We start from the raw sequence: 67,845 nt of genomic DNA on the forward strand, positions 1-67,845 counted from the left end.
TGCTAGTTGCAACCAGTACAATCACATAACATTCATGTTAAGATGACAGGAACTGATGCTAAAGTTTGTTTTAGGATGGAGAGAACGAATAGCATAGTCGAAATATTTCACTTTTGCTCCTATTTCACAACCTCACATGAGCAATAACAAAGCTTTTCTGGTCAGTTCTCCCAAAAGTTAAGAATAAGTAAGGCCAAAAATAAAAATTCGAGGAATCCATTAATTTACTCTGCTCTCCGGATTGTGATTGTACAAGACCTCTGCGAGATGGTGTGATTTCATCAATCTACCGAAAAATGGTTTAAAGTAAAATCAGAGACAATTACTTGTACATACAATCAACTGCATCATTAATCAATTAGTACCATGAAGTGGCTGTATGGGGAGAGCTCACGATTTATGAAGCATGAAGTAAAATTATGAAGCAACTATAGGATTGATAAAGTTACATGGCTACATATTGTAGGTTCTTCATGGACTAATGAGTATCAGTTACATTACTACATGTAGTTTTGAATTTTCAATCTCATTATTACTAATGTAGGCCAAGTTTAATTTGGAATTGGCGATTTGAACTCAAGGATACCCACCATGGGCACCGCCTTCACCACCTCCAGCACCACCACCGTATCCACCTGCATGAGCACCACCTGCATAGGCACCACCTCCTCCTGAGCCGCCACCTCCACCTGCACCATATGCATGTCCTCCTCCAGCAGCAGCACCACCTGCTCCTCCTCCACTACCATATCCACCACCTGCAGCTTCACTGCCACCACCATAAGCACCAGCACCGCCACCACCGCTTCCACCACCACCACCGTATGCACCAGCACCACCTCCAGCATAAGCTCCTCCATGGCCACCACCTTCACCACCTCCATAGCCCCCAGCATGTCCTCCTGCTCCACCATATGCACCTCCTCCACCACTTCCACTACCACCACCTCCAGCATATGCTCCAGAACCACCGGCGTAAGCTCCTCCATGGCCACCACCTTCACCACCTCCATAGCCTCCAGCATGTCCTCCTGCTCCACCATATGCACCTCCTCCACCACTTCCACTGCCACCACCACCACCATATGCACCACCACCCTCACCTGCATAAGCTCCTCCATGACCACCACCTGCACCACCTCCATATCCTCCAGCGTGCTCTCCTCCTGCACCATATGTACCAGCACCACCTCCACCACTTCCACTACCGCCACCACCGGCATAAGCACCTCCACCATATGCACCGGCTCCACCAGCTCCACCGCCTTCACCACCACCATAACCACCAGCATGCGCTCCTCCTTCACTGTATGCACCACCACCACCACTTCCACCACCACCTCCACCAGCATATCCACCATGTGCTACACCGCCTCCTTCACCACCTCCACCACCATATCCAGCAGCATGTCCGCCATCATAAACAGCTGCCCCACCAGAACCACTACCACCACCACCACCACCCGCATAGCCCCCTAAATGTTCATAAGTAAGGAGGGACCTAGCAGCAGAGGAGATGCCTAATCCCAATAACAAAAAGAAAACAACACAAGAGATTTTGTGGGCAGCCATGGGAATGTTTTGAAAATCAAAAAAAGATGATTACCAATGATAAGATAAATGGGTATTTATAGGGATTGGTTCTTGCAGGGGAGGGCCCTAAAGCGTGTTACTGGCACTAGATTGGTTAAGGCACATGGAAAAGAGAAGATTATTGACCCTACTATTTGGACCATTTTAAATTCCCAAGAATGTAGTTGTTTTAGACTTTTTAGTGTACTTTGTGCTGTCTTCAACATTAAATTCTTAGTAACCCTATAATCCTTCTTACTCTCTACTCGGTCCTCCCAAGGATATACATTGCTTGTGCAGAGAGAGTTCACAGTATACATCATTTTATTACAAATACGAAATATGTTTTATGCTACAAGCAATGATACAAAAGCATAGAACAACAATAATCCAGTTTATGCAGTAATCCATAAACAATCAAAGGCAAACACAAAGACACCTTCCTTGTGATCATTACTCGAAACTATGATCAGTTAAATTTGGAGTTTACTGGTACAAATTGTGAGTAGTTAAGCAGAATAAAAATGAATAAGAATCTGCCATATCTTAACTCCTTAAGATCAACTTTATAAACAAACATTGATTCGATTCTGAATAGTTAATTGAATCTTTTCATAAATATTGAGCAGCGTAATGACTTTCATACTTATAGTATTAATCACAAAAATGGTAATTAAGCATTCTTTGCTTATATATAAATAAATAAAGCTGAATACTGTCTATATCATCGCTTATCAGGACTCTATGGAGTAAGATCCATGGCTTGGCCTAAACAAGATATGTAGTTCATGTCTTAATTCCTGCCGCTAAGGAAAACTACATTTGATGGCGTAATTTCTAAGACATATTACCAGCATGCTCAAAACTCAGAATTCAAGCAGTCTGCTAAGCTAACTGCTACATACATCTCTGTTCTCAGAAATTGGTCGATTTTATGAAAACTATTAAATAAATCTAATTATATCAGAAAAAAATATGAGATATGTTTTGCAATCAGTGTCACCAAAGTCAGCATGCGACAGAATGGGTTGCCGCCTATGCTTCGGTCCCCATGTGAAATACTACTAGTGAGGATTTAAAGTTTAATGGGTGCTATCCAACCAAGCAGTGTAGTAGTTTTTACACTTTTGAAATCACACACCAAACATTTTGTTTATACTATGATCTCTTCGTCTTGTAAGTCAACCAAAATCCACCATATATTTTATTTTAACAAAAAGAAGCAGACAAGAGTAAGTGTTAGGAGAAGGTCGAAATGAAGCTCAGATTATCAAACAGATGAACAAGAGAGATCTTTCTACATTGTAGCACACATGAGTACACGACCAGTGTTTTTGCATCGAATAACTGAGCAATTCTCAGAACATGTATGATGCAGAAATCTATATGTCTCTGATGAAGGCAATTGCACTCCTATTTGAAGCTAAGTAAACTACATAAGCATATTTAACAAATATACCCTAACTATAATCTACTAAAACTTTGTCAAAACTGTGAAGGATTTAACTCTAGGAGTATGTCTGAGGCACTTGTCAAAAGACCTAATACACAAAAGCTCATCCTGCGATAAGGCCTGGTGGTCAAGACTAAAATCTTTAGTGCCTCCGGCCTTCTACACAACCAAAAAAAAGTAAAGCATTGTGATGCAACCTCCATTATTGACTTTAATCAGCACCCTTATGTTTCAAGAGAATAACCCCGAAAAGGGGGCGAAAAAGTTCAACACTTTTCTCCTACAGCTAGTAAGGGTACAATTCTTATCTTCTGATCATTACCATTGCAAAGCTAATAGCTACACTAGCATCAGTAGTGGAATATCACATGCTACAGACTTCCTTCAACTCCATATACAAATAAATGGGGGACCCATCCATCTTGCTTTGCCTAGCTAGTGCTTGCATCTCTTTTTCTTTTGCAGACTGAAGAAGAAAGTGAAACCAAAACAAAGTGCTTTCACATCTCTTTTTTAGCTACTAAAACTAGAATATCAGTTCGGTTTTGGTCATGGAACACGTACTAATGCAATCGCCACTCAGCTAGTCAGCTTTGCTTGCAGTTCGTTATATGTCTTAAACTATAACATGTAAATTTGAGAATTTGTTCTCTAATTGGAACAAATTGAAAATTTTAGTTAATTTGGAATGATAAAAATCTACAATCTACAAGATTTCTGTATTTGCATTGTTTCATTTCTGTATTCTCAACATTAAAAGTTGTGTTATTCATTATCAGCTTCCAATCCTCAAAATCAGGCTGCACGATATATTGTCTCACAAGTCACAACTAGAATAATTAAAAAAAAAAAAAAATCATCATTTTTGTTTAGAGGCACCAAACTATGCATATTCCAGCCACCACAAGTTCACAACCATCAAATAAACCTTCAGTCATCTAAAGTGCAATAAAACAATTAATACTCTGTATATACTGCCACAATCACCCGAAGTATCACTACAAACATGTACGATGTACCACCAAAACCATATGAGATACCACAGCAACTATCTTTATCTAAATGGCATCATATGACAACTCTCATGGCTGAGGTGTAGTTAGTTTCTTCATAAAACAAGTCTGTAAACACCTTTCTATATGCCACTCAAAAAAGCCTAAATATGGCTAATTAGTACATCCACTATAGTACAACTACCCCTCAAGTCCTCCACTAACTTCCTATATAACAATTTCTTCTCATTTTTATGTGGTTAATGGAGTTTGTTTGGTATCTGATCATTTAATTAGATTCCACTGACAACTTAATTATAGATAATCAGAAAATCAGCATTACTCTTCAATTAATAAAAAAATCATTTAATTTACGTACTTTTGATTTAACATGCAGTACATAGAGCATTAAGCCAAGTGGAACAGCAACCTATCAAAATTTAATGTTAATTTGGGATAATGGAGATCAAATGCTGCCCCCATTTATCCTTTTAATGGAAACTTTATTTTTGTTTTTCGGATAATGCAAAACAAACATCAGCCTTAGTAAGGACTACTAACATTCTTTCAAGCATAAGTTTTTTGCCATGCTGTCATAATAGGCAATCAAGAGTGGAGGATTAGCAGAGCCATTATATTTAATATCTACAAGATTGGCTTTTCTGATACGTTTTCTTTATATATAATACTCATTGTACTCGTTGGTTATTAAAATATTCTGTCTCGGGTTACTCCATTACTTTGAGTTTTTGCGTTGTTCACACACCCCACTTTGACCATCATTTGCTAACAAATGAAAAATATTAGTATATGTTGGGTTGGCATTAAAGGACCATTTGGGACCATTTAAAGCGTATTGGAATTAAAGGTCGGATTATTGATATAAAATCAAATGGTGGAATTATTTTGGACGGATGAGGCAAAGGTTGGATTATTCTAAGCAATTTTTCCTTATATTAATGTAATATACTCAAAATATTAAAACTTTTTTACTAATAGATAGTTGAAGTTACTGATGGCCAAACTTATACAATAGCAAGCATGTTTAGTCAAAGTGAAACAAGTAATTTGGAATAGAAAGAGTAATTGTTGATTAAGAGGTTCAATAAGTGAATTAACCATAGCAAGTTGAGGCTAAGCTTTATTACCTACTTGTTCGGTTGTTCACTTGTTCCATTTACCAATCAGTAAGCTTTAGTTTATCACCTACTCGATTCCGGCTTTTTTTTTTTTGTTTTTTTTTTTTTTTGCATTGTAGTTGAGATCCTTGACTCCTTGAGGGTATCATTGTATTGGTTAGTTCTTTTTCTAACTTGTGTTGTTTGTAATGTTTTGCGAATGAGAAAACCCATTGCTTATCTCATGTTGAGCATTGTTTCAGGATGAAGGCATTTTGGTAGACAATTTTAATTTCCTTGGGCATTTTAACTAAGGCCCCGTTTGGTTTAACGTAAAACATTTTCAATGGAAAATTAGTTTTCATGGAAAACATATTTTCAAGAAAAAATACAATTGCAAATTAGTTTTCCTTTATTTGGTTGCATACAAGAAAAGTTCAAGAAAAATAAAAAATAGGAGTGGAAATGTAAGGATGAATGAGATGGAAGTAAAAAAGGAGGCAAGGAAGAGAGAGGAAAATATAGCTTCCCTTATTTTGGGAAGGAAAATGTTTTCCATCATTAAGGATGAAATTTTCCACCCTTGAAAAAATTGTTTTCCACCTCTTAACAAACCAAACAAAGGAAAATGGGAAAAAATGGAAAAATCATTTTCCATGAAAACCTTTTACATCAAACCAAACATGGCCCAAGTGTGGCTTGATTTTCCGGATGAATAAAACTATTCCTTCACCGTTTTACACCTACAAAACTACATATGATTAAAGATGGCATGAATTAATTAAGACTAAGATCCAATTATTGAATGCTAGAATAAGGGTGGAAATGAATCCTCTTGATATTTCAAGCGATATCAGCTAGCAAACTCCCAACTAGCTAAGGTGGGGTTCAAGTTGCTTCTCATATGCACTACTTACATTCAAAGACTGAGGACTTGAGTAGTGAGAACCGCAACTTTTATGCTGGGATTGTGGAACAGTAGTACACTACACCTAGGCCCACGAAAATACCCAATTCCTTCCCTTTTTGGTAGTGGGGGCATAGCAATAAGCATTTAGAAATGTGATCAAAGCTAACAGAAGTCTCTTATCACACTTCCAATTCAGTCTAGATAGACTTGGCAAAACTGAGTCATATCTGAGAATACGATCTTAACAAACTCAAAATATTCAATATTATAAATGGAATTGTAGAAGAGATTCAAATTTGGATCAAATGAGTCATCATCCTAATATGATCCAAACATAATCAACTCGAACGGAACATGTTCCGGATGATCCACTTGTAAGGTGTCATTCTAGAGAGGCAATGTTAAAACCAAGAGCAAGAAGTAAAATAGCATACTACTCCTGTAAGCCTGTCCAAATTCTTTGATGAATTGACCTCAAAAGCTAAGGAATGTCAGCATTTTTTTAAGATGAACCTATTCCCTTCTGTTCCCAAACTGGATTACTTTGATTAACAATCCTAATCGGCAGAGCAAAATAGTAATTGTGAGCCTTTTAGAATTTTTAGACAACTTTATCCAGGAAGCCTAGAATGTCAATAGATATACCGTCAAAGTTATTAAAATCGGGATTCTACTTTGAATCGGAAGGGGCTATCAGAATCGAATCGTAAAATCAAATCGTAGAATCGTAAGATTCTACCAACATGCATAATCAAGACGTCAAATATAAATTTAATTAAATATATTGAAATTATGAGTTTGAAACCTAATTATTGATAGATAATAGTTGTTTAACCATTAAGCAATCAATACTTGGCAATATTTATTTATAAAAACCTATATAAACATGTTTTTTACTTGTAAGGATTTCGCTAGTTCAGAAAAATATGTAAAATCGGGGTAGAATCGTAAATCGAATCGTATGATATAAATGAATCGTAAAATCGTAAGATTCTAAGATTTAAATCGGGATTTTAATAACAATAATACAATTATATAATTTGGTTTATCAGAAACAATATTTCTACTATATGAGATGGATGGGTGAGCACAATTCGCTGCATGGTTTTGTTTAACTAGTTCACAAGATCCGACGGGTTCAGGAAGTCTATACATTAATGAAGGATTTTTTGAGGAAAAACTTGAGGATAGGATTAACCTTAACCCCCCTGGAAACACAGGGTACCACATTCCAACTTGCAACTCCCAAAATGTGATTAGCAAGAGATGAGAGAATTTGGCAAAACACTAAGATACTTGATTGGAAGCTTGAATTTGTAATTTTGATGGTGATTTATTATTGAAGGGAGATTTTTATGAGCTTCCAACATCATTATAACAAAGTACAACCCAAAATTGACCACACTGTTGTTGGTTTTCCATAGTGACCCACTTTCGTCCAGTACTACTCAACATCAGATATTATGCTTATATCCATTTAGCTGTTACACCCACTCTCAGTCTTACTTCTAGAAAAGCAAGGATAGTGTTGATGGCAAAGTCTTCAATGGTCGCTATAATGAAGAAGAAAATATGCGATTTTCAGCTTCGCATGGACATTATTAGTTTATTACTATGCCCCGGGGCATTTGGATTTTTGAATTGAAGGATCGACTTTCTTTGGATAGTTGTGGCGTACAGGGTTGCAATTTTGATTTTTACTTGATTTTGGAAAGGAATTGAGACTTGAGAATTATGATAGATCACAGCAATTAGATCTTTTTCATCCTATTGCAAAAAATATATAAGGCAGAACCCCAGAGTTTTGACATTCAAAGTTTGGTTTGTTATAATTATTTCAAATTTTAATTTTTCCTATCTAAGAGCATTGCTAAGAACAGCATTACATCAAGAGAGACAAATACATCATTTAATATCACATTCTTCAGAAATTACACAATTTATTCCCTGAACAGGGTACTGATCCCTAACAATACAGACAGCACCACTCTACTTGTGAGAAATGATACTTCAACAAGAGTCTAAATGTAATACTGTTAATGAAACATGAGCGAAATCAACAGAACCAAAACCAGAACCAGATAATCACAGACAAATTTCTATTGAACACTTAATAGGAGGAATAGCATGGGACATGCCTTGATGAGGGGTGTTATGCCTTGATGAGGGGTCTCATTGCCCGATCACACGTTTGGCACCATCCAGAGTATTTCTCAATAGCATGGCTACAGTCATGGGTCCAACACCTCCAGGGACAGGAGTAATCCATCCTGCTACTTTACTAACTTCATGGAAATCAACATCCCCCACAAGACGGTAACCTGACTTCTTACTTGGATCATCCACTGCATTTGTCCCCACATCAATCACAGCAGCACCAGGCTTGATCCAGTCACCTTTAATCTGAAATTAGAGGAAGATTAATAAAATCAAATAAATAAATAGATAAATAAATAAATAAAATACAGAAATAGAAAAAGGTAGCTTAAACTTCTTCAGGGGAAGATTTGCAAATGCTAACCAGGGGGAACTGGGCAGATAACAAAGCTGTTATGAAGGGTAAAGGCAGAACCTATTGCTCTCACATAGTTTCACTAGATTGCAGCTAGCATAAAGATAAAAATTATCACTGAATTTATTAGGAAAGAATTGCCAATGACAAGTGAAAAATCTAGGAATAATAAACTCCAGTAATCTGACTGAAGATGTTATTGCAAGATTCAGGGCAGGTAAATCATTGTCTGAATTACTCTTCATTACAACCAGAGTAGCCCCTATAATATTCTCGTATGTTATAAATGGTGTGTTGAATATATTTGCACGATGGAAAACCAATAAGCTTGAGGCCTCTTCCAGTTGTTAGGGAGCTTGTTTGCTGGGCAGAAAACGCTGGGACTACACACTGATCAGCCACGGCCCATGGGTAAGTATGTTTGGAATAGACTGCTTTAAAATGGAACGTGACAGGCATGGTCCATGGATAAGTATGTTTGGCACATGGCCCAAACATATGGATCAGTCCCATTTGATTTCAGGGGTCATATTAGCTGAGTTAGCAAACTCCAACGCATGCTAGCTGGAGCTGAATATAAATACTTGTGGCTGGGGATTCTTGGTATACTGGTATCAAGGAAAATAGGAAATAATTAGTTGGATCAACCAGCTAGAGAAAAGAGGCTATTCAAGTGCATAGAAAAATATGTTGCCATGCTGGGAAGTAGGAAGTGATACAGGGATAATTTTCCAAAGCGTAGTTTTTCTTGGTGCTGGCTAACTATGCTTGACAGATTAAAGCTGCAGAGAGGTCTATGATTTAGATTTCTTGTACTTTGTGGAAGACATTGAAAGCTTAGATAAACTCCAGTAAGGTCTGCTGATAGCAATTTTGGCTTGGAATTAAGAGTATATGCTATGTTAGCTGGAAAAATATGCCAGTGGACCTCAAAATTTGAATGCAGTGGGCTCAAAAGATGAGCATTGCACAGCATATGGACTCACAGAGATGAAGCTTTATGGAGCAATAATTATGCCTAAGAATGATAACAGATGTGATTACTTGGTGGTCTTGGTCTGAGAACCTATAAATTAGTTAGTTTGGTTCTACAGAGTATATCTATTGATTCTATTCATTGGGTATCAAAAAAGGCTGTTCCTAGAAATTAATCTCTCCCCAATGACTTCAGTAAGTTACGGTTCCTTTTTATAAGCAATAAAATTTCTTTCCTTTCTTCACACAAATAAAAGGAAAGAAAAATGAAGGAGATAGAGTATCAAGTCTGAGATTACTGGTCACAATTATCAAACAGGCACGCAGCAGAAGGGGAGAAGAGATCTTATATACCATCATGGCTTGTCCTGCCGCAGCAATGACGATGTCAGCTTCACGAATGATGCTTTCAGGATCAGTTGTACGAGAGTGGACAATACTAATGGTTGCATCTGCTTTCAAGAGGAGTAGTGAAACCGGCAATCCAACAATATTACTACGACCTACAACAACTGCCTTCTTGCCTTTTATACTGATGCCGCTTCGAGACAGAAGCTCAAGACAGCCCTGTCAAAAATGAATTTCTGTAAGCGCAAAGATCTGGACAGTGCCCATTTTACAAAAAAATTAAGTTCAATGTTGCAAGAATCAATTAGAAATTGAATCAAACACCTTTGGTGTGCAAGGCTGGAAGAGGGGGTCTCTGCCTTTCATTGCAAGTTTTCCAATGTTCAGAGGATGGAAACCATCTACATCCTTCTCAATGCTTATTTCACTTAAAACATTTTCTTCATTTATATGTTTGGGCAATGGAAGCTGAACAAGTATGCCTGAAAAGTGCCAATAAGAAAAGTAGTAAACTAGTGAGCAACAAGAATAAAGAAGAATAAAATTCAATATGCACGAAAACTGTATCAAGTTTGCTTACAAAAATAACGAACCATGTACTTCAGGATTTGCATTTAACTCATGAACCTTGGCGATCAATTCAGGCTCTGAAACTTGCTCAGGAAGGTCTATGTCAAAGGACTTGATCCCCACCTCAGCACATGCTTTCCTTTTCATATTCACATAGCTTTGAGAATCCTTCCTGTTGCCCACAATGACTACTGCCAGTCCAGGGACCTGTACAAATTAAGCATGCATGACATAATTTCAACCCACAATAAAGGGATGAACAAACATCCTTCGTAACAAAACCAAAAAAAAAAAAAATATACTTCCTCCGTTCTTTTATTATTGCACCATAAGAGATTGGCACAAATTTTTTGGTAGTGGAAAAAAGGATGAGAGAGAAAGGTAGAAATACAAAGTTGCCCATGTGATAGTATACACAAAATAAAATGTAAGTGTTGAAAAGCAAGGGTATATTAGGTATTTATACTGTGAATACAAATAATTTTTTTCCTAAAATGGATATGGTGCAATATTTGTGAAACTTCCTTAAAAAGCAAGTGGTGCAATATTAAAAAAACGGAGGAAGTATATATATATATATATATATATATATATATATATATATATATATATATATATATAAATAAAAAATAAAAAATCAGAACAAGCATTCTTTATGTGGGGAAGAAGCAAATGGAGAAAGCTGCAATAGTGCGATATATGTTCAGAATAAATAACAACAGAACAACAATAGAATTATGCAAGTAAAACTTATAACCATTTCAGCTACAACAAATTTATAAGTAAACAACATAGCAAGATCAGGATTGCCTATCTTTCTTATGTGTGCTAGCTCTTGTAGCCTTGTACTAGTACTCTAGAGAACAATTTAGTAGCTGAATACTAAAGTAACTAAACAGTGACGGTAACGTAAAGAAGACCCGAGATAAGGCACCAAAAAATCTGTATAGACGCTTTACAAATTTAAGACTTTTAAGTTATTCCCTACATCAGCAATCTTTACAAAGTCTGGCTCTGGCTATTTCTCTCCAGCATTGAACAACATAATAATTACACATTGTGTAGTTCTATAGGAAATCTCCATTCCAACTGTCAACTGCAAAGCCCAAAATAAATTTTCTAGTTTTATCATATTGTTTTGGGTTCAGTAATCTCTCCTTCTACTGCTAGAGGAAGCAAGACAAACTCAACAACAGTAATTCGCAATAAACAGTTTAACAGTTTTCTGTTACAACACCATAGATACTACGCCAGATATCATGTGTAAAAGTATGATAAAGCATCTCCACAACCAACTAAGAGTCTTTCTCTATTGATTTTTGCCACCACTTATTACTACCTACTATGCATTGCCACAAACATTTAGAAAGAACAACCCTAATAAAATCAAAACCTTAATCTATGTCATTCATACAAAAATGGGCAAGCCCCCACCCACCCTACAAGTGTATACGGCACAAGTATCACCCGATTCCTCATTAAAATTCGTAGTATGCCTCGAGATTGCAGCAACCCAGGATTCGTAGTAGTCCTAATACCAGTATAATTTTTGGCAGTCACCCTCTGAATGGTGCATAGGAACTGTGACCACACAAAAGTGCAAAAAATGAATTTGTGAAGTACAAAACCATTTCTCCTAAAATACATTACCAATATACCTCAGAGATTGTTGTTACAACAATTGCTAATCAAATCGAAAAAATCCCAACACCCCGGTAATTTGGGAACTTCCACTTCACTCCCTAGTCCCTAATGCCTTGCATGCTTAGTGAGTTAGTGGTAATCATTTCTGCATTGATCATCGAATTACAGTATCGAAATGCTAGCAAGATTCACAAATAATAGTATAAACCACATATCATAATCAAATTTAGCAACCCTAAACTAGTATTCTATGATACTGCATATCATAATCCATTTGTCATTCCATTGGCTTATGTAGAATTGTAGCTACTCAATTATATGAGTATGAAATATACAAATTTCAACACTTACAAAATTAGGTCAATACCAAATTTCCACCACATATCAAGCTCTTAAAATACCTGAATTTCTATTCAATCCAACAATTTACTAAATTAGCATACTCATAATTTAACATTTTTTGCAATCCTCAAAACATAGCAACCAAAATGATGAATTCATATAGACAGATTACTCAGCATTAATACAGAATTAAAATCAATGGGAGAAAAATGTGGACAATTGAACAATAAATTAGGCAGTCATAATAATAAATCCCAAAAAAAAAAGGAAAAAGAAGATACCTTAGCGTGATTTTGAGAGAGAAGACGAACTTCATCGGCGATTTCGGATCGAATAGTCTGAGCAATGGCTTTTCCGTCGATAATTTTTGCAGACATTTTGATTGAATCTATCTGAATATGCGGTTGATTCTTCAGAAGTGATCCACGGAGCTTAGTTCTGGATATAATTTGTCTTCGATGTGCAAGAGGGCTTTTAGAAGGGGTAATTATGTCATTTCGCACAACACGTGCTCAGGCAGCAAGACGGGGGAGGAAATTCACCTGTCCGACGGTCCGAGTAGGTTTACTTGTTCAAGACTAAGTTGGTTTTCTACGGTCTGGTCTAGTTCGGTCTGTTCTGATTAGGTCTGGTCTATTCTGTGTTTTAAATAATAAACAGATCAGATTGTGCCTTGAAATCAAGCAAGGGAGCCGTATGATTCAAGAGGAATGCTCAATTGTTCAACCAAACATTTCTCAGGTAGAACCTTTAGGTAAACCCAATGGAAATTATCAATATTTTCAATTCCATGTTTGCATGATTTGGTAAGGCTCGTTTTTCTGAAATTTTTATGGACGAACATAAAAATTAGGCCATAATTAACTAATTATTTTCTTTTAAAAAACTCTTCGGGTATACAAAAAAATCATATATTAGCGCAACACTTGTTATTATATTTCATATTTGTTTAGCCCGGCTTAAGTTTAAATATACTCCTAAAGGAAAATTCATCAATACTCATAAAAAACAAAATATGAATTACTATGCAAATAGTTTTTTTTTAAAAAAATATTTTTTTTAACTTGAAGTAGTATGAAACTAGTTTTGTTGGTCGTTGATTGAAGAAGATAAATACTCCGTATCAAATTAATGCCCCTTTCAAAAAAAAAAAAAAAAAAAAAAAAAAAAAAAAAAAAAATTACTTTTGTACATATATTGGGCTTACAATTTGGGGCCCTCGCAGCCGCGCCCGCCTGCCCTGGTTAGATATTCCCAGTTCCCTGTTATTGTTTAGCTTTCAATGTTGCTCATGAGTCATGATGACTATAAGGTTATCGATTAGGACATAATTTAGGGTATTATTAAGGTTTGATTTTGATATAAAAGAAACAATTTAGTGATAATATTATTAAACCACATTAAAAATCTCCTTGTTTGCTTTTCTCCAATTAATGAAGATATAGTAAAGCTCTCTATTCTCACTTGTGGAAGGTATCTCTTGATCAAACTATGTAAATCCTTGTGTTTTTAAGCTCTATTGTCTTTTCTTTTGGTTTCTCATGTTTATAAATTTATTTTATTATTGAGTATTGACTATTGTTTGGTGCAAATCAAATATCTCCTATGTTCCTATTTGTTTGCTTCATATTTTATATTTGAATGTCCCTTAAAGATGCATGGTTTCATTTCCTTATTTGGTAATATGTCCCTACCATCAACCCCACTTGCATACGTTCTCATAAAACTGTAAAAGACAAGGATATCCTAGATATAGAAGATAACAAAACATATGTCCAAAGTGCGGAGTATATTACTTTGACCAACTATGCTAAATTAATAAGTAATTTATTTTGTATGTTAAAAAAATTATAGTTCTATATTACTTTAAACGTCTTATTTTTATAGAAGTCCATCTCACTAGTAAGTTGAATCAAGCATTCAAGCATAACTCAAAACTTAACTTATGACCTCATCCAAGAATAGTATCGACTATCGAGTAATACTAGAACATGATACTAAAACATTGATAGATGATCCTATGATTCCTCGAATTCATATCTCATTATCTCTTATATATGACAAAATAGTACTCTTAATTAAGACTAAATTTGTATCTCGTTATATCGTATGTATTGGATAAAGAACTCTTAAATACTTATTTCGTAAACACTTATTAAATCAGAATTTTGAACAATGTTTTTGAACATAATTACTTACTACTCTGTACTTAATAGAATAAGTTAGAGCATCATATTCGATCATAAATTAATAATGGACAAATGGCTAAATTGATGGATACATTATTTCTTGGACTAAAGTTGATAAGTACCAGAAAAAAACATTGTGTAGGGATATGGCTCCACCTTATCCTATTGAAAATGCTCAAACTTCCCATCACCAACCCACCAGATGAAAATAGATCCAAAAAGATAAGAGAAAGAGGGACATAGGAGTGACTATAGTAGAGGAAGTGATGAGCTTTTCCTTATACGGTTATACCATCAACGTAAACTATTTATAATTATTGTATTTCTAATCTTTTATTATTATTATTATTAAAGAAAAAACAAAATAATTAAGTTAATCTTCAAATGATACTCCTATTCATTAACATCAAGTTAGCCATATATATGATCGATTTGTTTTTGTTATAAGAAGTAATTGTTGTTACAAATTATGATATAAATGTTTCTTTAGTTTATCAAGCTTTAATTCTTGATAAATCAACCGAATTCCTATTCATAATATAGATCTCTACTCTAAAATGATCGAATTGTTGATGTAAATTGAAAAGTAAAAGGTTCCAAAGTATGTAGAAGCTAAGTACAAAGAACAATATATAAATCATGTACAAAATCATAGCTCAAATATCATTTTGCATTATTTATCAACAAACTTCACTTGATCGAGTGATAGTTTTTGTTCATGTAGTACATACTCAAGCTAAGCTAAGCAACCAAAAGATATACATATAAGTTTCATGGATCGTACGACATCAGCCGAGTATATACATTCATCTTGATCGATACATAACATCCTCGATCTCATGCAAACCATGCTACATGAATTTGTTCATCAATCTCATCGATTTCTAGGCTAATCATATCATCATAGCCAACTAGTAGCGTGAGATTACTCAATTCATCTCAAGATCCATATATAATTGATTCATGAGATAAGATTGTACGCAAATATATTATGTTTTTAGTTTAAAGGACCTAATTAAGTGTGACTCCAAGGCCCTAAAAACAGAATTACTCGAATAGGATCTTCATTATTATGTATGTTTAATTTTCGTCTTGCAGATGATGGAGGAGGAACGCGATGTTTATTAATATCTTTATTAGTATCTCTTACCATGGACACCATAGCCGCCTCGTGAACATGCTTGAGCTCTTCTCCGATGACACTCTTCCACTTGTGAACTAAGGAAGCGTCACAAGAGAACTTTGATGGCTTCATAATATGATGCTTTAATTTAGGCAAATAATTTGGTTACCTTAGCGAAAGAGCGATCATATAAGAATTGTAGCTAAGACTTAGGGTGCCTCTTTATATAGACATAAAGAAAGGTGATCATAGAGGTATAAGAGGTTTATTTTAGTGGAAGACCGAATATATTGAACTTTAATAAAGTTTTATATAGGAGTATCTTGCTAAAGCAATATCACAATCAACTAATTAAATACATAAGTAATAAATTATATCTAATCATAGAAGTCATTGAATCATATTGTTAGACACATTATAGATTCCAATACTTCGTATATATCTTCGTAAAGTTTTATTACAAATTATTATTGTTTTGTATTATACAGTAAAACTTAAGCTTATAAGTCGAAAATGACTATAGAGTATGTATGCATGAGTATTTAGAAACAGATGGACATATTTTAAAAATAAGAAAGTGATATAGAGTTGTGGTATCCAGCTAAGTAAGACCCCACACGTCCTACCTATATATATTCCATATTAAGATAGAGTGGAATTGAGTATGTTTTTTTTTTCAAAGTAAGGTGAAAGATCTTAATTGTATCTCAACCCTCACGGTTTTTTTGGTCCGTTATTTACGGGTCGGATACTTTGAGAGCGAGGGGAAGGGTAAGGGATCCCCACCCTCAAAGTATCCCTAATGGGGATTGAACCCCCAACTTCATGATTGAAATGTGGCGATCTTACCACTAGATCAAGCTTAGCTTGGTATTGAGTATGTATGGCATATTGGTTGTGGAATACACATCATCAGCTGCTTTGATTAAATTAGCTTAACGTTACGCAATCGCTCATGCTTTGTCGATGTCGTTGCTTCGTTCTTAATTACCCCATATAAACCTAATGAAAGAATTAATTATATTAAGGTCTTAGTCTTTATTCCAAGTATTTAATTAGTCATGATCCATGAGATAATGACTAATTCTATGAATTATATAAATCAAAATTTCTCTTTTTCTTATTTATGGGGGCTCCTTTTTAATTCATGCTTTAGGCAAGCAAGCACAAAACAAATGCACTATTACTAAGTCACATATCACCTAATTAATAAAATATGACATGATTAATTATACTCTTGTTGTCTATTTATGTATGTTGCTGCATTAGCAGATATTTATTCTTACAATTTTTGCGATTAACAAACTTGGCTCTTCAAAGCATGAAAAGGCCAATTCAAGAAAGCTAATTACATTGCATCTTTTTACTACTTTATGCAAGTGGTCTCACTCATTCACTGATCACAAGTTCACAACATACACTACACCATGAGTCCTTAATCCTAATTGTGTCACAATCTCACATAACTCATAAATGGATTATATGTGTAATCAAAAGTGTATCTTGTATTATTGGTTATAACTTATATACAATGGAGTAATTGTTAAGATGGTTTGAGATTTAATTTTTTTTTTTTTAAAAAAAAATTAGCCATGTTATTCTAATGAATGTAACACACGAGAATGAAGTCTAGCCATCTATAATCTCTTAGCTAGGTTAGAATTTAAAATTCGATCACTGCGTGACATATAATATCATACTTTAAAACTAGTCCAACATATAATATTTTTGTAAAGGTAATGGGTCTTCTAATCTCCATGGTCATCCCCAACAGAGTAATTAATAGGTCATATACACTATAAATGTATAATAATACGAGTAATTAAAGGTATTTTGTACTACCTCTGTTAACTATTATTTGCAATAAAAGGGTATTATTTGTGAGATATAAAATATTTTTTTGTTGCAAATAATAGTTAACGGAGGTAGTAATTAATTAAAATGTGAATTGTGTTTGCTTATTTAATCATGCAATTGTACAAGAAATACTACTCTGTGTATTTTATCTCCAATACAATTGTGAATTTAAAAATTAAAATTTTGGAGTATATGCTAGCATTATTCTTAATTGGTTTGAGGTTTAACGTGTTACTTTTTGTATATTTTACAGCTAGTTGTTATTTATACAGTATGTTGAATTGAATCAATTGTATGTAGCTTAATGCAACGTTAATGGAATCAGTTCATTAAATAATTATTTTCCAAATCGGCAAAACAGCATTAGATGTTGATCCAAGGCAAAATCAGATTATATTCCAGATTCGACAGGGAGAAAATTTGATTTTTGCTGATAAACTGTAAACTTGAAGATAATAAGCATCTATGCTTATACCTGATACGCCACTTGGGGCTTATATAAATGTGATATGACTATATGAGCAGTAAACGAGCGACACATGTCAATTAGTTGCTCTATGATACATAAATCATTGGAGTTTAGAAAATTAGAAGTTAGTGGCTTAGTGCATGACAAAGATGAACATAAGTTGTTGAAATCTATCTACATGATTTACTAAATGTCATACTTAATTAACATTATAGTTTACTCACTTTTGGTAATGTTAGATTTCAGGAAATCTCCTCCGATTGGAGTGTGTACCATTGATTAATATATATAGTGATACAAGACTAGTCCTAATCTGCTTAGGAAACCTAGTACGATAAGAATACAAATATATCCTTGCTCTGCGACAAATATTATCGTAATCCTATAATATCTATCACACCCCGCAGTCGTAGCGAGAGGAAGGCGTGCGCTAAGACTGGACCTAAAATCCAGAAATAATTCTCGTGGTAGGCCTTTAGTGCAAATGTCCGCAAACTGATATCTAGAAGGAACATGCAACACCCGAACTTGTCCCAAAGCAACCTTTTCTCGAACAAAATGAATATCCACACTAGTAGAATAAACTAAATTGGCAGCCCTAAATTGGAAGCGGTTTTCCAATTCCGCTCCCAAAAACCCAAAAATACACTTCCAAAAAAAAACCACTTATTACAAAAAGTAAGCGGTTTTGGGTGAACCGCTTCCAATTTGCTAAAAAAACCCTAAAAAATAAACCCCCTATTTCTCACGCTCTCTCTCCTCTCTTCCCTCTTTCTAATGCCGCACGTCTCTCTCTCCTCTCATTTCTCAGCTAATTTGAATTTCCCCCTCATTCCTCAATTCTCTCTCCTCTCTCCCCTTTCCCCTATCGTCCTCCTTCCTTTCTCATCTCCTTTCCTCTCTCCTCTTATCACCGACAATGAGCACCACCGAGCAGCCCACACCAACCACTGACGCCGAGCGCCACCGAGCAGCCCTTCCTCTCTCCTCTTATGGTAAGAATTTTGATCTAGTTTTTTTTTCCTCTTCAAATTTCATCTTCTATATGAAATTCTGGGTTGTTGGATTATGTTTTGCTTTGAATCGGTTAGATTTATGATTTTTTTTTTTTTTTTGATGTTTTTGAGTTCTAAATTGGTTAGGCTTCGTTTATAGTTCTAAATTTATGGGTTCGTTTTTTTTTTTTTGGATTTTAATTTCTGGGTTCGTTTTTGAGTTTTTTAAAGTTTTTGAATTTTTTTTTTATCTAAATTAGATTTTTCCTTATTAGATTGTTCGATTTTTTTTTATCTAATTTTTTAGGTCTTTCGTGTTTTTAGATCATTCGTTTTTTGATTTTTTTTATTTTTATTTTGTTTGTCCATTTTTGCTTCAGATTGCGGTGGTGGACAGCAGGGTGGTGGCGGCAGAACAGCACGGCGGTGGTGGCAGATTAGCATGGCGGTGGTGGCAGAATACCACGGCGGTGGTGGGCTGGTGGCTTCATTAGAATTTTTTTTTCATGGTCAGTAGATTTTTTTTCATTAAAATGTAATATTTTTTGGAAATAATAATATTAAATGTAATATTACATCAAATTATCAATGGAAATATATATTTTTATACATATGTATAGTTGTTGTGTATTAATTTTTGAGAAAAAAGCAAAAAAAAAAAAAAAAAAAAAAAAAGGGCAGAAAGGGAAACGATTTGGCGCCAAAACCGCTTCCCTTTCACCCTAAAAGGGCAGCGGTTTGAACCGCTTCCTTTTCTAAAGCCTAAAGGGAACCCCCCCAAACCGGATCGGTTCAAAACCGCTTCCCATTTGGGGGTTTGAACCGCTTTCAATTTGATTTTTTCTATTAGTGCCATCTCCACATGTTTGGTGCGTTGATATAGAACCGGGTTGTCAGAAAGGTAGATAGCATTGACATTATCACAATAAACAATAGTAATCTGCCGTAGAGGACAATGTAGCTCAAGTAAAAGATTACGGAGCCAACACGCCTCAGAGAAAACATTTGCGACGCCTTAATATTCTAAACCTGCACTCGATTTAGACAAAGTATGACCAAGACACGAGGTTGTCCCCAAGAAAACAACAATAGCCCAATGTAGATCGTCGGGTATCGGGACAACCTCCTCAGTCAAAGTCAGTGTAAGTAATCAATCGATGAGTGGATATAAATGTAACATAACGCAGAATGCGTTTCAATGCCTCATAATGAGGTTCCCGTGGATCATGCATAAATAGACACACCTTTTGTACCGCATAGGCATTATCTGGCCTGGTGAAAGTGAGATATTGAAGAGCACCTGCTAAACTGTGATACAAAGTAGGATCCCGAAAAGGTGGTCCTGCATCTGCACTAAGCTTGGACTTAGTGTCAACTGGAGTGGATGCAGGTTTACAAGAGGCCATACATGCACGCTCTAAAATCTCTTCTGCATACTTTTCCTGTGAAAGTAGCAAATAAGAGGGAGTACGGGTTACTGCAACCCCTAAAAAATAACTTAGAGGCCCCAAGTCAGACATAGGAAACTCAATTTACAATTGAAAGATGATCCCTGTACGCAACCTGTCAGATGAGGTAGCTAGAATAATATCATCAACAAGCAAATATGTCATATCATCTTTAGCAATGACAAAACTCAAGTTGATCAGAAAATTTGCAAAAGGCTGGTACCAAGCTCAGGGAGCTTGTTTCAAACCATGGTATATCCTAGTTGTGTGACAAATATTATGGTAATCCTATAATATCTATCAGGTAACAAGCTAAGCAATTAGGTGTTCGATCTATTATATACGATTATGTATTGCAAATATATGTCAAATCTTTATAATAATGTAGCTTAAAGTTAAAAAAAATAAAAATAAAATAAAATAAAAAAAAACTTTAGTTTATACATCATTTTATATTTAAAATATCTTTCATAATCATTCACTTTGTTCTAAATTTGTCTGATTTTAAAATTTAATTTTTTTTGTTTATAAAAAACTAATTAGAAGATAATTCAATAATAATATTGAAAACTATCGTGCATGGCGCGGGAACTAACCTAGTATTCAATTAATTTAAGGTTTTATGCGAGATAGAAATGAAAATTATTAATAACTCGTGTATCGCACGGGTGCTATAATAGTATAATACTAATTGTTGATTAACTCTCTCTTTACTCAGACACACATAACATATTTATAGTGGTGTTTCCCACCTTCTACATTTTTCTACACTTATAACATATTAATTGTATCTAAATTTTTCTACATCAAATACTTGTGATATTTTACCTCTAGATTACTCACTAGATTGCCCCTCTATATTTTTCTAAATTAAATTCTAACAACAATTGAGTCGAGGATGTTAAACTTTGAGGGTTTCTGTCCAAGGGGATATTCTGCTCGGGGCTCATGGCAATGGGATGAGAGCAAAGGGGCTCATGGCAGTGGGAATGAGAGCAAATGGCTATTTTGATTGGGACAAATTCTATTCTATACATGTAATTTTTAAAATAAGTATACGTAATTTTATATTTGTATATTTTTTTTTTTCAACATTGATCTTTTCGTTGTATTATGCATTTATAAAATTAATGTGTATTTTGATGTGAATTTCTTATTAAATCAATTTATACATATATTATTTTTTCATATATATATATATATATATATATATATATATATATATATATATATATATATATATATTATTTTTTTTTAAGATAAAGTACATGTTTTTTTTATGCATGGGTTGAAGTAAATAAGTGAATGACATATTATTTTAATTTTTTTTTGAACGGACACAAGGTTTTAAACTCAATAACCTAAGAATTAAGCAAAATAACTCAAGTATATTGGCTAGGGAGTACCATGATCCAGGAGTATATAATACTAAATGTTGATTAACTCTCTCCTTATTCAGGCACACATAACATATTTATAGTGGTGTTTCCCACATTCTAGATTTTTCTACACTTATATCATATTACTTGTATCTAAATTTTGATATTTTTACAAGATATTTCTAGATACAAACTTTTGCTTGATTTTTCTATCCTATTCTAGATTTTTCTAAACTACTTAATAGATTGTCCATCTAGATTTTTCTAGATTAATTTCTAACAAAAATGTTGAACCTTGAGAGTTTATGTCCAAGGGAATCTCCTGCTAGGGGCTCATGGCAATGGGGATGAGAGCAAAGGGGCCCATGACAGTTGGAATGAAAGCAAAAGGGCACATGGTCTTGGATGAAGGGTAACTGAAGGAATAGACCTAACCTGCACACCTGAGCTACAGCTTATGTCATCTTGGGAAGTACAAGCATTCTTCGCCTTTGCATCTTGCAATCCATCTGATTTTGTAATTTCCTTGGTTCTATCTGTATTAACTGCAGATAACCCATCTCCATTAGCTATTGTGGCCGGTCCCTTGGACTCATCATCATTCCCTGAGGTGGAACCAGGACTACTCCTAGTTCTCACATCAGAAGGCGCCACTGCATCAACTGCAGGAATAGACCTTATCTAAATACCCGAATTACATCTTTTGTGATCACTTGTAACTTGTCCCTCTAATGACTTTCCCAACTCAGCTTGCAAGCCACTATTTCTGCCCCTCAGATTCTTTACCACATTCTCCAGTGATGTAACACGTTTTTGGCAATTTTCCACTTCTAATAGCACGCCTGTTAGAGTTATAAGTTATTCACTTATTCCTATAGTACAACTCCAAGTCTAGGCTCATCGATTTTGCTTCAAAAGATCAAAACTCAAATTTGGTTGATTGCCTTAATTAAATATCAATGAGTTGAATTTGATTATCACCATTTCTTCACTAACCGTTTGCTTACTGATACTCTACAAAGTTGGAAGCTAATTGATAGACATGCATAATTAAAGGGAGGTAATTTGATACTCTTTGACTTTGGGGTATGCATGTTTTCCTGTGAGTATTGAGTAATCTAGGTTCATAAATATGATTTGTTCACTCATTTTAAGGGAGGTAATGGATTATTGATACTCCTTGATTTTGGGGCTTGCATAATAACAGTGAGAGGGTTGCTTTTTTGGGGTTGAATGCTCCACTATTGTTGAATTTTTATCAACATTGTATTGATAGTTATCAAGTTAAACAAGTGCTAGAACTGAGACTAGTTAAACATACTTCTTCCGTTAATTGCAACAAATGGGTATTATTTATGAGATATAACATATTCTTTTGTTGCAATTAACTTCACATGTTAAATTAAGAGCTAGTACTACTCACTTGAAACTTGAAACATAATAAACATAATAAATGAAAAAGTACAACAAATACATAACAATAAGAAGATGATAAACAACTTTGTACCGTCGAATTAATTAGAAGATTTTAGTTATAATTCGTTATCAAGTTAATGTTTATTCATTTGTATCAACATTGTATTGATAGAATTATACCAATTCCCTCATCAAGATTGAGTCGTCACATACCCAGGTTAATACTCCCTCCGTCCCCAAAAGAACGATCCATTTGGTCTAATTTTAGTCCCAAAAAGAATGACCTATTTGCATTAAAATCACCACCAATTTACAATAATATTTGTGCAAATTAGCTTCCCATATAAAATTTTGTTTCTCTATGTACTTTTATTACTTTCTCTCTCTACTTTTTTACAAACCTCATGTAAATTTATCTTTCCAATATGCTTTTACTTCTTTTTATTTAACTTTCTTAATACCCGCGAAATCAACCCAAATGGGTCGTTCTTTCGGGGACGAAGGGAGTAATTAATTAAAGAGTACTCGTATACTTTAAAAGCTTCTTGACAGGAAATAAGATTAAACTTTACTGCATAATTAATTAAGATAATTATAATAATAATTACAATTAATTTTTCCATAACTAATGCAAATCAATTAGATGGTTGATGATCATGAGATTGAAGATATTCAAGAATATAATCCTTCAAATTCAACCCAACATCTCGATCCTTAACCCTAACATATTTCTCCCCTAATTTATCCAAATATTCCTCCATTCCCACTTTCCCATTTTTATTCCACAATTCCTCCCCAAAACTACGATGCCCAAAATACCCCTCTGCTACCGTCACCCGCGGGTCACCTTCCTCATCCGTCACCACCTCTATAGGAAGCCGCTCGTAGTGTCCACGGCTGATCCCTTCAAGCTCGTCCAACCGGGCCAGGCCCAGGCCCGATACCGAGTAGAGCTCTCCGATGACCCGGTGACCCGACCCGGGAATGTTGATCAAGAAGGGGATACCCAAGGGCCCGCATACTAGAGGGTATGAACTGAGGGTTTTGTAGCAGCCTAGGAAAACGGCGTCGTTTGAGGCTGTGAGTTCTTCTAAGAGATGGTGGTTTGGGAAGCCTCGTTTGAGGGTTCCATAGACGAAGATTTTGGTGGTTTGGTTGGAGGAAATGGTTGACATTGATGATTGTTGTGGTGGAGAGAAAAAGAATTTGGATTTGGGGAATATAATAGAATTGTGTTGTTTGATTTAAATTATACTTTGTCACTGTGTGACTGTGTGATACGGACTATATCGATATTGGATTGGGCCTTAATTTGAGAAACTTGGATTCTTGTACTAAATTCCCTCGTGAGTTAATCTGGTCTATATTATGGACGAAATTTATAAAGAGTAGAGAAAGGGTAAGGAATCATACTCTATATCGCATAAAATATTCCGGTAAGAATTGAACTTATTTTAGCTCTAATTTAAAGTTGGTTAAACCTTAACTTATTTCTCCTAAATTTATCTTATATGAGCTTTGCTGAACTTAAGAGATTTAGAATATAGTCCTGTGGGTACTTGTTGGAATCGTCTCAATGAATAGATTATTAATTTTCAATTGTTAAAATTTATACTTATTGATAATTAAATATATTAGTGAACAAAGATTAGCATCGGCATGGGTGTCCAAGAGAAATGGAGCAAGTATTTAAAAACAGAGGAAGTACAAAGTAATATTAATTTATTTAATGAACATAAATTGTTATTGATTGCTTTAAAGTGGGTGATAGCTTAAAGTAGCCTAAAGCTTTTAACCCAAAAATTCTCCATGAGTCATCAATTTGGGCTGGACTATATTGAAGTGGACCAGTGATGATGCAAACTACACGTTCGTGGCTAATAAAGTTACACGGCCCAACTTTAAAGAACGTGGGCAAGGTCCAATTCATACTTCACAAATGATGCATCTCCATCAATATTTTTGGGTTGTTGCATAAAACCAAACCTCTCTACTTTGATTCTTCCTCCAAATCATCTCAAATATTTGTATCATACTTCTGATTGTTAAAGTAATACAGTAATTATATTAGTGTTACTAATTATATCTTGAAAAATACCATTTTCTCTAATATTTTCATTTTATAGTTTGTAATTAGAATCATTTGTATGACGTAATTAATTAACAAATATTGAACTTTTCTTCTCTTCATTCTAGAATCAGACTCATTAGAGGAGGGTGGACGATAAGTTCTATTCACCTTAATTAGACTCACTGAGTTAATTGAGGTTTTCCCTTTGGCGTTTCCTCTCTGGCTTTGCCCTCCCTCCAATAATATAAGAGCGAGTTCATCGATCAAACATGTTAATCATCAGTTATCAGACATCCCAACGTAGTATATGTTGAAGATCAAGTTAAATGATGATGAGATTTCTAATAACAACAAACACGCTTTATAAAATATAATACTCGTAACATAATAGCCCTTAGAAATTTTGAATAAGTGAAGTATTTCCTCAAGTGAAAATTGATGTGAGGTTACAGGTGTTCTTTAAAGCTTTTAGGAGAATCTTATTTATACTCACCAGAACAGACCACAACAGCTCAAAAGAACAGGACCTTACTATATTAGGTGTTATAAATAGCGAATACATACAAAACGGTCTTACTCTTAGATTATTGAGCTCGGTTAAGGTTACCGACCTTATTGTATTAGTTGTTGGATAGCGAACATGCAAAACAGTCTTACTCTTAGATTGTTAGCTTAATTAGATGGACTAGTGTGTATTAAAATGTACAAAATAAAATTAACAGATTTCATTTGCTTAATCCAAGGGAACACTTCCAATTAATAGTGAAAATAGTACTAGATTCTTCTAACCAGCAAAAATTAGCTGTACGAAATGTAAAATTGAAGCAAACATAACATAAGATTCAAGACTTGATTGATGAACCAAAGCAGCACATGGTGATCTGTTTAAGAATACCAAATCAGAGAAAAGATCTTTAACTACTACTCCGTAAAATTAAATAGTCTACCTCGTAAAAGAACTTTAAGATGCTTTAATTTGTCATTTTAGCATTGTAAATTGGCTTATTAGAATGAGAAATGAATTAAAATAAACGTCAAATAAAAGGGATGCATGAATCATTTGGTTGGTATACGAGAATGGCTAATTATTCTTCAAATATCGCATTGAAAATCTATGAATGTGACAAGATTCTACAAATTTGTATTGGTAATCGTTAATATTATTCTCAATTTCCAACTGTTCTAACTGCGCTGCAATGTAGGCACCTATTTGTTTTTGTGTCCGGATACCCTTACATATTATAGGGATCCAATAATATACATATGGGAATATGGGATATGGCATATGGGCATGCATGCGGGTCATACATACCCATCATAAAAGGAGATCAAGTCGACATCACAAAATTGAATGAAGCTTATACCTTAAAATCATATGACAATTACGACAGATAATCACTACTTATCTCCTATATTGTTGATGTATGTTCATATCTTATTATTTGATTGGATCAGATCATCATAGGGTATCAAATAAAATTATAAGGCCCTTACCTAATATATAGTGCAGTATGTAACGTTCACATTCAGCAAGTACCTACTTAATACAAGTATGGTTTACCCAATTACGAAGTAATTTATTTATAAACAATTAAATTTATCGATAGATCAAATAGGTTAAGTGAACCATTTGATGGAATCAAATGTTAATTGCCTAATAATAAATTTTGGCATATATTAGACAAACCAACAGTTATATTATCATACAAAACCTCAATTTTGTATATCTCCCTACATGTAGAACAAATATTTCTTTGTTCATTAGTAGCTAAATTAAGAAAGATAAGACTGAAAAACAAGAACATAATGAACAAAACTAATCATTGCACAATGTCCATAAAACAAAAGGAGGGATACATTTAACTATATCCTGATTTCTTGTTGCTTTGAAATGTATTAAAATAAATCGACCACAGTATTACATTCTTTATTTTAAACCTTAAACTCTAGCCTAAATTTCCTATTTTCATGTGATCTGATCAAAGTTCAGGTCCCCTAGCCTAATCCTAAAGAATCATATCAATAATTTAAGTTTATGTGTCCAAAATCTGTGCTATAATATAAACCAACAAGAGATCACATTAATCTCGGTTATCAAGCAAAAGTTAACCCTTTTCCTTTATCCTTGTCCCTCTTTTTATCAGTAAGTTAAAATAATCAATAAGCTTAGCCTAATCCACGTTGTAACTTGTACTATTTAGCATTGGGATTATGAATTACGGATCATGTTTTATTTTGGAAACATGTTCAACCTTTGGGTGACCAACTGATCATGTATGAGATTGGCTATATCGACTGGACTACATATTGTACATGCATGAATCGGTCAATATGATTTTATGTGAGAGCCAAACAACCCTTGTATAACAAATATTAAAATATAAAGGATCTTTTACCAAAATAACTAATTTGATAAAAATATTTACCAAAACGGCTAATTATAAATTTAAATTTCAAAACTAGCTAAATAATTGACTTGGTTATACGGACTTAGGGCATGTTCTCATACGTTTATTTTCAGTTCAGTTCAGTTCAGTTCAATTCAGTTCTTAATTTCCTTCTCTTATAAAATATTCAGTTCATTTCAGTTGAGTTCAGTCAATGAGAACTGACCCTTATACCTATATACTTCTTCCGTTTTTATGTTATTGCACCATTAGGACTTTTATATTTTACACTATTCACTTAATCGTCTTTGACTAACATTTGTGATTTTTCCATTAGGAAAAATATAGTCATGTGGGATCTAGTTAGATTCGTCTCAAAATCATTCTTTCAAATATCAATTTTTTATAATTTTTACAAAAGTATAATTGAAGATATTAATAGCTAAAGTAATGCATTGGTAAGCGTGAAATCCCTCGTGGTGCAATAAAAAAAAGAACGGAAGAAGTATATTATTTATAAAGATATTTTGAGACGGAGATAGTATACCTTTAAAAGTGTGGCAAACCTATCAAGAGAATTTGAAGCGTATTATTGCATTGGTTTTAAGTAACAAACAGCTTAAATAAAACATAGATAAAAATGCAAAGATACAAAACGAAACAAGGAGAAAAAGATAAGGTATATAGACATTCGTGTGGGCAAATTCGGCGTGTAATGGTTGTCATCAAAGGGACACTCACTGTCTCCCCGGCCCATTAAACCATCTTTGTGAGTTTTCAGAGACGTATTAAACATTCAAAGAATACGGACTTTTTTTTTTAATTAATATTTGATGTATAATGTAATGTTTTTTATATGGTATTGGTTGCTCTAAAATACCAATTCAAGTTAATATATTAATAAAGTATCGTCTTTTTAATTTCTTGTGGTTTCTGATATTGCTACATAAAGCTCACAAATGACAGTATCACGTGCACCGTTGCCCCTTTGGGATCGCCCATCCATCTATCCCCACCATCTTCTTATCCTGCGTGGTACTTCGTATAATCTTCAATTGTTTTAAAGAAAATTAGTACTTCCTATATGATATGTTAAGTTGAATAGGAGAATTGTGCACACATTGGTATCGACTACTAATTTAAGTTATCAGTCGTATATTTTTAAATTGTAAATAACATATGTATGTCGATGGTAAAATTATTTCGTTTTATCAAGTAATGGCAAATGAATAGTGAAAAATGTTAGGAGACGAGCAATAATAAGAAAAAAAGATAGATAGGTGAATAAAAACGAATGATGGATCGATTAACAGTGCATGAAATCATAAGGTACTTAACAAAGGGTTGTTTTAGACATTGATATAGGCCTAAAAGCTTAAGGTGAAAGGATTGGTCATAAGAATTGACAATGAGCAGGAATGAAATAGAAAGCCGCCAGATTGATCAAGCTTCATGTACTGCATGCATCACTGACGCATATTAATATACCTCCACCAAATGCTGCCCTGGATCATCATATGTATCAATATTCATTTGAATTAATGGCAATATATGATTGGATAACATTAACATATTTTGTTTATGATACTTCTTTTGCTCTATATTAATCAAGTAATGCAATAGGTTTGATGATCATTACTTCCCCCGTCCCCTAAATAATACAATTAAGTACAATGTTCTTGTATACTTAATTGCTTAGCAGTTCAAATTTCATTGAAGGCCGGTTTAATGAACTTGTTTAAAAATCATAATTTTTAACTTTATTTATGTATGTAATTTCTTAAGTTTGACAAATTAATGAGTTAAAAAAAAAAAAAAAACCATATCGCATATTAAGGACGATCGACCTAAAATAAAAAATATGATTATTTTGAAATGCAAAGAGTTATAATATATATAGTCTTAAATAATATTCCCTCAAAAATGTATAAGAAGGGTTCAATGATCATAAACAACAGAATATACAGTTTATAAATTCTTTGTGTAGGCAACAAAATACAGAAATTAGGGCAATTTTCAATAATGAAGAAATAGATCAAGGCCACTTGCATGTGAATAAATCCAATCTTATATACGTACATGTGATTAGTCAACTGAAGGCAACAAAAATTATCATTTGCCATGCAAGCCATGAATAGTCCAATGACTAAAAATATATGGTTTGATTTGATGATACACCAATAATTCCATCAAACCCCATTAATCTTCATTCGGCTCTTGGGCTACTATAAGGACCAAAGGCACATACAACCTAAGGCAGATACTATCAATCAATCATCTTACATAATTCTACAATGGATAAATTATAATATGATCAGTACATTATATTCCTCGAATTTTAGGATTTTAACGATATGATTGTATAGTAACATTTGAAATCTATATATATATAACTTATATTGTTTGATAGACCGAAAATACGGAACTATTCAAACTCATATTCATTATTATTATGACAGGTTGATGATAGCTTGCTTGTAGATATTTCCGATCCATTATAAATAAATTTCCTATGCACGAAACTATGCATTATTAATAAGTCATGATTATGTACTATAAAAGTTAGAATTTACATAAGATATTCTTGTTCGTTGGCCTAAGTGCCACAAACATAGACGCTTATCTTTGTTCACAAATGACTTATGTAAGTTTATGATACTGCTTATAAAGTTGTAAGTAGTACAATTACGACATGAGATTTTAACTAATGGCATCGTACCAAAAACCCATAACAATACATAAATTGATCCATAATTTGTACATAGGATGTAGTAAAACTTATTGTATTTGAGAACATTTTTACAATATAGCTAGGATAATTATCATATAGTTATGGATATAATAAATTAGTTAAGCATCAATGTCCTTCAAATTATGAGCATATAACATTTGTTGGAACACTTGTGTATACGTAACTAACATGTTAGCTTAATTAGTTTGAGTGTTTGACCATATATGACTAGAATTCCATCTCAATTAAGTTGAAATAAAAAAACAAATGCATAGATTATTTTATTAGTATATCAATTGTGGACTCAACTAGCTCCAACGTGTCAAAATAATGAGTTTTCCCTTTCATCAAAAACATATAAAATTGTTTAAACTAGACAAATAAATATTGCCAAAATAAAAAGGGGGATCCACATTTCTTTTATCAAAAACAAAATCAAACATCTTTTCTGCTATAATATGATCCTGCTATATATCTTGCACATGCTCTCAGCGGCTCTTAACACACTCTAAAAAGCTTGAACATGACACTACATTACATTATTATTAACATTAATCTCTTTCATCCCTTTGCAACCACACCATTTTTTTATTTTTCTATCTTTTATAAATATATACTTTGTATAATATATAAATGAATCTGTAAGAAGATACCGTATGTTTTTATTATAATGAATGCACTTGTTTTTTTTGTCAAAAACTAAAATAATAACCTATGGTTTTAAGTTTTCTAATATGACAACAATTTCTTTGATTTTTGTGTTTCATTTGCGCTACATATTATGACATAAATTTGTGACATGATTATTATCCCTGTGTTATTCTCTGCTGAAACTGCATTTTTCAAGCAATGTTTTAAAAATAATAGTAAGGCTTGAAGTTAAGTTACGAGTACTAAAGTTGTATAACAAGTTAGCAACTTTTTATTAGATCCATTTATATAACTACCTCCGTTAAATATTATATGGAACTTTGGGGTATTATTTGTGAGATATAAAATATTCCAAAGTTGCACATAATATTTAATGGAGGTAGTATAACAATTTTTTCAATGATCTTGTAATCATTTAATTGTAAAGTATAACAATTTAATGGAGGTAGTATAACAATTGAGTCGATGTATAAGAAGTTTTGAGTCAGTAGAATAGCTCTCTTTTACCTAAAAAACAAGTTCTAAGTGATTATTTTTCCTATGAGGATGAGATCTTAATCATGAATTCTCTTTCAAGTATTACAATTTCATTAGATTCCTTAATAATCTCAAAATGATGCAAATCAAACTAAAGTGTTCAATTTGTGCAAGAAATTTAGTGACAATTATTGTATTTGACTTATGAGGCAAGTTTAGAAGATGACTCAAGAACAAGACAACTACTTTTTGTAACAACTTTTTTTTTGGTACAAGACAGTGTGCTCTTTTATTGTCAAAACCCAAGGATAAATTGTCAGACCAAAGGGTTAAAATATGCCAACCAGATGAGTTCTGCTTTACTGTATTTTTCTAATTGTTTGGCATCAAAATATAATTTTAAAAATAAAAATTGTTTTTTGCGTTTCAACTTTCAAACAAGGAAACGTGCAAAAGATCAGAAGTTAGAAAGGAGAGGTTGCTTTCACAAGTTCGTGCACCAAAAATGTCATCACAAATCATCAATTTCTGCCTCACGAGTTTCTATTTTCAAGAAGAATGTTCCCTATTTTGTTGGAACATTAATCACCATTAGCACTAATCTTTGTTTATTATCCTTAATTCTCCTCCCCTTGTTTTTGTGACAATACATGTACTTTCACTCTTCACATAGTTTTCTAGCTTTATAACCTACCCCCTCATCAAGTCATTATTAGAGAAAAGTGAAGGTTGTTCATGCATTCTACGAAAGTACACAGTAATCGAGTATGGAGTGTTATCACTAAAATACGTATCATATTGCTTTTTAATTTTATAAAACTTCATTTTGTTTCTTAAGATTTTTGTGTCTCAGTGCATTATACAGAATTCTACCACCTCAGCTTCAAGAAGGTAATTATCAATAAAACGACTTCGAGTGTTTCGATACTTATAGAAGTAACCTTCAAACGAGTGTCAAATTTATAATTGTATGTGAAGTCAAACGAGTGTAAAATTTATAATTGTATGTGAAGTCAAAGGGGCGTAATATATGTAGATCATGTGAAAGTGCTAGGCTAGAAGTTATGGTAAAGTGCATACAAGAAAACAATTGTATGTGTTGCTTTGAATAACCCCAACTTGCTATTATTCGAAAATAATCTCAACTTTTATTTGTGTTTTATTTCTTCAATCCTAACGTATTATCAACCTGTTATAAAAGCTAACATAAGATCCATTATCCCAGTCATTCATCAATTGGGCCACACCAAAACACCAATATAATGCAATTTTTTGAAATTCATGTGACAAAAGTAGTACAAATTTCACAATAAAATAAAAATCTTCTTCTTTATAATTACCGACTGAATTATTCCCAAAAGAATTTTATGCTAATGATATCCAACTAAATTATTTTCCTAAGTTTCCATAATATTATCAGTTTCCTGTAGTTGACGTAACACGTTAAAAAGATAGGTGTACAATTGACCCAAGAAGTGCAAGAAACACAAAAATAATGATGCAAGAACAAGAAAAGTTTAGCTAAACGGTCGAACTTAAAAGCCCTTTTTGTGTCCCAAAAAAATATGAAAATTAGACAATCATACACGCACGGTTAAAACTAAAAGCATCTCAAAAGTACCAAGAAAGGCTATATGTATTGTTTAGAAGTCACAATTATTGCTATAGTTTCTTTGTTATAACACTGTTTAACTTTAATATTGTATTATTGGAAGGTAAGTAGGGTCACTTCTTCCAACAATAACCTGTTCTTCATTGAATCTTGATTTAAAAGATATGAACCTTGATTTAAAAGACATGCCAACCTTCATAATTAACCCATTGATGTATGAATTATGCATTCAATCATTGTAAAGCAAGGTGCCTCAATTTTTGGATCAAAACACCATTGATTATATTTAGCTAGATCACAAAATGGTCATATACTTAATTGTCAACTTCATTAGGTTAATTTAGTAATTAAAATTTATAAATGTCTTCACTATAATTGGATTGAGTCACCTTGCACATGGATTAATTATATACAATTGGACATGTTAAGGTTATTTTATTTAAATTAAGGAGTAATGACAAAATAATGCTATAGTAGGCTAGTAGCCATACACGGTGCAGAGAATAATGCAAATGTACGTGGTGCAAATGTTTTCTTATTCCACTAGAAAAAATAATAACAGAGATTTTGGTAGGGGTTGCAAATATATTACAATAATATATATCTTTTTAATTATAGTACTTGTATATTTAATAAAATTCAATAATATACTCCGTAAGTTAAAAACTAAATATACTACATGTATTATTGTCTACATGGTAGTACGCCATTTAAATTTGCATGATAGCACCTGAAAAACTAAAACGACTCAAAATTTTTACTTAGACATAAATCAGGTCAAATGATTAGCACTACCCGTCTTTATTTACCGTGATTAATCTCATATATTGAGCAAGACACAATTCAATAATTCTATATTGCTATGAAGAATATGGGGCAAGAAGACATTCCGCCTAAAATACGAGGATTCTTGTAACATATGCATTCTCATCTTCATGGTCAAGTCACTATAATGAACTACGAGTACTCAATACGAGTAATACATTTTACTACTCGTCTAATTTTTTATTTGAAAACTAATTAAACAAGTGACATTGACAAAAAGATTGATTCTCAAAAATAAACATAATTAGTGGCATTAATTATGCTCCAATTAAATTTGCTATTAGTGTTCCGATCCACTCACAAATGAATTGGGAGCTTTACCAACCCATCACTATACTTGCTCTAGTCTAAAGTATAGATTCGTTACCAATAATGACATAATGACGTACCAATAACACAACCGTTATACATTCATAGATTAAAAATTATGCAATAATTTTCAAACTTTAATTACTTTAATTCAACTAATAGAAATTAAAAACAGTAACCAAATCAATAACTATGATCACAAATTGTAAACTTGACTACTCGTATTATTAATTCATCCCATATAAAGTATTTCCAATATTAACACTCTTCGATTTCCATTAGACATTAGCTTACTACCAAGTACGGAGTATCATTTAATCATTTATCTATTGCTATTAACAATTACCAAAATTAATAAACTCGTTACGAGTATAATTTAAAAATAAAATAAAATTAACAATTAAAAGTTCAACCTCGATGCAAAGGAGAACGTTCGTGAACAACTTTAGGAGTCTTAGAATAAGATTGCCGGAAAACCTTCATCGGACTCGGAAAATACCACCCTTTTCCTTTCGAAACTCCGACGACATCATTATTTCCGGCAACAGCAACCGACTTCGATCTCCTCATCTCCGCTTCCACTTTCTCTCTCCTCGGTTTCTTCTGCCACCAAATCACCGACCAAAACGACGACGATTTCCCGGCGAGTTTTTCCGGCGGAGGTTTCTCATCAACGGTGGAATATCTCGCTGATCGGAAGAACGGGAAGGCGGAAGATCTTGACCGTCGGAACGCCGGTTCGCCGTCGATGAGATTAGAAATCCGACCGCCGTCGGTAAAATGGAGGGAGAAAGATGAAGAAGCGGAGGAAGACGACGAGGTGGTGGCGTAGCAGGAGCAAGGGCGCACGTTAGCACAGTCAGGGCAAAGAGCGGAAAGGCGTTCTTTAAGGCAAGAAGGGCAGACGCCAGTACGACGACGTTTTGATGGGTGTAATGAGCATTTCCAAACTTCATCTTCTTCAGCGTAAAACGCCATTTTTGATTTTTTTATATTTTGGGGGTTAATTAATTTTAGAGCGTTTTAGTGGGGGAAGGTTGAGAGAGGGTTATATATAAGGAAGAGGGGTTAAGTGGGTTAACTATGGTTAAAGTTGGTGGGTTAAGAAGGGGAAGGTGAAAGGGCGGCGTTTTTGGGGAGCGGGAACATTGGATTTTTTTTTTATTATTTTTTTTAATTTTTATTTAATTTAATTTGTTGTTATATTTGTAAATTTGGGTGGTGTTTGGGTTGGTGTGGTAATGGGCTAACATGTTGGTTGGGACTTGCGAGGAAATGTAGGGAATGGGGTGTGGTTTGGACGTTGGATGTGTTATGTCACTTCACTTGTGTGTAGGTTCATACTTTACTACTTATGTTTTATGTACATGATAACATGATTATGAGAAAATGTGGTGAGTTGAATGGAAAACTCTAACCTCGACTAGAGGGACACTATGATTAGAGGAACGATTGGATTTACAACTTATATATACTTCATCCATGTTTTAATAAGTGTTACAGTATGACCAAACACGCATGCTAAGACACAACTTTGACATTTAATTTATCTAATTAGATGATAGTAAAATTATAGGAAAATTGATATTGTGAAAGTATGCATTATGACGAATCTAACGATGTATTATGCAATAACATTTATTTTTTATATACTTGCAAGTCAAAACCATTATGTGAATAGTGAAAAGTCAAACTGTAACACTTATTGAAACATGTAAGGAGTATACGTCCAAAACTCCAAATATATTATTTTAATCAATTATAAATTTGTAATCAGTGTTGTTTTTGGACTATTAGGATTTGATGCGTAACGAACCATAAACTTGTCTAAAATTTAAACACTATCTTCGTCTTTTCTTTTGAAAAATAATACATTAATACTCCTTTTAATGGAAGAGATTATTTGAAACTCATCACATTAGCACTTTTAAAAGGAAAATATTATATTGGGTCAACGGATTAATTAATAAAATAGAGTAATTTATCTTTTTTTTTTTCTTTTCATCTTACTAAAATGGTCTAGGTATAAACTCCCACACTCTATATCTTTGTGAGTCTAGTATCATTGAAACAAAGCTACTTTTATATCAATTTTACACATCGATCCCCGGATCTCCTGAAATCGAGAAGGAAGCTCTAACCACTTGAGCTATCCCTCACTCTCATATATCAATTTTACACTAAAAGTGCTTTTAAACTATTACTTGCACATCACAAAGATAACTTAATCGATTTTTTGAAAGGTCTAGGGAGGCTTGCACCCAAGCCCCATGATAGATTAATCGTGGCTTTAAATTGGAGTACCTTTCATGTGATAAGTTGCAAGTTTGAAAAATGGCTCAAGAGGTCAATTATAAGAATTGTAATCCGTTTGATTGTAACAAATAACAAATTACAATTGCTTCTACTATTGTCAAAAAATGTCTGTCTACCTATATCATTTCAAAAATGAAGATCATCAAGGCTTTCAAGAGTCAATGTTTGTGCCACATGTTGCTACCAGGTTAACACAAAGTCACAAAGCCACATCATGCACATCCAATCAAACGGTATTATGATATATGTACCATATATGTACGTTAATTAACAATAAGTACTTCGTATTAAATATGTGATTCCTACTTGACTCAAAAAAAATTTTAATTTATATAAAATGTTACTTCCTTGATAAAACAAAGAATTTGGTAGCATTTAGGTTATTAGGTTATAGTGATGAATTAACCTTGAGATGATGTTAAGAATATTGTCAAACTGACTTAAAGATACATGATGACGAAATCATGATTAAACAGCGACGTGGTCTTAAACATCTAATTAACCACAATACAAATAAATAAGTCATAGAATCAATGGGAAAAGGAATAACAAGAATCCATCAAAATTAAAGTTATCTAACAACTAGCAATCCAACAAGTATACTAAATAACGAGAGCTGATACACATACAATTATTGTATGTGGTCTCTACATACAACACCATTAGAAATTTGACACATCATTAAAAAGGGGAGAAAACTAGGATTCAAATATAAATTGAATTTAAATGGAACTTGGACCCATAATTTTAGCCAATAAAAACATGACAAATTAAGCACATACAACAATTGTATGTGTAGCCTTTACCGTGTTGACGTACCACTAACACAAACAATAAATAATCTACTAATCTGAATTTATTTCTGTATATATAATTTAAAGATTAAATGTTGAGGATATCAGGGGAGAGTGGGTGGGTAGGAGATAAAAATTCAAAAATTAGGTGCAGGAGTTTGAAAGAACAAACAAGTAAGGGGGGGTTGTACAATTGAATGTGAATGGGTCAAACTTGTGTCAACAACTGTCCATTTCACTTGGACCATGTATGATATCATCTCTTTCTGTGGTCATCGTCTTACAGATTTTCTTCATTCAAGTTTTGTGCAACCAATCTGGCCTATGTGGGGGGACTACTTCGACTTCCGGTCCTCCTACCTCGGCCCTTCGAACCTAACGGTCTCATTTACCAGAGATAATGAGTCCAGGTGGGGATTATGCGATGTTTATTTTAAACATTGGTGCACACATTGACGTGTGTTATAAACATATAGATATTATATGCTACCTCCGTTAACTATTATTTGCAACAAAGGGCTATTATTAGTGAGATATAAAATATTCCTTTGTTGCAAATAATAGTTAACGAAGCTAGTACTACGTACCGTAACCTTTTTTTTTGGTGTGCTACCTTCATCTCATTTTACATGTTCCATTGTATTACGTATTAGTTAAAGATTGATACAGAGTAATTTTAATTAATTGGACAAGTAGAATGAAATTTAGGGAGTATTTTTGTAGTCTACAAGATTGGAAAATCAAACCTATATATTCTTCGAATTTACCATACCAATATATTGTGGATCTTCATTTAAAAATAAAAAAAAAAAAAAAAAAGATGTTTTAACAACAATGATAAATTATGCTTAACATCAAAAAAAAAAAAAAAAAAAAAAAATTATGCTTAAGATTGTGATGTGATATTGAGAAAATTCAAAGCCATTAGTAGAATATGAATTGAATAATGTTTTGAGATTCTATACTTGATTTTCTATCAGAGTGATTAATGTTATGTAAGCGTTGTCAAAATAAAATAAAATCCAATTATTAACGTAAGATTTATTTTTTACAACGTTTTTCTCAAATAAGGTCCCTAAAATCTTTTCCTCAAAAAAAGGTCCCTAAAATCTTGGACCTAATATAGTTGTGGTCATCCCAAACCTTTAACCATTTTTATAAACCTGTTTTGTTTAGACCAATTTTCACGAGTTCTGTTGTGAGCTTGTTTTTTAGTACAGAATTACAGATTGATCTTGTTATTGCAATGGACAGAGTTTAATGGGCTACTAAGCCCAAGTAGAATCTAGTTCCTTTTTTTTTTTTTTTTTTTTTTTTTTTGAGGACCCTTTTGTTTTTTATTAAGCACATTTTTATTTTAATGTTGATTTTCAACCATTCAACTACTTGTTTTGGGCTGATCCAACGGGAGCCGAAAGCCCGGGTAAATTTAGTGAGCTTGGTCGATATATTAGACCAAAATCTAGTCCGACCCGATGTAAGATAGAACATATTTCCTTTGTTTCATTAATATTGCAATAATAGACTTTTTGCACTATTTATCACTCTTGTTTGACCATATAATATAATACTAATATAGTCATGTGAGATCTTGTTTGATTCATCTCATAAAATACTTTCACAATATCAACTTTTAATAACTTTTAGTATCGTATCAATTTAAAGAATATTTACCATATACAACCAACGTCATTACATGCTCATATACCGTATAAGCACGTAGAGGACAAAAAACCTTGATTGTACCATGTTCAATGTATAGCTCCATGTAAATACAAAGTATCAAATTATCTCAACATTGATCACCCCCAATCATTCCATTTAGGATTTAACCTTGGTAGATAATGTTATCTCAAACTTTTGAACCTCTAATTTATAATCATGAACATTATGTCATTGAAGTATATAGAATAATGTAATTAACACCTTTATTTGGAATTTTGGATTAAAAAAAAATTCCCCCCCCCCCCCCCCCCAAAAAAAAAAAAAATAGACAACCCCAAGTTATCACAAAATCACATGGTGTCAGGCTGTCAGCCCCTTTAGGTAGAAGAGAACCAACATTGTTTAGTTTTGGGTCGCATTTCAGGAGACACTCTCCTTCGAGTTCAAAATTCTAGGCCCATTATCATGATCCAATTACGTTGCGCAATATTTCATTACCTAGTGATCCTATTTTGGTAATTGTTTTTTATTGAGTTTTGTGTTTAATACTCTGTAATAATAATGCTATGGCACACATCAAGCAGAAATTTTTGAAGTGTTAACTTTTCATCAAGACACTTGTGCGACCAATCGACCATTAATATCTCAACCCTTTCGAATCCTGATCATACCTCAACCCTTACGGATTAGTCCAATATATACTGGTCATATACTTGGGAGTAGAGGGGAGGGTAAGAGAATCCCTACCAAAGCATGCACCTTCACTTAAGTAGGACTTAAACCCATGTATTATATAACGAACAATACTCCGTATTTATTTATCATTAGTAAGTCAAACTTAGTATACGAATAAAGTATTACGAAGTACAAATTGAAGTGGTGCATTTGAAAAAAAAAAAAAAAAAAAAAACCACTGGTTAATTAAGTCCTCTTGATTTGTATATATAGTGTTCAAAAGTACCAACACTACGCCCATCTAATTTGGTTTGAACAGTTACGTGTTTATTAAAGTGTCTGGTTTGGAACAGTTTATTTGTTAAAGAGTTTAGAGCTAGCTAGCTAGCAAGTAGCAAAACAAATAATCGGAATTGAAAAAAAATGAAATAAAACACAAGAGCTACATATATATATGCAACAATAATAATACAGACAATAATTGATGAACTCTTCGTTGTTAAGAGTCTACAAAAACAGTAAGTGAAATGTAAAGTAGACCCCTTTTAGCACGAATGAGTCGAAGGAATCAAAATTTGTTTCCCACTAATTTTATAAAGTCTACATATATTGGTCAATTCTGACTCTTGACTGCCATACCTTTGTGAATTTTATCAGATCATTATATATATATGCACACGAAATATTATGGATCGGAATTTAGATGCGGCTTCAAGGTTGAGGCTGTCAAAAAAAAAAACAAACATTTGGACTTAAAGTAATCCGATTTAAATTTTGATTTACATGAAAATAATGATCGAGTATGAGTGTATGACTATTCAAATTAGATCCAACTTATTGATTTGAATTGATACCTCTATTCCAAGTATTGAACTTTTTTTTAGCAAAAGTAAATATATACTTAATATATACTTGTATAAAGCATGCTGCTCATCATCGGAAAATTAAAAAATAAAAATAAATCAAACTATTGGTTTTTTTTCAGTCTTTTTTTTTTTTTTTTTTCCAACATCATATGCATCACAAGTTTAATGCTAGTAGATCTTTGCCTCTTTGGTTCTTTTCCCATTCGATACTTTTATCGGTGATATGATCCATGCCATTAACCATACAACATAATTCAATTTGTTTAATGAAGGAAAAAGATGGGACATATATAATACTCAAATTTTCTTTTCATGTTAATTTTGATATGACACCATGTCATCATATATATTATCGAGTAAAATAGAGCGAGATAAATAATATCACCAACTCATGATTGTACAATCATTTGATAATTTAAGCTAAAATTTACTGTTCAAATCAACAAGTGATTGAATCAGCTGATAAAGGAGTAGGTCTATATTTTATCCATGGCCTAGTTTTAAGATTTGAAAATGGTGTAATGCAATAACAATTGTTCGTCAGGAAGAGTTGTTTCTCTTCTTGAAGGGTGTGAACTACATATTGAATTGGATTAACGGGAATGAAGTAGTCTCTAGAGTTTGAATTATATGCTTCAATGCTTGCATAGTATATAAGACTAGAATTTGACTCCTAAAATATCTAACATAAGAAAGTGATAGTAAAAAGGTTAATAAGGTTTTAAACTCTCAAATTCTCAATTATACCAAGTCTTTTTCTAGGAAGTTTGCAACCAAGACAAGTTGGTTGGCATGAACCTTTCCAATTTTACGTCGGCCACACGTCCAACTTCCTATTGGACACAAGTGTTTCACTTAACTAGCACACTCTTTATGATGCTTTTGACTTGATTGTACTTATAAAGAAGTTTTAAGTTGCAACGAAATACACTTTACTTAGATGTGTGATAGATTGGCTAAGTAAAGTGTATGGATTCCGGAATGAACCTAGATGTGTGATAGACTAGCTAAGTAAAGTGTATGGATTCCGGAATGAACCTAGATTTGTGATAGACTAGCTAAGTAAAGTGTATATCATTTGATCGATGATCTTTTTCTATGTATAAAGAGTCTTGCATAAAAAAAATTCTGGACTACTTTAATTTCATGTTGTATGGAAGATATGTGTTAGAGTTAGTAATGCAATTGGAAATTAAAGGTTTATCTCAGACTTACTTGGACTGGTTTGTCCAACCGCTGGTTCGTCCAGCCGATCAGACGAGAGTAACTTTTGGTTTTCACTCATTATTATATAACTATCCACTACATGGTCTGGTATTTCGCTTCTAATGCAATAGATTCTATTCTGCGGTACAACTGTATAATTGAGATCTTCAATCAAGTATTTTTTTTCATTTATCTTCTTTATTTTATTATTGAAATCAACCACAAGTATTTAATTTTTCCATCAATATGTACTAAACACATATGGAGTATTGGAGTATATATGTGAACTAATTAAGCACCTTTGATTTGTATAACCATGCATGATGCATGCATGCTGATTGCTGAAAGTGAAGACGATAGAGTTCACGCATCAAAAATGTTTGTTACATCAAAAGTTTGGCAACAAACATTTTTGATTGGCTCATTGGATGCATCTTAAATCTAAGGTAGTGACTCACGCTAGGTGTTGCCTTAATCAGTAAACTAACCTATCCAAGGTACAGTATATATGTCTATAGAATATAATTTTATGCTGATTGAAAGATATTAAAACCAAATTTAAGATATATATCTAGTTTTAGACTGACAATGCATCATATAATAAAATGCCAAGCTAATAGTCCTTTTCAGGGATGACTTGGTTATGGCTTATGGATAAGTATAACCACCATTAAAATCACTAAATAAAGCCATTACAATTCAAGTTAGAAATTACATGTACAATATGGTGTTTTCCACGTAGTATCTATTGGCCACTTCTTTATTTATAAAAGAATTACTAGCAAACTTTTTGTGACCCAAAAGGCCAAAACATATATAGATTAAAAAAAAAAAAGGGAACATTCTAGTGAAAATTATCAAAAGCATGCACATGTACTAGTAATTAAATCTTAATGTAGCCTATATAAGAATGAATGTCCCTCGCTTAGTACGTAAATTGAATAAAAGCAATATTCATTTACGTATACTTAGGACCTGTTTATATTTACTGAACTGAGTTGAACTGGACTGATTGGAGCTGAACTGAACTAACCTGAAATTAAGTAAACATGCCCTTAGTGTTTATTTGAAAAAATCACAAGTTTTACAAACGTAGCAAAACCTTCAATGTATGAAAAATCAATGTATGAAAAATCAAATGAAAATTGTTCATTCTTGACATATATAACCAATGTATGAAAAATCATGTTATAAAGCAACGCAACCTTTAATTTATCGCTAATCCAAAAAACACGTCAACAAGTGAACCAAACGCCCTCGCTCCCTTAAGGTATCTTTAGTTTTGTGGTCCGAAGCAAAACACCGAAGCTAGGCAAAGTGGTACCCGTACAAAATACTTGGTACTCAAGTATGAATGTGTGAATTGTAATAATATGGAGCCCACACAGTACACCAAAACAAAAATTACTCGTACATTTGGTAAGTGAAGTGGCGGGCCCCCATTGGGCTGTAATTTAGTCAACCCGTCAATTCTAGACATTTTCTTTCTCATTCAGTCGAAATTGGCGTGCCGTGACCGTGTGCTTCAAGTTTTTCAATTAATTCATTTTTATTTTTATTAGAAATTGACTTATGCTTCTTCGGAGAAAATTACAATTTCAAACAAAATTTTTTTAAAAAAAAAAAAATTGGGAAAAAATTAAATAAAAAAGGACAAAGTAGAAAATTTTGGGTAAAATTGCCATAGCTTGACTTTGACCTTTGAGGCTTTGCTACTTAATTAGTGGTGACCAATGCTCTCTTATTAGTACCACCATTATATTGTTGTTCAACTTCAACTACCACCCATCATTGGAGAGTTGTATTTTATATTTAAATATAGAAATATGGGTTAGTTTCTGACAAAATAGGCTAATTATGGTGTTATTCTAGTTTTTATTCATCACTTTTTAGTGGGTCTAGTCTCTAAAGTATTAGATGATGAAGCTTGACCAAAATAAGGATATTTTTTTTATATGTAATTGGAAAATGTTTACGAATTAATTACTGATATAATGATATATACTCTTTACATTGCATTACAAAGAGAATATTATTGCACCAAAAAAAACAAAGAGAATATTATTATTGCCTTTTTAGAAATACTTAACACAAATTTACTTTAATTAAAATGTGTCAAGAACTAACATTTTAACATATAGTATCAAGAGACGAGAGTAATTCATTTTAAATGAATTTTTTTTTTTTTTTTGAATGCTTGATGGTTATTTAAAAAAGTGTAGACATAACAAAATCAATAATTTAGCATTATATTCTACCGGCATTGTCATTATACTTTTTTTTTTTTACCGGTAAACTACGGGGAGGGGGCCCCATCCTATCATAGGAATGGGGCTGTGAGGAGTCGAACCCCCATCACATGGGGGGGAGATGGAGGGACCAACCATCCCTCCATCCCCTCACTCCTCACCGGCATTGTCATTATACAAGGAAAAGAAAAACTAAGGGTTCGTTTGGCATTGCTGCGGTTTTCTGTTTTTTGGTTTTTTGTTTTTTTAAAAGTATGTGATATATGTCCCAAAATGAATCAAAAATTATTTAAACTTATTAAAAACATGATTATTTTGAAAATTGACAACAGAAAAGTGGAAACACATTTTTCTTGTTTCCTGTTTTTGGTTTTTGGTTTTCAAAAAAACAGAAAACTGAAAACCAAAAATATGTCAAACAAGCCCTAAATTAAATCATATTAACACCATTAACATGACAAAAATTAGTGCTAAATGTGCTTTTAAAAGCACTTAAAAATGCATCATATATATACGTGTGTATGGGAAGATGGACCCTATATTATGTAGTGTGCTAGTGTCACATTATGTATTGTTCAGCTTTGCAATCTTGAGTTCTTAACTTCTTACTAATTTATTATGAACTCAACAAAATAAAACCTTATTATAAAGTCTTAACACATAAAGAAAAACAAAAGTTTTTTTTTTTTTTTTTTTCAATCATAATTAGCTTGAAGAGGTATTATTGTAGGGTGCAAAACAATATTACAACCTATGTACACCTTTACAGATACAATTTCCATTGACAGCTTACAAAGGGAAGCAACAATTGTAAAGTAGTTGGACAAAGATACTATACAATAGGGAAAATATAAAATACTAAAGTACCTAGTAAAAAATTGAAGTAGGATCACCTTCAAGGCTTCAAGTCAATCTGGCTAAGGTTCTCTGAATTACAATTCATTAAATTTAGACAAAGGTTTGCAAGTACACCCTTCATTTTCGGCTAATTTTGGCAAAAAAAAAGGCAAATATGGTTGAGACTAGATTATTGAGATCTTTTCTCAATTAATGACGAATCATAAATTTTATCTATTTTGATCATGTAATTCTCAATTTAAACACGTCAGCAACTTACATTCAAATAATCCATCACAAATGGTAAGGTTGACATATCGCCATGGTGCATCATAAATAAGATGTCAGAGTTGAGACAAATAATGAAATACAAGATCTCTATTGATATAGGATAAATAAACAATTGATTTTGAGTTTAAACAACGGGTACTATCACTAATGTTACAATGCCCTTTTCCTCATAATTCATGCCATATAGTTAAGGTTTATCATGGTTATTAATGTGGATTAGGATTAAAAAAGTTGATTTGACATGATTTATATAACATGATAGATTAGAATCAATTGATCGAGGGCATTAAGCATGAAATACTTGCATAATACTATATATAATCTTTTCTTATCACTGTATATTGTTAGGTAAGAGAGCATACATTGATACATATAGCACTTTTTTACACTATACTAAAAACTATGCCACATTTTTGTTGATCATAATTAAATTAATTAAGGATAAAATTAAGATTCCATGGTCCCACAATGACTTCGACCTCCAACATAAAAAACTAGTCACGGCATTCTTGTTTTCAACTATAGTTATCATATTTGTATGTAGATTTGTCATGTGTGTAATCTTTTATATTCTTTGAAGGAACTTACATTGCAAAGTGTTACAATTTCTTTGTGAACGGCATAAACTTTCACTTTATTTAATTTAATCAAGCATTAATCAAGGGGTTAGAAAAAATCTTCACCTATCAACTCATATCACCCAAATTACTAATCACTTCCTTTATTAATATCGGGAATGGAGCTTGAGAGAGGATAATGGGGCCTACTAAATTTGTCCTTGTTATTTCATAAACCGACTCTTCCTTTTAAAATATAGTGTACATCATGAGACTCTCGTATTAGTCTTATATATTACATAATGTAGAGGAATAATTTTCCCTATAATAATAACTTTCAACTATAGGAATCTCACCATGTAACACATATTTTTTTTATCCCACTCTATAGGAGTTATAGCTGGTTAGAGCAATATCTACATTTTGTTAACAATGTGTATATTCCAATACACAAAGACTTTATTCAATTCTCTTTCAATATAGTTTGAATTCAGCCATAGAAATAGTCAATTTTGTATGTGTACCTGTGTGTGAGATGAGTAAATAGTCAATTAAATAGGTTAAATCATTTACTATTGCATTGACAATGTAATTAACAATGATGATTCCTTTCAACTAAAAAATTACTCCAACAAATAAAAACAATGACTCTGTCCATTATAATTTATCATCCCATCCATTTTGAATCGATTATATGAGAACAAAATCTAAACGAAAGCAACAAAATGGTATATATGATAAATTTAAATAATTTCTCACACGGAATAAAAATTAAGGCCTTATTTTAATCAAGAATATATGTCATTGTTAAAACTAGTCATAAACTCATAATCTCAAATGACAGCACACTAATCTACTTACAATTGCAAAGCGATACCTTCTAGTACAATACAAAAGGTTATTTTATTAAAGAGGGCAAGAGTAGTTCATCAAACATTTTGCTTAGGGAAATTAAAATAATAAAGAAGAAAGGTACATTTGATACCAAATAAAACCTAATTAAACAAATTTTAGGTCATAAAATATGGAAGGGATTCCCAGGCATCATGCTTGATTACTTCATGTTTATGAGCAATATAATCAGAGGATGTATGTAGTCAGTCCAAAATCAGTGACATAAGCTTACTTTAGTCAATTAACTTTATATTAATTTATTTCCTTAATCATAGTTTTATACCGAGCATTTTTTTTATTTATTTTTTTTATTACATGGTTGAAGTTTATTATTGGTTGCTTTTATTTTAGTTGATGCCTTATGCGGAAATGCACCCGTTGTCATCATGGAATTTGGACCGCCAAAAATAAAATGAAAACTCATTTTAATTTAATTCATCAATCTCAACATTTTTGTTTATATGCGTACATTTTTTTTTAGTGAGTGGGATAAATAAATGGAAAAATATCTTTTATGGGCAATGAGAATTGGGGAATAAATAAAGGTAGGGAATAATGAGCAAAGAGGACAATCATCAATTTGTATGTCCTTATATTTAGCCGACTTTTCCTCATTATGTCTTTGTGAAAAATTCTTACCCTCTTAGCACCCAAAAAAAGGAAAGTTACTATACTCCGTACTTCATGTTATTTATAGGAATGAGTGGGGACTCTGCCTAATGGATAGATTACCATATGACTTGCATGATTACATTTATATATTCTCTCTATTTTAGTAATTTTTTATTTTTATTTTTGAGAGAAGTTTAGTGCCGATTTTATTAATCAATGAACAATTTGTCCATTAGAACGTAAGGAGCAATTACAAAGGGGCAATAATTCTCCCACACCTGTTCGACACCAAACGGAACTACATTGGCTAGGTGATGGGCAACAAAGTTCCCATCCCTTTTTACATGAGACTAATAAGAAACAAAATCAAAACTAGAACAAACATGAAAAATATCATCCATCACCGAATCAAGGTCAGTGAAATATGTTGCAGCCTCCGATAGTCGAGTTATAATGTGTTTGCAATCCGACTCAAAAATCACCTTCCTGAAGCCGTACCTCTGAGCCAATTTAGCTCCAAAAAGCAATGCTTTACACTCGGCTATCTCAGGTGGCCAGTAGCCACGAGCTCTTCTCACCCCTGCAAAGAGTACTTCTCCTGCAGCATCTCTCACGGCTGCTCCAAGCCCAACCCAGCCTTCAGTCTTGAGGCAAGCATCACAATTAATTTTCACAAAATCAGAGGGGGGAGGGAGCCATTTTCTTGGACTTTTGCACACTCTCTTGCTGACAGAACCATACACCAGGCGAAAAACTCTGTCTCGAACTATTTGAAAAGGGATTTCTTTGCCGTTGAAAACTTTCTCATTCCTGCGACACCAAATCTGCCATAGCAAAGCAACCCCAACTAAACATTTCTTCTCATTCCCTTGCCTCCACCCCAACTAAACTTTCTCTATTTTAGTAATTATATTATTTGTAACAATTTTATATAATAAAGTAAAAAAATATTTAATTGTTGCAAATAATGTGTATCGATGGTAATATATTTATTTTAAAAATTAAATAGAGCGTTGCAACTAATTATAAAAATTGCGATGCGACGACGGATCCACTCAAAAAGTTGTATGAGACAACGAATCGAGAATGTGCTGAATTGTTATATTTATGTATGTATTTGGATTCTTAGCCCTTCCCCGATTAATTCTTGTTTGATTTTGTTAAATTCGTTTTCATTATTGTTAATTTTCAGTTGTAGATGTCGTTTGGCTTTATTTAATGAAATTTAATGTCCTCTAGGACTTCTTTCAAAAAAAATAAAAAATAAAAAAAATAGAGCGCATCAACTAATTATAATAGATTAATAGCGAATAATAATTTTTTAAAGTATATATGTATTCATCTCAAAGAAGTCAATACATTACTCACATACACCATAGCAATAATTAAACATTTAAGTATATTTCTTCAAGTTATAAAATTAATTATTTATTTGTAAATTATTACAAGTAGCATACATTATTACCTTTGTATGTTGTATGAAATAAAATTCAGTAGGTAAAATATTAAAAATGGCTATGGGCTGGCCCACGTGCTTTGGGACTAGTTAGGCCGGCCCATGGCTCGGCCCACGAATTTCGTGTCGTATCATGTTAGGCCAAATTTTTCAAAGGTTGGTCCGGGACCAGGCCCATGTGCCATCATGTCAGGTCATGCTGGGTTTGCGTGTCTAAGCAAAATTATATTGGTTTTAGCATGTTTTGTCGTGATGTGCCTTATTGTGCTTCTTCCATATAATGTGCCATCATGTCAGGTCATGTTGGGTTTGCGTGTCTAAGAAAAATTATATTGGTTTAGCATGTTTTGTCGTGACGTGCCTTATCATGCTTCTTCCATATAAAAGCGGCCCAGGCTCGGCCCACATGCACACGTGCAATGCTTTTTCGTGCCCATGTCGTGCCATGCTTTTTACGTGTCGGGCTTCGAACCGGGCAGTGGCGTCTTTAGTGAATGTACATGGTAATTATTATTACTTTTTTAATAGTAATATAGGAAGATTTCCTATCGGACCAAAACCTTACAAATAAATCTGATTTATGTTAGAGGGTACGAAGGGAGTAGGATGGAATAAAGAAATCCCGGCCTTTAAAGTGTTTGTTAACCATTTTCTTAGGGCCTGTTCATATTTACTTATTTTCAGTTCAGTTCAGCTCCAATCAGTTCAGTTCAGTTCAGTTCAACTCCAATCAGTTCAGTTCAGTTCAGCTCTTAAATTCCCTCTCTCATAAAATATTCATTTCAGCTTAGTTCAGTTCAACTCAGTTCAGCTCCAATCAGTTCAGTTCAGTAAATATGAACAGGCCCTTAGTGGAATTATGTCCCTTAATTTTGACAAATTGCCACAATATAAATAATGAAAAATGATGAAAAGAATTCATTTGTGATAAAAGAATTCAATTAAAATAAGAATATATTGCTTAAGAAAATTCAATCAGTATGATGTATATTGTAGGAAAAAAATTCATCTCCATAATAATCAATAGAGTATATATGTTTTTAACCACAACAACGGAAATTCGATAATATAATAATTCTTATTTATTCTTTGTGACTCTTACAAAAAAAAATAAAAAAAATAAAAATCACTTTGTTTTTTATACAGTGTTTTAAACTTTTAATTCTGTTTCAATTCCTAAAAAAAAAAGTGTTTTGATTCTGTAGAATTGTATGGATAATTACTAATTAATTTTAATATTATCCTTACATGAGATAAGTATTATCCTTGCATGAAGTGATTCTTATCCAAATAACTAAGCTAATAACTTTATCAGGATTTTTTTTGTAAGTCACATATAAGAGTGTAACAAATTGCTCAAATCTAAAGATCAACTATAAATTTTCATTGTAAGCTAAAACCCGACCTAAAAATGAGGAGAATAAATGGGAAAAAATGGTCACAAAGTGCAAATAATGCCCATTCCTAATACATGCAATGTTACGCATGTAAAAATATGCCATAATGACGCTATGATTCCATGACACCAATCACACCATCATCATCCTCATCTCCAAGCATCTTCTTCATCAAGAGATGAGAATTTACATCGGAATCTAAGTATCTAATTAACTCTTCAATATACAAATATATTCTATGATTCTATCCATATAACATATCCCTCCTTATCCGCAATTACATGGAAAATTGAAGATATTTAAGACACCCACCCTTTGGTGTTTCATTTACTCATAATACTACGTAATATGTACGTACGTAGGGCCTGTTCATATTTACTTATCTTCAGTTCAGTTCAGCTTCAATCAGTTTAGTTCAGCTCAGCTCTTAATTTCCCTCTCTCATAAAATATTCATTTCATCTTAGTTCAATTCAGTTCAGTTCAGCTCCAATCAGTTCAGTTCAGTTCAGTTCAGCTCATTTCAGTAAATATGAACAGGCCCGTAGTACTCCCTCCTCCGTCCCTTAATTAGATTTCTACTTCTCTCTATTATATGAGAAATAAATGATAAAAATAAGTCCTTATTAGCTTCAAAATTAGCCTCCCATACTGTCATCAAATCAACTTCAAAAATAAAAAATAAAAATAAAAAAACAAATAGTGTTTGTAATTACTCGTATTATTTTTAGAGAAAATGGTGAAGAAATAGTCTTGAATAGGCCAAATTAAATTAGAGGACGACATAACACATAAGTGCGGTAATGTATAAGTGCCACATGTATATGTGACACTGTTTTTAAGATAGAAACTTTAAAGCAATTAGCAACTTCTAGTGTAAGATAAATAACACAACTTCCTTGTTTTACACGTGATAACATAATATGATACTATGATTATCAATTTTATCATCCCCACCCTCTAGTCAAAAAAGTTTTTCCACCAATTATCCTCCTGTTCTTTTTACTACTTGTAAAAGGGTAAAACAAGTGTGTTCCTTCTCTTTAATAATCACCTAATCAAAGTATTCAAGGTTAGAGTTTATTAAGTTTATTATATTGTTAATTTAAAAGAAGTTTACTTGAATTTCTAATACTTAATTATTGTCATTACTTAGTAGTAAGGACCATATGCAATCGTGTTGGAATTTACTGAAAGTTACAAAAATTCATTATCATAAGGTAATTTCTTGTAAAAGTTTTTGTTTTTACTAGAATGCCGCTCAATTTTCTCTACAATTTAGTGGTACCAAAGGCCCTAACATGAGACAATGGGATATATATCCATTACTCCATATGACTAATCAATTAGGATACATTACTAACAACGCTTACGACAACATCAATAAGGCATTTTTTTTTTTAACAGGAACATATATATAAATATAGATATATTTAATTTTTATTACATAGTATAATAAATCTTTTGAAAATTACTTTATATGAGAGGGCCGGGAGAGATTTTTTTGGTTCTTTATTTTCCAAAAGATTCTGAAACTTTTGATTTGAGAAGTAGTTTGGTTTGGAGATAGGGGGTGGGTTTGGTAGATGAGACCAATCATTGAGACTAACCTAATTTCCAGGTGTCTAATATCAATTTATTCACCTAGGATATCGTACCTTATTGGTCAACTCCTGAATTTATCATTGAATAAAAATTACTTATACCAGGTACGTACATGGTACAAATAGTTTTTCCACAAACGTATTTTACTCGTATAAAATGGTAATTCTTGAATGCAATATAAATTCATTCATTGTCATAAATTCTCATGCATGTGACTGTTGAGAGTTTATTCATATTAATATTTTGATTTTCTTATTACATTCAGTGTACGTACTTCATCCAATACAATATTATAATTGTCATTTTGTATATAGTCGTAAGTTATTCGGAAAAAGTTGTCACAATTTGATCTTACAATACTAGTAGTTATAAGCCAATTTTCAAAATATCCTTACCGTGATCATATAATGTTGTAATGCATGAGATAAGCATTTGGAATATTTCAAATTTTATAAAGGATCAGTTATTATATTTATTAATTGTGTGTATATGATTTGCATCTAATATGGAGATCATTTTTGAGGACCAATTGGACTTGTCCCCTATAATAAATACTTGTATAAAAAATTATACGGAGTTTTTAAAAAGGGGTCAGTTCCCAATATTTTTAGTACTTACGGAGTAGTTAAGATGGTCATCGTTAATTGAGGTTACTTTTTTAATGAATACTGTCCAGTATGAATAATAAAGGTCAATACGTTGATAGGGTTATATTCAATCAATATAATGACACGTTTCAATAAAGATTACTATGTAAAAAATTAGATTATTATTTAAAATTAGGGTCATTATATTCAATATAATATCAGTTGCTTGTGTACTTGTGTGCGTATATTCAATATATTATTGTGGACTAGGTCCACACAAGTTTTTTTTTTTTTGAAAGGTTTCAAATTTTATCTACCTTGTTATGAAGATTTTGGACAATGTTACCATTGGATAATTTTATCTACCTTGTTATGAAGATTTTGGACAATGTTACCATTGGATTTGTAATGAGGATTTGTAATGAGGGATCGGTATAAATGTAATCATGCTCCAATGATTTTATATGAATAAAATAGTCAACTTTCTTATTCTGTTTTATGATCCCATAATCATATATAAATTCATTCATGTTCACATCTCTTAGCCTGATTATTGTAGCCAAGGAGCTTAAGGGCATGTTCTCATACGTTTATTTTCAGTTCAGTTCAGTTCGGCTCAGTTCAGTTCAGCTCCTAATTTCCTTCTCTTATAAAATATTCATTTCACTTCAGTTCTGAGTTCAATTCAGTCCACTTCAGCTGAGTTCAGTCTATTAGAACAGGCCCTAAGTGACGTAGTTGAAAAGCGATTATATTGGATTATTGGTATCACCCACAAAATGTCTAACTAATAGAACTAGTTGACATTCAATTTATTTTATATACTACGTAGAAGATTGTTTGTTTATCAACCATTTAATAAAACCTTACCAAGTATCAAGGTAATTATTTTCAAAAAAAAAAAAAAAAAAAAAAAAAATCTGTGGGAAATATTTTTTTTATAATATGTCTTATATAAAGCTTGTAAAGTTGTAATAGTATAATCTAGTGTTTTAATCCTACAAGATTTATTTATTTATTTATTAAGGTAAGGAGAATTCGCAAGTTGGGGAGAATAAGGGATCCTACTTGCTTGGGGTGAGAAACTGAAAACCGAACCCTTTCTCATAGGGATGGAAAGAGCAAAGAGGGTCTCCAACCACTAGGCCAACCTTATTCTTTTCCCTTACAAGAATTGCTACATTATAAAAGATCTTTTATAGTATTTTTTTTTTTTTTTTTTTTTTGACAAGAAGATCTTTTATACTATTTGTATACACAAAACTCTGTTTTCTTTCTTAAAAACAAAAGTCCTGTATTTCCGTGATAAAAATTATTCTATCTCTAAAACAAAAATCCTGTCTATCCTTTTGTTCAAAAAATAAAATAATATAAGTGAATCCTGTTTTTTCTTGATAAAAAGATAAGAACTTGCAAGTGTATTATCCTTGAAGAACAAGGAGGTAGATATACAAAGTAATTTTTTTAAAAAAAAAACTCGAAAAAATTTAAATATCTTTGGACACAATTTATATACTACGTATTTTCAAATTTGATACTTTGTAATGTGAACCTACCCAACTTATATATCAAATAAGATCTTACATGAGTATACTTTAATAACACTTTAATATATATCAACTTATATATAATTTTTTTTGGATATATATTTGTATGATAGAAAAGGTTTGGATGTATTTAGATAGAATTTTTAGGATAATTTAGAGTTTTAATTTCGATAAAATTTTGGATAGTTTTAGGATAAAATGTTTGGTTCAAAGTGTTATTTCAATATATATATATATATATATATATATATATATATATATATATATATATATATATATATATATATATATATATATATGTCAAATTTAACTAAAAACCATTGATACAAACAATGTTACGTATGAGGTGTAATCTGTTTTTATTTGAGATATTATGACGTAGGATGTATTTTACATAAAGATTGGAATTTTATCGAAAAATAACTTTGAACCAAACATTTTATCCTAAAACTATCCAAAATTTTATTGAATTTAAAACTCTAAATTATCCTAAAAATTCTATCTAAATACATCCAAAACTTTTCTATCCTACAAATATATATCCAAAAAAAAATTATATGTATAATGGTAATAATTAATTCCTTTCAAAAAAAAAAATTATTTCATATGTAGCAAAAACTTAGTGAAAAATTAAAATATCAAGTGTTGCTATATCATAGGTACAGGTACGGTCTTATCATTTTTGGTATAATGGGAGGTGAATGAAGTATTTTTTGTGTTGTTTGAAACTCTATGAGAAACTTCTACCGGGTAGTATACAATAATTAAACCTTAACTTGGAGAACAAGATGTTTCATTCTCTAAAATAATCTTTGAAATATATCCCATATACTCTTGATATTATCGCCTTATAATAGGCTAACGTATATAAAAACATTGATCGGATAACCTCTGACCAAGTAACTTCAGCCACATGACATGACCATGATTAATTTAATGTTTCACATCCCCAAAGGAAGAAAAAAAAGGTTAATTTTTAAATTACCACTTAAAAATGTAACCATTTCGAACTAACCACACGTTTAATTTTTTATTTTAAATTACCACCCCTTAAATTAAATAAATGCTCAGATTACCACCCATTTCAAAAATCCGGTAAATTTTCCGTCTGTAGGCCTCATCTAACACTTATTTTGACCCTTTTGACTAATTTTCCCCCCGTTTTTCCTCTTTAAAAACTCTCTCTAAACTTTAATTCACATTGCCTTCACAAAAATCTTGAATCAGATAGCCAAATCATCATCAACCGTTTGTCGAAGAATGTAGTGTATTTGTCTGATCTTGATGGTGTGCTTGATAATATTCTGTCTTTGTGTAGTGCTTTTACGGCTTTTCTTGGTCTCATGTTAAAAGGGATGGCAATTGCACGTCACCTTGCTAAGCTAATGCCTTTTGGTGTAGAACAAGTTTGGGTTAACCATTGTCCGGAACAGGTTGCTCTCTCGGACAGTTTGTCCATTAATTAATGCATTAGCTTGTTTCTCTTCAAAAAAAAAAAAATAAAAATAAAAATAAAATAGAAGTCCAAATTTCTGCCTTCTGTTCTTTTGATATAAGAGGTACAATAGCAACTAAATTTTCTAATGGAATTTTAAGCATTTGACGAAAAATTGTTAAAAAGTCTTACAGATTATTATAGGCTATTAAGAAATAAGAAAAAGTTTATGTCAACTATCGAGTTAAGGCATTATTTCTTATGCTATAATGGTACTCCGAATATTTTTTTCAGGCTATACCAAATTTGTCCTTTAGAAACACAGCATTGCAAAAGTTTGAAAAATTGACTGCATTGCATTAGAATTCTTTCCAAGGGACCATGACACAGAAGCTAACTTGTCAAATTCATATTGCATTTAGCTTTTGAAAGTATCTTGTATAATAGTGGAGACAAACAATATAAACACATTAGTTAAGACTTTTCAATTTTATTCTCCTAAATGCATCATCAATTATTCAACTATAATGCATGTACACTTGTAATATTTACATTTAGGATGATGAGTAATACAACAAACCACGAATCCAAATATAAGTTTCTGACTTTGCTACACATAAAATTATAAATACGAATTATAGTGTTGAGAAATAGACCCAAATTAAAGAACTTAAAACTAAGTAGGACCGTAGGAGAATAGGGAGGAAATAAAGGTATATGTATATGTATATACTTTTTTGACAAAATATATATGTTTATACTTGTAGAAGTATAATTCAAAGAATTATTATTTAAGTCAAAATGTGCATCTACGTCAAAGTGTTTATGTTGGTGATTATCTAGCAATAAATCAAGTCTATTCGAAAGTGAATTACCATTGTCTAATACTTGTAATCTGTATTAGTCTTTTTTCAGGCAATGGGAGAGGGAAAATTATAATATTGAATGATAGAGAATATATCAAAGGCCATATCCACAAAATCATGTGAAAGTAACTAATTATCATTAAGATATAAAGCTAGATTCCATTATGAAAACCAAACTATACCTAAATGAATGGCTCATATGTATTGACTCAATAATAAACCCCTTGTAAAATAAAATTTTAATAAATCAAATGTATAAAAAATTCTAAAAAAAAAAAAATCAACAACAGTACACAGTAGACCAGCAAGAAAATACAAAGTGTAATTATACTTATTTTTCTTTTAGTATATTCTCTTCCATAGACTCCATCAATTAAACAAGAACTGTGGGCCCCACTTCATCATTTTGGCTCATTTCTTGCCTACAAACCCAAATTTTAATTAAATTTAAGGATTTAATTATATATCAATTAAATTTGTAACATGAGTTTAGGCATAACTTCTATAGCGTGTGCATTGTGCGCTTTAGGCCATCTAGCCAAAGCCCCTCACGAATCAACTCAACTCGAGTTAGCGGGCTAAACAATGTAGGAGAGTGGAGAAAATATAAAGGAATCTCATCTCCAAATTGTCACTAATGGGGATTGAATGTTTAACGTCATGGTTGGGACATAGTTGGAAGGTTTTCTCATTTTACTAGACTACCTAAAGATTAATTTTATGATATGAATTATAATGAGGAGAAAGTAAATATGCTTGTATAAATAGTGTATATTTATGTACATACTGTTACCAAAACTTGAGCCAAATGCCAATAATTGAACACCTAATTTACCCATAACTTTCACTAAATAAGATTTTATTTTATAATATTAATAATACTCATAAATAATAGAGAAGTCATTATTAATAAAATTATTAGGGTTGATAAGATCAAAGGACATGAAAATGAAATGAAACGAAAATAGTGGGTATATAAAAAAAACAGAGCTAAGGTCGGTTCTTCTCATGACTTCCTTGCACAAAACGTATCTTCATTATTTATTTTTATTTCCTTTTAAATTTTCATCCTTTTTTGTTTTTCTAAAAAAAAAAACAAAATACCAAAAATAATTAATAAAATATTTAGGTTTGGTTCCGAAGCTTAGGGTTTAAAGAAAGGATAAGCACGACTCTTCTTCTCTGTGCTTTTATATAAAAACTTGATCCTACGCCATCTACCACCTTCTCCTCCTTTCATTATAATTAAAACCCTCTTCTCATTTTCTCTGCCTCCACTCTCTCTTTAACTCTTTCACTTCATTTCTCTCTCTAAAAAATAAAAAAAAGAGCTCTCATTTTCTCTCTCTAAACAAGAATAATAGCAGAGTACTCTGTTTTCTCCCCTGTTTTTCAAGCTGGCGATCGTTAATCAAGAATCCGCTGTTCGTGAGATTAAACCCAAGAATCGGAGAATCATGGTACATTTTTACCCATTTTTATTATACCCTTATACCTAATTTTAATAGTATTCATCAATTTCATTATAAATGTAGGTTTTTTCTTTCATTTTTTTCGCTCATTTTTGTTTTTTTGTATTGAAATTGTGAAAACAGGGTGCTGGTGGTCCGGAAGATGAAGACTTTACTCGATGGCCGCCATGGTTGAAACCTTTACTCCGTGAAAAATTCTTTGTTCAATGTCAATTTCACGCTGATTCTCATAAGAGTGAATGCAATATGTACTGCTTAGACTGTATGAATGGCGCTCTCTGTTCGCTCTGTCTCTCTCATCACCGTGACCACCAAGCTATTCAGGTACAATTTATTCATTAATTCACATTTTAAATATTCTTAATCACAGATTTATCATTTGGATTTTTCTGGGTTTTCATTTAAATGTTGTTAATCAATGGTGTTTTAATGTTTTTGGTGTTACATTTTGTAATTTGGGGTTGCTCAGTTTCATACTCAATTGGAGGAAAAAAAAAATGCGACTTTTCTGTAAATGAATTTTAATTTTTGGGTTTTTTTTGGATTGTCAATTATCAAAAATGGGTATCTGATAATTCCTCTTCAAAACTTTATTTTTATTGTTTTGAAAAAAAAAAAAAAAAAAAAAATCCCCAAGTTGAGTCGGTTTAATTTTCAACTGGGTTTTTTCTGGGACATTGCATTTTGTGTGATAGTTTCAACAATTGTTACATTCTAAGGCATGACATTTAATAAATAAGACTAGTTCAATTTATTTCATCCAAATTTGTGCATTTTACTTTACCAAAAATAGGACTTTTTGGGTACAACATTAAACTTTTCTCAAATTTTTATCAAAGTAACTTTCTTGCTCTCCAAGCATTTACTCTGCAAAATTTCGTCAGTTTTTCTTGCTTACCCTCAACAAATATTGTTGACTTGTACTACTGTGGTAGGCTGTTCTGCCACCAAATTTTCTCTCTCCTCTATAATTTTTCTTAATTTATTTATTTTTAATTAATTTTACAGATTCGAAGGTCTTCATATCATGATGTGATTAGAGTGAATGAAATTCAGAAAGTGTTGGATATAAGTGGAGTTCAGACATACATTATCAACAGTGCTAGAGTTGTGTTCCTAAATGAAAGGCCACAACCTAGGCCTGGTAAAGGTGTCACCAACACATGCCAAGTTTGTGAACGCAGCCTTCTTGATTCCTTCCGTTTTTGCTCTCTTGGTTGTAAGGTAATTTTTATTATTCACATTGCTAATTACTCGTATTAATTAATTAATTAATCGCATTGATGTACGATCATGATATCGATTGATCGAGTTGATTACATTATCTATGCAATGCCGAAAATTGAATAATTAGTTGTTGAATTGGATTAAAAACTCGTGTTATTGGTTTTTTTAAGGGTCCAAACCTAAATATGTACCTTGGTATGCCTAGAATGGGTGGTTAATGAATGACTTTGGTAATGTATCAATGTGGATTTTATTGGTTTAATTAATTTATTTGTTGACAATCTTTGTTGATTTGAAATGTGAACGGAATAAATCAATTTTGATACTCTAAAACGTTTTGAAAGGGGATTTCTTTGTTTTGATTTATTCAGTAAAATTGATTGATTTTGCTACCTTTAATGATGGGTACTGTCTAGTCTTGATATGGAAAATGCACCAATATTGAATCATGAGATTTGATTTCTTTGGATTTTTATTTTTTAATTTTTAATTATGTTTTTTAAAATTTGATTAAAGGGTTAAAGCAATGGTTTTGATCATGAATATTTATTGTCAACAGATTGTGGGAACTTCAAAGAATTTCCAAAAGAACAAGAAAATCAAACGGGCAATGGGGTCAGATTCGGAGGACTCGTGTAGCACGACGAGCACGACCACGAGCCACCACCAGTCCCCTCGGCGTGGTAGAAATGAGATGATGATGGACAGCCACAACAACTACACCAACAACAAAGTGGTGCAAAGTTTTAGTCCATCAACACCACCTCCAACAGCAGCAAGTTACAGGACAGCCAAGCGAAGAAAGGGTATTCCACATAGAGCTCCTTTTGGTGGACTAATCATAGAATATTAAAACTAGCTTTTAAGTCCTTAGTCTCTAAGATAATTGCTCTATATATTATATCCCTTTTTTTATACTTGAACTAGTTTTTCCATAGTGGTCCACATTCCTAACGCATTGTGCTTTTTAAAAGCCAATGTTAGGTGATCTTATAAAATCACCCTCTTCTCTATATGTATATATAACAATGATGCAATAGAAAGTTAGAAATATATGGATAGAAATGCAAATAAAATAAGAAGAAAAAAAAAATTAAGTACTTTGTGTAGTTGTGTGTAAAGAAAATAGGTGCAATGATAATAAAAGTTGGGAAGAAAATTGTATGTAAACTATTTAGGTATTGCAAATTAGTATGCCTTTTTATTTTTAGTGTATGGGTTCATATATGGTGGGAAGTTAGGAAGAAATGTACATATTTTGTTGTTTGTCTCGAAAAGGATGGGAAATATGTACTTCTTACTTATATCATTATATGTTGCTTGTAAATACATGGAATTGTGGAAATTATTGAAGTGCTTTTATTTTTTTTTTTATTTTTTTTTTATGTTTTAATTAGAGTTATCTTAACGAATGAAAGTTTTGTTTCATAATACTCCATAGTAGTGAAATATATGATCATTTGTTGTTGAACTTTAACCAATAATATATCTAATGGGTTAGAATGTTAGATGATTATCATGGTATGCGTCATAATGTGTACATCTTTTATATAAAGTTGATCAAGTTTGCAAAGTTGACTAATAGTCAATATTTGATTAATTTTAAGTGAGGTAATAATTATCTTGGAAATGGTACTCATAGTCCTATCCAAACAGTGGTGGGGTCCATGGCGGCTGACCCGTGGAATGTGTGAAGGGGTACGTGGCAAGTGTTGATTGGGAAGATGGTAAAGTTAAGTGTGTCTTGATTCGTGGTATTCGGGAACTAATTAAGGTCGACCGCCTTGAGCAGCCAATTAATAATAATAGTGGTGAATTTGGTATCTATATTATGGGCCGTTAAATGGGCCTCTTTTTTTTTTTTTTTTTTTTTACCATTCACACTGGGCCACTCTTAAGATGTTTAATCGAGAAGGAATGCGATGGAGTACTTATCCTTCCAATTTCATTTATGTCTAGTGGGATTTTTTTTCTTTTTTGTTTTTGTACATGCTGCAACTTGCTATCTGTATTTCGTTAGTGCTAGTTTATTTCGTTACAAATCACTTTCCATTTTTGCCAAATTACTGTTGACAATGATATGTCAATATAATGTACCAATAGTTCTTATATTGATTGGTACGGTTGTAGTTTGCTTGATCAATCTCTCGGTTGTTTGTTGGTTAAATTTTTTTGTTCTATCCGTAAGCAAGCGTTTCTGAATTATCCGAGGATTATATAAAGAAAGCTTTACTGATTTTGTTTGTTCATTTCATTTTACTATTTAATTTAAGTATGTTTGACAGGTTCTTACTGATCGCTTGATGAATTGATGATACTAAGTGTGTCATATCATGTTGTCGTTTAATAATATATTTGTGGTTAATGGATTTCTTAAGAGCGTTGAATATATTGAATTGCAAACAACTAGTGAATGAGAATTAGTGGTATAAAAACACATCAAATATGTATAAAATTTTTGGAAGATTAATAAGATCTTTGATTGATAACAATATTGAAGTGGGCCGTCATGCTAAAATAGCTATTTACCGCATGGTAGTAAAATCACGAGCGTGTGATAAGATTACCTTTGACCTGAAATAGAAGTTGAAGGTCATACTTTGTTTGTACCCACTCTTAATTTAGAAATTCAAAAGACATTTATTGCGCACATGAAGAAGGTGGTTGATGTTGTCAAAGGATATCTCATATCAATAGTGTGATGAGCTTCTAGAGGTGTTGTTTTGTTTTAGCATCTTCAATGCTTGTGCTTCTTTATATATGGTCGGAATTGGAAAGTTTGGCAAAACATTAGAGGATTTAAGTGACTATTAAAGTTTAATTGAAGTAAATCAAATATCTAGTGCTTATTTTTGGTAATTTGTCTATTGGAAAAGAGGCTTGAGAATTTGAAATCAATTTTAAATTTTAGTAGAGTTAAAAATTGAGTCTTTTTTTTTTCATGAGAAATGATTGTAAAAGTGAAACTTAATTGAAAGCAATATTTATCAAATTATTGTTAAACGGACTTACTTGCCAAAAGTGAAAAAATAGACAAAAATGAGTTATTAAAATATCTTATGTTCAGTAAATATAACCAATACAAGTAACAATGTTTGTAGCTATATAGATAAAAGAGAGCAAACGATTCATATATATTACATTAAGATGATTTCTTACTAGTCTCTTTGCCGCCTAATTAACAATTGTATTTTAAATATACTTCATATGAGTTATTACTAGATATTTTATTCTTAAATTCCAAAATTTACAGATTTAAATGTTAAAAACAGAAAACAATAAAGTGGATTAGTTACAATTAACGATTCCTACACGTACGGTACACCTTGAGCTAGAAATTAAAAATAGAGACTTAAGTGACAATGACAAAAACTCATAATTGTAAGGTGAGCTTGGCCTTTATATTTTGTCACTTAGCCTTAATAATGCATGACCCACTATACCTATGAAATGTATTATTAAGAGCTCATTTCTTAGAAAGTGCTAATACACCACAAAAAAACAAAATATGAAAATTAAACATATTCTAATAAATAACAAGATTAAAAAGAATGAAATTAAAAAAACAAAAAAAATCCTTGTCGACTTGAGGATTCTAGTGGGTTCACCCAAATGACACGATTAAGACTCAAATGTTGAATTGGATTTATCATTTATGTCATCTCTAATATTTACATAGTATATCTTTATTATACTATTCTTAATAATTGAAAAAAAAATAAAATTGAATGACACGTAAAACTTAATTTCATACCCTACAACTTTTTTTATTTTTTGAATTTTAATTTAATTTGGATGTTAATAGGTACAAATATATACGAAGCAATATCTTTTCATTTCATTTAACGAGTAAACGATTTTTAGTGTAAGTGATGGAGGTTGAGCCATGTGGTAACCAAATTCTAGGATGAGTATACTAGCTTATTTATGCTTTTGGTAGCATTTCAATTTCCTTACTTATGTTTATTAGTCGTCTCGATTCATCACTAGTGTTGTCATTCTAATGCCGACTCTTTTGTCCACTACACACACATGTCACTTTTACATTATTCGCTAGTAAAAGTGTTATACGTAGTGTATACTCGTATATACTCTCTTCAACTCCAACTTCAACTCCAATTTATATTCATAAATTTGTTACGTGAGGAATAAATGCTATAAATAAGAATGTCATTTAGGGATGGAGGGAGTAAAAGATTAGTATATTTTAGTTGCACATGAAACCCAAGTGTCCCTATACGTAGTGGTCAGTTTTAGATTATTAGTTACTCCGTAGAAATTAAGGGTTGTATTCAATTGCATTTAATTTGTTATGATTATATTTCGATTTTGGAAAAGAGTGTTGAATTAGAAACCTTAAACATATACATTACACTTCTCGATTCTCACCTACATATATATATATGACCATGTGTTTGATACTTATCCAACTCGCAATACACCAAGTACATAATGTGTAAACATTGTTATTATTGTGTACACTAATGATTATTGTAATTCCAATTTTTTTATTCAAAACATAATGCAAATTAAATGATTTAGGAGAATCAAAATGTAAAAAAAAATGCTTTTATAATGAAAAGAACATAAGCAGAATCATAATGCAAATCATTCTTCCTATAAAAGCAAATCTATAATATTCTCATTTTTTATAGGGAGTAATTAATATTAGTGGATTGGACTAAACAAATACATTAAATTAAAAAAACTATTACAATACCAAATTATTCTTGTACAAAAAGGTGAATGCATAGGCAATCGCAGAAGCTGCAGCCATGCTGTTAGTGGGCTATGTATAACCAAAATTATTTCTACTAAAAGCAATTAAATTATTAAGAAAGATATTATAAATTTTTTTATAAAAATACCAAAAGCTTAAAAATATGCACCCTTTTATTCCCCTTTAAGGTGCAATATGCATCATCCATCCCCTTCACAAAATAAAGCTTCATGATTGATTGGACCTTTTATATTTATAGTTAATTTATACACCATACTATAGTATATTAAATATTTGCATAATATAATTAATATCATGTAGTTGGCGTATTATCATGTCATGCTTCCTTATAATTGTGTAACAAATTGGACCTTCACTTAAATTAAAAACATTCATTTATAATTAAAGAAAAGGACCCCACTAAAATGCAAGCTTTCAACTTTCAATTGAATAAAAGTCCCAACTTAATCAACTTGCTTGCCTTAGCCATGATGTCTGTCAATTTATTTAGTTTCTGTCTTTTTCTTTTGCTATTCTATTATTTATTTACAGAAATAAAAATTGGAAAAAAGATATTTTTTGAAGGTTTTTTCTTGGTAATAATATCCATAAATAAAGAAGCTTTATTTTGTTTGTTCATGCCTACACCATGCTGATGATGTTTTGATTTTTCACCTTTGTAAATGAAAATAATGGAGGTCGGCTAGATGATATCTACGGGTTGTGTCACTTGTGAGAATATATAGCAACATAATTGAAGCTAGGTCGTTACTGTAGTTGTTTCAATGATACTAATGACACCGGTCAATGAAAAAAGTTGCACATTATTTGACTTTTATCTGTGAGTTCATTTTATTTGAATAATAAATCCGTGACTTTTATGATCTCATTGTTTTTTTAATTTTAATTTTAATTTTAATTTTTTTTATTTTACAACACATACATTGTCGAAGCACAATTACTAAATGATTGAAGAAATTTATAATCAATAACTATGTACTCCGTATAATCAATAATTATGTACTCCGTAACCCATAAATACTCAAATTGTCATATCTAAAATTTCAAAAAGTAATACTCGTATAAGACAGGAACTAATTGAACATAGAGTAATGGAGCCATAATAATAAATGTGATTTAATTAACCACATGGTAAGATGTTAGATTGCAAAATGCATGGTTACCTATAGTAGTGACTAGTGAGTGTGGGACAATTTGCAACTTTAATTTGTGCAAATGATGAACTATATAGTACCACTTTAAATTTATAAAAAAAAAAAAAATATGCATGTCATTTGCTCCATAATTCCTTAAAAAATATAAACAATATTACACGTGATTAGTAAACCTTAGTTAACTTAATTATCACCTACGTATGTATATATATGGAAAACTTTTGTATACACCCGGTTTTCAGTAATTTACTGTACATCGGGTACACTTTTGTCAGATTTAGTGTCACTTTTGTCAAATTTATCAATAAATCATAAATAACTTATATATATGTCAGGGTAACTTTTGTGCGTTTTAGTATAACTTTTGCACATTTTATTGTCACTTTATAACGATTTACTGAACATCCGTTTTATTTATAATATATATATATATATATATATATATATATATATATATATATATATATATATATATATATATAATAATAATAATAATAATAATAATAATAATAATAATAATAATAATAATAATAATAATAATAATAATAATAATAATAATCTCCTTGTATTGAACGATATTGGGCTTATTAATATAGATGACATACAATGATCTTGGATAAGCTATAGAAAAGATATTCTTGGTGTGTTCACTATTTAGTGATGTCAAGTGAGCTTGTACACGATGATCTTCTATCTCTAAGCTAAGACACTATGTGAGCATATCCGATGTCATTTCGATCAAAATGAATAACGAACTAACTTTGATATTTTATACGAGTTACTATTATATATTTTTCCTCGTATATTTTTTTTTGTAATTTTTAGGCCGTATGTGATGTTCTTAATAGACTTTTTAAAATTGTACACTTCGTATATGAATAACTATTTTCTAAATGATAAGTAGCGATATTTCAGCTATTCTAGCTAAGATATAAGTAGACACCATACAAAAGTAGACGGAAGATAAATTCATATTGGTCGGAGGGCCATTGGTAATTAAATTATTCAACCTCAATAAAGTGATACTCCGTGTAATATAGCTAATCTATTGTGGTCTTGTGGAGCATATTTTTTGATGCACCAGGAATCTACTTTACCATATCGACAGGTGAACAAAAATGCAGCATACAATTCATCAAATAGATTATTTTGTTTTGAAGACATAATTCATCAAATAGATTATAATTGATATACTGGCTCTAATGAATTATGGCTCCCTTTAGAATGTTAATATAAATATATAGATAAAAAAAGTTGGTGGGTAGGGGAGAAAAATTCCAAAAAAGCAGCAATGTTCCAAGTTGTCTATGACATTTAAGATTATGAATTGATATTAGTTAATTAATTATTATTAAGAGTGGCAAATTATTCAATCTTAGCTAACTTTTTATTGATATAACATTATCCTAAATTATTAAAAGGAAAATGATTGGTTATATAGAATTAAAAATAAAAATAAAATTGTATCACCTAATATTTTGGTTTGGATAGAAACCGTTCACAGTTGATGAAATGGTATAAATGAGTTGTCAACTCAAAATACATTAATTTTGACTTTTATATTATCATGTTAGAATTATGTATGTGGTTAGGGTAAAATCTGACGGCTAAATGTGTACTTACAGGAATATGGTTGGGAGAGGAACAGCTACTGTTATTTGCTTTGTTTTGGCGAGTATAATCATATGTCCATGTTTTTTGTTAGGTATTGTGAGTTTGTTAACTATACATATCGTCATTGATGTCATATCATATGCACATGAGCACATTCTTCTATATAGTTTTATTGAATCAATACAATGTATCATATCTACTAGCCTGTCAATTAAAAATACACGAGGTATATTACGGTAAAGGATCGACTAATTAATAGTTATATTGAATTGTATCATTTACGGATACACATTTCAAGGTTTATGGCAAAATTGGCAATAAAATCCAATTGAGTTTACCCATTGACCGTACTCCTTGTGCAAATTTTGTTACTCCGTAACTCAAATTGAAAGTACACCGTTGACCTTATTGGTGTTTGCAGGTGGAAGATATAGTCTGTATTAAATATGTAACGTTGACTTAAGCAATCCATGTTGTAACAAAAACTAAATAAAGAGGACAAGTTGACTTATTCATGGTGGAATAAATTGAATTGAGATAAGTACAAAGTCATTAATTAAAGTCAAGCCATTTCCGATGAATGAATTTTGCAGCATTATGGTTGATGCTCTCCAAATCCAAAGATTTATGCATCATTTCAAGGAATCCATTAGTTACAAGCTACATTGAGTACAAGAACCAATGTCTTTTATTTATTTTTCCGTTTTAAATTAATGGTTACACTTTTCAATTCCCCAAATTAATTGGGGATTCTTGTCAAAATGTTTCATCCCCAAAATCATGGAACACAAATTTGGTTAAGTTGGGTAACTCATTAAATGTGAACCCCTTCACAAAATAAAATGGCATGATGATAAATAATGTGACCCATTAGATGTGAAGAGGCCTCAAGTTCATTGGGCCAGATTAAAATCCCACGCTAAAATCTGAGAGAGTAAATGGCTACAAACAAAGTAATGTGGTCTTTACATATTCTTAGATGGACCCTGCCAGGCCCAAAGATAGACAGGCTCAGCTTGTGAATTTGTTAGTAATAGACTAATAGGCAGGTCTGTATTTACTTATTTTAGAAATAATCATAGCAAATTAGATCAAATCCTATGGTAAGTTATTATTTTTGTTTATATATCGTTAAATATCTTTAATTTTATATATTCTTTCTCTATTCTATTTATTTGCCCCAATTTGACTAGGACAATTGTTAATGTTATTAAAAGTTAGTATTTTTTGTAAAAAAATCAACCAAAATAACTATGTTTACCTTAGGCGTAAAGCACAAATATCAGTTAACGTGATGCATGTGAATAGTGTAATGCATTTGGTTTAGTAGCTAGGCTACCAAACTCAATCCGGCTAGCTAAGTGGCTAGCTTTATGAGCCTCTCCTTTAATTGGTTGGATTAGAGTGG

The 67,845-nt window shown here is 32.0% G+C and overlaps 4 protein-coding genes and 1 pseudogene across 4 annotated transcripts; 1 reads left to right on the plus strand and 4 right to left on the minus strand.

The window, feature by feature from the left end:
* Window positions 1–333: 333 nt before the first annotated feature.
* Window positions 334–1,581, minus strand: LOC145593934 (uncharacterized). The gene has a single exon (XM_081650293.1). It carries the CDS (start codon window positions 1,570–1,572, stop codon window positions 577–579), a length of 996 nt encoding a protein of 331 aa, XP_081506419.1. The 5' UTR covers window positions 1,573–1,581; the 3' UTR covers window positions 334–576.
* A 6,351-nt stretch (window positions 1,582–7,932) lies between these two features.
* Window positions 7,933–12,932, minus strand: LOC145580695 (bifunctional protein FolD 2). The gene is made up of 5 exons (XM_081637822.1): window positions 12,718–12,932; window positions 10,474–10,657; window positions 10,205–10,362; window positions 9,887–10,099; window positions 7,933–8,448 (listed from the first exon to the last, which is right to left on the minus strand). Exons 1-5 carry the CDS (start codon window positions 12,811–12,813, stop codon window positions 8,218–8,220), a joined length of 882 nt encoding a protein of 293 aa, XP_081493948.1. The 5' UTR covers window positions 12,814–12,932; the 3' UTR covers window positions 7,933–8,217.
* A 10,925-nt stretch (window positions 12,933–23,857) lies between these two features.
* On the minus strand, window positions 23,858–24,561 carry LOC145580703 (putative gamma-glutamylcyclotransferase At3g02910 pseudogene; annotated as a pseudogene).
* A 10,222-nt stretch (window positions 24,562–34,783) lies between these two features.
* LOC145567206 (uncharacterized) lies at window positions 34,784–35,353 on the minus strand. The gene has a single exon (XM_081626454.1). It carries the CDS (start codon window positions 35,351–35,353, stop codon window positions 34,784–34,786), a length of 570 nt encoding a protein of 189 aa, XP_081482580.1.
* A 22,100-nt stretch (window positions 35,354–57,453) lies between these two features.
* Window positions 57,454–60,302, plus strand: LOC145593941 (protein RGF1 INDUCIBLE TRANSCRIPTION FACTOR 1-like). The gene is made up of 4 exons (XM_081650301.1): window positions 57,454–57,689; window positions 57,825–58,025; window positions 58,710–58,925; window positions 59,488–60,302. Exons 1-4 carry the CDS (start codon window positions 57,687–57,689, stop codon window positions 59,779–59,781), a joined length of 714 nt encoding a protein of 237 aa, XP_081506427.1. The 5' UTR covers window positions 57,454–57,686; the 3' UTR covers window positions 59,782–60,302.
* The last annotated feature ends 7,543 nt before the right edge of the window (window positions 60,303–67,845 follow it).

Source organism: Chenopodium album, chromosome 2 (genome assembly GCF_948465745.1).
Source record: "Chenopodium album chromosome 2, dcCheAlbu1.1, whole genome shotgun sequence".
NCBI lineage: Eukaryota > Viridiplantae > Streptophyta > Magnoliopsida > Caryophyllales > Amaranthaceae > Chenopodium > Chenopodium album.

Coding starts and splice junctions, on each gene's coding strand:
- LOC145567206 (XM_081626454.1), bottom strand. CDS start 35,353: ATGGCGTTTTACGCTGAAGAAGATGAAGTTTGGAAATGCTCATTACAC.
- LOC145580695 (XM_081637822.1), bottom strand. CDS start 12,813: ATGTCTGCAAAAATTATCGACGGAAAAGCCATTGCTCAGACTATTCGA. Junction 10,100..10,204: donor TCCAGCCTTGCACACCAAAG/GTGTTTGATTCA, acceptor CATTTTTGACAG/GGCTGTCTTGAGCTTCTGTC. Junction 8,449..9,886: donor CGGCAGGACAAGCCATGATG/GTATATAAGATC, acceptor CTCTAATTTCAG/ATTAAAGGTGACTGGATCAA.
- LOC145593941 (XM_081650301.1), top strand. Junction 58,026..58,709: donor GTGACCACCAAGCTATTCAG/GTACAATTTATT, acceptor TTAATTTTACAG/ATTCGAAGGTCTTCATATCA. Junction 58,926..59,487: donor TTTGCTCTCTTGGTTGTAAG/GTAATTTTTATT, acceptor TATTGTCAACAG/ATTGTGGGAACTTCAAAGAA.
- LOC145593934 (XM_081650293.1), bottom strand. CDS start 1,572: ATGGCTGCCCACAAAATCTCTTGTGTTGTTTTCTTTTTGTTATTGGGA.